The sequence below is a fragment of the Glycine soja genome, chromosome 7 (genome assembly GCF_004193775.1).
Source record: "Glycine soja cultivar W05 chromosome 7, ASM419377v2, whole genome shotgun sequence".
Lineage (NCBI taxonomy): Eukaryota > Viridiplantae > Streptophyta > Magnoliopsida > Fabales > Fabaceae > Glycine > Glycine soja.
The window spans coordinates 24,786,169-24,858,257 of NC_041008.1; the positions used below are offsets into that span (position 1 = coordinate 24,786,169).

Genomic DNA, 72,089 nt, shown 5'->3' on the forward strand with positions numbered 1-72,089 from the left:
TTTATTTATCTATCTTCCAAATTCATTTGCAAAGACTCAACAAATAAAATGCATGAAGTATGAATTCTAGATGTTTGCAAGAATGCATGGGCATAAAATAATCATTTTATTCCTAACAATGACTTTCTTATGAAATCCTTTCTTTTTGTTCTATTAGAAGTTACCCTCTTCCGAGCGTCTAACTCCTAAAACCAATGCATGCATACCTTCTTTAAATCTTATTTAGAAGTTACCCTCTCTCGAGCGTCTAACCCCTAACAGAATATAAAGATGAATAATGCAAGATAAAAGTAGAAAATATAATAGAATAGAAAACACCTTTGCATTGTTAAATAGTGAGTACATCATACATCGCTTGACTTTTAGGCCTGCCAGGCCCTAACTAGGGGTTTAGCCACTCATGGCCATTGAGGGCTTTACAATGGATGGGTTATAATTGATGGGATAGGAGGGGGTGAAAGAAAGGGAGTAAATGAAACCCCTAGGAGAGGGGGTTCTGTGTTGTTTTTTTTTTCTGCTTGGCTTGACTCCCTTTTTATAGTTGTTGTAGTGGACTTGGGCCTGATGCTAGAAATCTTCCTTTCTGATATTTTTGATATTTTTTGGATTTGTTTTGGTTTTTATCATATCTTCTTGAGACTTCCTGATATTTTGGATATTTTTCCGATATTTTTCTCCTTTAATCTCTCATTTTCATATCTGCAAGCCATAAATAAGAAAAATATTAAATCTTAATATTTAAGCCAAAGATAACTGCTAAATAAATATTTTTAAAGATATTTTCAATATATTTTTATTATCAAAATAACTCATATTTAGCGGTTATTAATTCCATTAATGAATTATGATTTAGCCGGAGGAGAGCATCACAAGGACAGTTGTTATTTTTATTCTATAAATAACTTTGACCGAAAACAGGAACCGGTCATGTACGATTACCATGAGGAAGAAAGAGCCCCTGATCTTGAAAGTATTTTGGCAGACTTCATAACATACCAAGCTAGCTCTAAAGGTTACTGTTATTTTATGCAACACCAGGGAACTCAATTTGAAAGGAACCAGTCTTCTGCAGGTTATCAATGGGAGTCATACCGGCAATTTGATTATCACAATAAAGCAGAAGGAATTCTTAATCTGGATGATCTGTTAATGCAATTCAAAGATACTGTAGAGTCAATACAATAGGCCTTTAGAAGAACTGAAACTCAAATTAGTAAGTTGGTGAATGACATGACTAATGCTGTGACCAAGAAAGAGGAAGAGCGTGCAGAGATTGAAATACATCAAGAAAGCATTCGTCAAGTTACCTCCATCCATCATCAATTGACCAATGAAGAGGAAAAGCCTGAAGTCTCCAATACTCTAGAATATCCCTCCTTGGCCACTATTGGCTATGTTGGAGGGAAAGATAAAGGTAGATTGGAACTCAGTGTGGAGGATCAAAAGATCTCTTTTGACCTCTTTGAGGCCATGAAACACTCAGACATCGGTGATGCCTGTTTCGAAAAAAGAATAGGTGGAGAAGGAAATGGCACTGTTAGCCTCAACCATGGTACTACAGTCCCTTTTGGAAAAAGAACATGGCTATGGGAGAGATTGTTTAGCTTGTGATGAAGAGCTCGATGATTCAAAAGACAGTTGTGTTGACCAGGTGGTTTTTGAAGAATTGGAAAAATTGAGACCAACAGAAAAGCCCAAAGCAGAATTAAAGACCTTTCCAGCACATTGAAAGTATGTATTCTTGGAAGAAGATGAGACCAAACCTATTATAATTAGCAACTCTTTGAAGAAGGCAGAAGAAGATCAACTGGTGCAGATTCTAAAATGACAAAAAATGGCTATTGGTTGGCACATTTCTGATATAAAAGGAATCAGTCTCCATCATATTGTATGCACAAAATCAATTTGGAAGCCAATTATAAGCCTGTGCGACAACCCAGAGAAGATTGAATCCTATAATGAAGGAGGAAATAAGAAAAGAAGTGCTCAAGTTATTAGAGGCAGGCCTTATCTATCCAATTTCAGACAACTCATGGGTTAGTCCTGTTCAAGTTGTTCCAAAAAAAGAAGGAATGACAGTAATAAGAAATGATCGAAATGAACTAATTCCTACCAGAACAGTCACAGGATGGAGAATGTGCATTGATTATAGAAAGCTTAATGAAGCCACAAGAAAATATCACTACCCACTTCCCTTCATGGATCAAATGCTTGAGAGACTTGTAGGGCAGTCTTTCTACTATTTTTTGGATGGATATTCGGGTTACAATCAGATTGCAGTAGATCCCCAGGACCAAGAAAAGACAGCTTTCACATGTCCCTTCGGTGTTTTTTCTTATCGCTGCATGCCATTCGGGTTATGTAATGCCCCCGTTACTTTCCAGAGATGTATGATGGCTATTTTTGCTGACATGGTAGAGAAATGTATTGAAGTCTTTATGGATGATTTTTCAGTTTTTGGTGCATCTTTTGAGAACTGTTTAGCAAATCTAGAGAAAGTGTTACAACGCTGTGAAGAATCCAATCTGGTGCTTAACTGGGAAAAATGTCACTTTATGGTTCAAGAAGGCATTGTGTTGGGACACAAGATTTCTAAAAAAGGAATTGAGGTGGATAAAGCTAAATTAAATGTTATTGATAAGCTCCCACCCCCAATCAATGTGAAAGGCATACGCAGTTTTTTGGGACATGTAGGGTTTTATCGGAGATTCATTAAAGACTTCTCCAAAATTGCTAAACCCTTAAGCAATCGATTGAACAAGGAAGTTGTGTTTGTATTTAATGAAGAGTGTTTAGAAGCCTTTAACACTCTCAAAGCTAAACTGGTTTCTGCTCCTTTGATTACGTCACCAGACTGGGGGCAAGAGTTTGAATTGATGTGTGATGCAAGTGATTATGCAGTAGGTGCTGTACTTGGGCAGTGGAAAGGTAGAATATTCCATACCATCTATTATGCTAGCAAAGTTTTGAATGATGCTCAGATTAACTATGCCACAACTGAAAAAGAATTACTGGCAATTGTGTTTGCACTTGAGAACTTTTGGTCTTATCTAGTAGGATCAAAAATAGTAATTTACACTGATCACACAACAATTAAATATTTGTTGCATAAAGCTGATTCCAAGCAATGATTGATCAGACGGATACTGCTGCTTCAAGAATTTGATTTGGTCATCAAGTACAAGAAATGGTCTGAAAATGTGGTAGCAGATCACCTATCCTGATTGGTGAATGTGATGTGCCATCATTTTCTTCTATTTCTTAAACCCTTTTTGCACCATTTTAATTACTGATTAGTCTTAATTGTCAAATTAATTAGGCAATTTTATTATTTGGTCTCATTTAGCTAATTTGATGTTTTTAATCTAATTTCAGGAATTAATGAAACATTGGGCTTAATCCGAATTTTGGTTGTGGACTTGAAGAGGGCAAATAAAGCAACGCTTACCTTAGTTAATTTCTAATTAGGAGATTGCAATTTTATTTTATGTAGTTCTGTGTTTATTTCGTTTTGGGCCAGAATAATGTAATAGGGTGGAGTGACTTTGAGTGACTCTTTAAAATAGCAGCCTTGGGATTCATGCAAGGCTATTCTATTAGACTATTATTCAGAGCATAGGGTTTATGTTTTACGTTTTTCTGTTTGAATGTTACTGTTCACGTAATGCAATTTTCTATTTTCTGCTTCTAATTACAATTTGGTTCTTGTTTCTTCTTCTGCTTTCATTTACGTTTCTGCTTCATTTACGTTTCTGCTTTTATTTTCATTTATGTTTTCTGCTTTTATTGAATCTATGGAAGGCTAAGATTTCTGGTGTTGTTTCCTTCTGAGGACGAAGCTCAACTCTCTTCGAGGTTCTGTTTATAATGTAGCTTCCTAGAAGTTTTTCCTTCACCAATTAACCCACATTTGTTAATATTAATCTGTGCACGCTTCGTGTTCGATTAATTGCCTCTGAGCCTAACTTGCGTTCATGCTTAATGGACGAAGGGTTAATTGGTGTATGTGTTGCCTAATCACGTATTGACAGCCCTAAGTTTGTTTTCGCTTAGTTAATTGAAATAGGGTTGGATTAAGTGGTTAACTGTTAGGGACGAATTCTCCATAACCTAGGACAAGAGAGTGGCTTTTGAATCAGAGGAAACAACCCGTTTTTAATACTATTACTTTCGCATTCTAGTTCGCTTGTTCTTTATTTCACAAAACAAATAACCCCCCCCCCCCCCCAATTGTTACTGTTACTGCAAGTATATTATGAACATTTGGTTTATCATTGCTCGTTGGGAAACGACCTAGGATCACTTCCTAGTTACTGCATTTTCATGTTTATTTGATTCGGGTACGACCTCGATTAGGATGTCACTTCAAAGGAAGCTGAAATAAGAGATAAGTTCCCTGATGAACCTTTGTTTTCGATTGTAGGGAGACCTTGGTTTGCTGATATGGCAAATTTTAAAGCAGTAGGGGTTATACCTAAAGATCTCAATTGGCAGCAGAGAAAGAGGTTCTTCTATTATGTTTGATATTATGTTTAGGATGACCCACACTTGTTCGAAATAGGTGCAGATAATCTCCTTCGGAGATGTGTGACAAGTGAGGAGGCAAAGGGCATATTGTGGCATTGTCACTATTCACCATGTGGCGGGCATTATGGCGGAGGCAAAACAGCAACCAAGATCTTACAGTCAGGATTCTTTTGGCCAACACTTTTTAAAGATGTCCATCATCATGTCTTGAAGTGTGACCAATGTCAGAGAATGGGGGGAATTTCCCGGAGAAATGAGATGCCTCTGCAAAACATCATGGAAGTGGAAGTTTTTGATTGTTGGGGTATTGATTTCATGGGTCCATTCCCTTCATCCGCAGGGAATGAATATATTCTGGTGGCTGTTGATTATGTGTCTAAATGGGTGGAAGCTACGGCCACTTCAAGGAATGATGCGAAGACAGTGGTGAAATTTATCAAGAAGAACATTTTTTCTCGATTTGGGGTACCTCGAATATTGATCAGTGATGGTGGTTCACACTTCTGTAATACTCAGCTTCAAAAGGTATTAGGTCAATACCATGTGAATCATAGAGTAGCATCCCCTACCATCCGCAAACTAATGGGCAAGTCAAAGTATCCAACAGAGAATTAAAGAAGATATTAGAAAAAACAGTGGCATCAACCAGGAAAGATTGGTCAGCCAAATTAGAAGATTCATTGTGAGCTTACAGAACTGCATACAAAACTCCAATTGGTTTGTCTCCTTTTCAACTAGTTTATGGCAAGTCATGTCATTTACCGGTTGAAATGGAACACAAGGCATATTGGGCTCTGAAATTTTTGAACTTTGATGAGAAGGCATCCAAGGAGCACAGAAGGATCCAAATGTTGGAGCTAGAAGAAATGCGATTAACAGCTTATGAATCCTCATGACTTTACAAAGAAAAAGTCAAGATGTATCATGATAAGAAATTGTTAAAGAGAGAATTCAAACTGGGACAAGAGGTGCTACTTTTTAATTCAAGATTGAAATTATTTCCTGGTAAGCTAAAATCCAAATGGTCTGGACCTTTTATTATTAAGAAAGTTTGATCTTATGGTGCAATAGAGCTATATGACCCACAATCTCATAATCCAGATAGAACATGGGTTGTAAATGGCCAGATGATTAGGACATGACCAAGAGCAAGGGCAAGGATCCACTTGAAGGACTTGGAGGGCCTATGACAAGGGCTAGAGCAAGGAAAGCCAAGGAAGCTCTTCAACAAGTGTTGTCCATACTATTTGAATACAAGCTGAAGTTTCAAGGAGAAAAGTCCAAGGTTGTGAGTTGTATCATGGCCCAAATGGAGGAGGACTAAATGGCACCACTTTGTCTCAACTTTAGAGTGTTTAGTTTGTCTAAATAATGGCCCAATCCTTGTAAATTTGGCTGACCAAAAATATGTTTTGGGTTAATCAACTAAAAGGGCTTTATTAGGTTTAGTTCAAGTTGTAATAAGGGCCCAATCGGAAAGAGTGATTATTTCCTTCCTTTCATCTTCGACCTTGTTCTTTCAAATCACAATTCCAGAAAATCCACTTCTGCCCAGAATTATCTCGTGGCCATAACTCCTGTTTTACGCACTCAAATTAAGCGATTCTTGAGCCTAAATTGAATTTCAAGACGAGACCTTTCACCTCGTTTTAGAATCACCTCATTTGGAGCCCTGTAGCTTGAGTTTTTGCCATTTCTATATTTCTGTCCAGCCACCACTTAACCTACGTTTTCTCATCTCATTATTCCATTTTATGCCAAGAACCACCTTATTAAGACCCATGAAATTAACCACCTTATTCGTCATCCTTTCCTTAATCAATTTCCGCATTTTCCATCAAGGTTTAATCCTAGACGATCCTAAGTCAGCCCTTGTGCCATGAGGGTTCATATCATTTGGTAATCAGAGCTCCGGTTCTAGGATGAACACTTCCTTTGCTGGAAATATTGGGTAACATCCTTCTTTATTCTCTTTGCCATTTATATTACCTTATTCATATATTTTTTTAGGTTGAACCATTGCAAAAGTTAAGCCTTTTGATCTCTTTGTTATAAAAAAAAGAAGAAGCAGAATTTCGTATAAGCAAAATTTAAAAAAAAAAAATTGGGCTGAATGGTTCATGCTTGAAGAACTTTAAAAAAAATCTCTTTAAGGTAATATATTGGTTGCATGAAGGATTGTTACTTGAATTCCTAAATTCTGAATTTTATTTCCTTCATTTGTGCCTAAAAACATTGTTAGCCTTTTTCTTGGTTAACCTTTTCCTTGTCTCTTTAGCCTTACCTTACACATATTGGTGAATTGTTCTTTGTTGTGGCCATAATCTCTTGAATTGCCTAAGAACTCAAGGGGAATTAGAGTGGTAAAAGGCAAGAGTGTTTCATTAGAGAAAAGCCATAATTGTGTGATACACTTGAGTGGGTGAGGTATTCAAACAGCAACTATAATTGTCTTGTTATGTTTGATTTGTTTGTTTGAGATGTCAGGTACTAATCCTAATGATGGAGTGGGGCTTTCGCAATTTCAAATGCAAGCTTTGATGCAACATTTGGAGAGGTTAATGAAACAACGAGATGATGCGCTCCTTGAGAGGTTGAATCAAATGGAGAATAGAGATCATAATGAAGAAGAAAGGAGGAGAAGAGGGAATGATGGTGTTCCTAGACAAAACCGAATTGATGGTATTAAACTCAACATTCCTCCATTTAAAGGAAAGAATGATCCAGAGGCCTACTTGGAGTGGGAGATGAAAATAGAGCATTTTTTCTCATGCAACAACTATGAGGAGGACCAAAAGGTGAAGCTTGCCGCCACGAAGTTTTCTGACTATGCTCTTGTGTGGTGGAACAAGCTACAAAAGGAGAGAGCAAGAAATGAAGAGCCAATGGTTGATACATGAACGGAGATGAAAAAGATCATGAGGAAGCAGTATGTGCCGGCTAGTTACTCAAGGGACTTGAAATTCAAGCTCCAAAAACTAACCCAAGGCAACAAGGGGGTTGAGGAGTATTTCAAGGAAATGGATGTGCTCATGATTCAAGCAAAGATTGAAGAAGATGAAGAGGTAACTATGGCTCGATTTCTTAATGGTTTGACTAATGATATCCGTGATATTGTTGAGCTGTAGGAGTTTATTGAAATGGATGATTTGCTTCACAAAGAAATCCAAGTAGAGCAACAATTAAAAAGGAAAGGAGTGGCTAAGAGGAGTTTTACCAACTTTGGTTCTTCTAGTTGGAAAGACAAAGGTAAGAAAGATGGGGCTGCTACTTCTAGTAGTTCCACACCTATCCCATCAAAAACTCGCTCAAAGTTCCAAGAGGAACCCTCTAAAAGGAGTAGAAATGTGAAGTGTTTCAAGTGCCAAGGCCTAGGACACTATGCTTATGAGTGCCCTAACATAAGGTCCATGGTTCTTAGAGATGGAGAATATATAAGTGAATCTGATGTTGAAGAGGAAGAGGAGAGTGAGTACGTAGAGGAAGAGGAGACTCCGGAGGGAGATTTGTTGATGATTAGGCGATTACTTGGTGGAGAGCCAAAGAGAAAACATCTTTCACACTAGATGTTTAATCAATGGCAAGGTGTGCATGGTGATCATTGATGGAGGTAGTTGCACCAATGTGGCTAGTGCTAGATTAGTGTCAAAGCTAAATCTAGCTACTAAACCACATCCTAGGCCATACAAACTTCAATGGCTTAGTAAGGATGGGGAGGTGCAAGTGAGGCAGCAAGTTGAAGTGGACGTTTCCATTGGGAAATACAATGATAAGGTACTTTGTGATGTTGTTCCTATAGAGGTCAGTCACTTACTTTTGGGGAGACCATGGCAATTTGATAAAAGAGCCAATCATGACGGTTACACCAACAAGATCTCTTTCATGCACCAAGACAAAAAGATTGTGCTCAAGCCATTGAGTCCACAACAAGTGTGTGAGGATCAAAAGAAAATGAGAGAAAAACTTCTTCAAGAGAAAAGAGAAAAAGAAAAGGTGAGCAAAACACTTGAGAGGAAAAAGAGTGAACAAAAGAAGAGTGAAACACTTGAAGTGAGGGAGAGCTATTTAGCCACAAAAAGTGAGGTCAAGAGGTTGTTTCGTGCTAAACAGTCACTATATATCTTGTTTTGCAAAAATCAGATTTTGACCACTAACACTTTTGATGATTTTGAAGTGTCTTCTAGTGTTAAAACTCTTTTGCAGGATTTTCAAGACATGTTTCCACCAAATGTGCCAAGTGGACTACCACCTTTGAGGGGAATTGAGCATCAAATTGGTCTCATTCCGGGAGCTTCTTTGCCCAATAGGCCAGCCTATAGAAGTAATCCACAAGAAACCAAAGAGATTCAAAGACAAGTGGATGAACTCATTAGCAAAGGTTGGGTAAGAAATAGTATGAGTCCTTGTGCTGTCCCAGTGATTTTGGTCCCTAAAAAGGATGGGGACATGGCGCATGTGTTCCGATTGTAGAGCCCTTAATAACATCACCATTAAATATAGGCATCCTATACCTAGGCTTGATGATTTGCTTGATGAATTGCATGGTGCATGTTACTTCTCTAAAATCGATTTAAAAAGTGGATACAATCAAATTAGGATTAGAGAAGGGGATGAATGGAAAACTGCTTTTAAAACAAAATATGGTTTGTATGAATGGTTGGTTATGCCTTTTGGCCTAACTAACGCCCCTAGCACTTTCATGAGATTAATGAACCATATCTTGAGAGAGTTCATAGGAAAGTTCGTTGTGGTGTACTTTGATGATATTCTTATCTATAGCACTTCACTTGATTTGCATATTGATCATTTAAAATCTGTCTTGATTATGCTTAGAGAAGAACAATTGTATGCCAATCTTGAAAAATGCATCTTTTGTACTAACCATGTTGTGTTTCTTGGTTTTGTTGTGAGTTCAAAAGGAGTGCAAGTTGATGAGGAGAAGGTTAGGGCTATTCAAGAATGGCCTACACCTAAGTCCGTGACCGAGGTGAGGAGTTTTCATGGCTTAGCAAGTTTTTATAGACGATTTGTGAAGGATTTTAGCACATTGGCAGCACCTCTCAATGAAGTGCTAAAAAAAATGTTGGTTTCAAATGGGGAGAGAAACAAGAAGAAGCTTTCAATGTTCTTAAGCAAAAGCTAACTAATGCTCCCATACTTGCGTTGCCAAACTTTCAAAAATCTTTTGAAATTGAGTGTGATGCTTCAAATGTTGGGATTGGAGTTGTGTTGATGCAAGAAGGCCATCAAATTGCTTATTTTAGTGAAAAGTTAAGTGGTCCTACCCTTAACTATTCAACTTATGATAAGGAGTTGTATGCCTTAGTACGGGCTTTGAAAACATGGCAATACTACCTTTATCCCAAGGAATTTGTCATTCATAGTGACCATGAGTCCCTCAAATATATCAAGGGGCAAGGCAAGCTTAACAAAAGGCATGCGAAGTGGGTGGAATTCCTAGAGCAATTCCCTTATGTTATCAAACATAAAAAGGGAAAAAAGGTAATATTGTAGCCGATGCTCTGTCTCGGCGTCATGCATTACTTTCTATGCTTGAAACAAAATTGATTGGTCTTGAATGTTTGAAAAACATGTATGAAAATGATGAAACTTTTGGAGAAATTTTTAAAAATTGTGAAAAATTTTCAGAAAATGGTTTCTTTAGACATGAAGGCTTTCTTTTCAAAGAAAACAAATTGTGTGTGCCTAAATGTTCTACTAGAAATTTGCTTGTTTATGAAGCACATGAAGGAGGTTTAATGGGGCATTTTGGGGTCCAAAATACTCTAGAAACATTACAAGAACATTTTTATTGGCCTCATATGAAAAAGGATGTGCAGAAATTTTGTGAACATTGCATTGTATGTAAAAAGGCAAAGTCTAAGGTAAAGCCTCATGGATTGTATACTCCATTGCCAATTCCGGAGTATCCTTGGATTGATTTATCCATGGATTTTGTTTTGGGGCTGCCAAAAACAAGCAATGGTAGAGATTCCATTTTTGTGGTTGTTGATAGGTTTTCTAAAATGGCTCATTTTATTCCATGTAAAAAAGTTGATGATGCTTCCTATGTGGCTGATTTGTTTTTCAAGGAGATTGTGAGACTCCATGGTTTGCCAAAGAGCATTGTTAGTGATAGGGACTCTAAGTTCCTAAGTCATTTTTGGAGGACTTTGTGGAGCAAGTTGGGCACTAAATTGTTATTTTCAACCACTTGTCACCCACAAACCGATGGGCAAACGGAAGTTGTTAATAGGACTTTGGGAACTTTGCTTAGGACAATTTTGAGGAAGAACTTAAAAACTTGGGAAACTTGTTTACCCCATGTTGAATTTGCTTACAATAGAGCTGTTCATAGCACCACTAATTGTTCTCCTTTTGAAGTTGTTTATGGTTTTAACCCACTAACTCCTCTTGATCTTTTGCCTATGCCTAATGTTTCTGTTTTTAAGCATAAAGAAGGTCAAGCAAAGGCGGACTATGTGAAGAAGCTTCATGAGAGAGTGAAAGATCAAATTGAGAGGAAAAATAAAAGCTATGTTAAACAAGCCAACAAAGGGAGAAAGAAGGTTGTCTTTGAACCCGGAGATTGGGTTTGGGTGCACATGAGAAAAGAAAGGTTTCCGGAACAAAGGAAATCAAAGCTTCAACCAAGGGGAGATGGACCATTTCAAGTGCTTGAAAGAATCAATGACAATGCTTACAAAGTTGAGCTGCCCGGTGAGTATAATGTTAGTTCCACCTTCAATGTCTCTGATTTATCTCTTTTTGATGCAGATGGAGAATCCGATTTGAGGACAAATCCTTCTCAAGAGGGAGAGAATGATGAGGACATGACCAAGAGCAAGGGCAAGGATCCACTTGAAGGACTTGGAGGGCCTATGACAAGGGCTAGAGCAAGGAAAGCCAAGGAAGCTCTTCAACAAGTGTTGTCCATACTATTTGAATACAAGCCAAAGTTTCAAGGAGAAAAGTCCAAGGTTGTGAGTTGTATCATGGCCCAAATGGAGGAGGACTAAATGGCACCACTTTGTCTCAATTTTAGAGTGTTTAGTTTGTCTAAATAATGGCCCAATCCTTGTAAAGTTGGCTGACCAAAAATATGTTTTGGGTTAATCAACTAAAAGGGATTTAGTAGGTTTAGTTCAAGTTGTAATAAGGGCCCAATTGGCAACCTAGGCATCAGCCTTTTGGGAGACCAAATGGTGGTTGACTAGTTGGCTGTTGGGGGTGACTTTTGGTTGCCACAATTTCAGTTACACTCAGCCATTAAGTTTTTTTTAATTCCCTAGGTTAATGGCATTAAGTTATTTTAATTCTAGGTTAGTGGGTCATTACTAAAATCTGCTGTAAAGCTTCTATATAAGCTGAACCATTTTATTAATAAAGACAAGTTGAGTTTTATTCAGAAAATTAGAGTTTATCTCTTTTATCTTAGTGAGAGTGATTCTCCTAAATTCTAGAGTGATTCAAGAACACCCTGGCTGTATCAAAGGACTTTCACAACCTTTGTGTGTTGCCCTCGCTGGAAAGAGTGATTCTTTCCTTCCTTTCATCTTCAACCTTGTTCTTTCAAATCACAATTCCAGAAAATCCACTTCTGCCCAGAATTATCTCGTGGCCATAACTCTCGTTTTACGCACTCAAATTAAGTGATTCTTGAGCCTAAATTGAATTTCAAGACGAGACCTTTCACCTCATTTTAGAATCACCTCATTTGGAGCCCTGTAGCTTGAGTTTTTTCCATTTCTATATTTCTGTCCAGCCACCACTTAATCTACGTTTTCTCATCTCATTATTCCATTTTATGCCAAGAACCACCTTATTAAGACCCACGAAATTAACCACCTTATTCGTCATCCTTTCCTTAATCAATTTCCGCATTTTCCATCAAGGTTTAATCCTAGACGATCCTAAGTCAGCCCTTGTGCCATGAGGGTTCATATCACCAGAGGTTAAAATTGTATCATGATGAAGAATTTACAAGGACACAGGGCACTGTTCATTTGATCACCCAGTGAGATAAAAGCATCAAGCTCATGACATTAAAGAAGCGTTTCTTGGGAGGCAACCCAGTTTTAATTTTTGTTATCTCTGTTTTTTCATGCATTATATCATGTGGAACTTGCTGTATAATTTGTACATAGGAGTATATCAGCTTATCTTTGAATGTTTAACACAAGGGTTTCAATTTCTTGGAAAAAGGACTGAAAAATAACTTAGAAAACACTTTTCTGAAAAAAAAAAAACAGTCCTTTCGCTAAACGCAAGCCTTGCGCTAAGCGCATCTCTGTTCATGCGCTAAGCCATGAGTCTCAAGCACTTAGCGCCCAACCCTTGCATCTGAGGCTGATTCATTCCGCTAAGCTGGCCAAGGTTCAGCTAAGCTAACTTCAATTCGATCTGAATTCGGCTAAGCTTTAGCCTGATCGCTAAGCGATAGCTTATCCTTGGCTAAGCGTGACCTATTGTCGCCAAGCTAAATTCCTTACGGCCAGATCGGAGGTTCATGAAGCTAAGCGCCATTCATGGCAGCTAAGCTGAATTCATTGCGGAAACGTGAGCGCTAAGCATGTCCTTATCAGCTAAGCGCATGTTCCTCCTGTACTTAAGATGCATCATTTTAGCTAAGCTAGCCAGATCCTGGCTTAGCAAGAGTTGTAGCTTTTCGGATCTGCAAACCTCGCTAAGCGGTGTGATCCTCGTGCTAAGCCAAGCCTATGTAAAAAAAATAAAAAAAATTGTATAATAATATTTTGAATGTGAAGTTTGGCTAAGCACAGTGTCCGTTAAGCGATGGGTCTTGGAAAACCAAACGTCTCGCTCGCTTAGCAAGGTATTTCGCTAAGCGAGAACGTCAAAAATAGCTTGGTTAAGTGTAACCTCAGTAGACAAATGCCCAAGGAAGAAGACAATTGTGGGATTCTGCACAAACACTCTCTTTTCCTTCTTCCTCTCTCATCCAAAAATCTCCAAATTTTGCATTTGCATTTGTGTTTGCTGCATTGTTTCTAGCTTCAGTGATACAAGTAAGCTCCATACGATCCTTTTCTCTACTATTTTTCTCAACCTTAGGATAGACAACCTTTAAATCTAGCTTCCAGAATTGTAGGATTACAGTATGTTTAAAAGTAGTTAGAGTTTAGATTTTTGAATAGGTTGTCTAGTGTAAATTGTGTTGGGAATTCTGCATGTCTAATCTGCCTGATAGAGGCTCTAATTTTGGACGAAAACGAACTGTGTTTTCTGTGTTTTTTCTAGAAAACGCGATGAACTCGCTAAGCGAGCATGCTGTGCTAAGCGAGTTCATCAAAATTCATTGAAGATATGTGTTGTAGATGCAATTGCCTTTGATGTTTTGATGATGATCATGATGATGTGTTGCAATTGATGCAAATGGGCTTTTCAAGATTAAATTCAAGACAATACTTCAAGATTACAAGTCACAACATCAAGATGATCACTAGTATATTAGGAAGGGAATTCCTAATTGAATTAGCAAAGGTTTGGCCAAGTAATTTAAATTAAAAAGTGTTTTTTTCAAAGATTTTATTCTCTGGTAATCGATTACCAGAGGATGTAATCGATTACCAGTGGCCAAATATGTTTTATAACAGCTACTAAAATTTGAATTCAAAATTTTAGACTGTGTAATCGATTACACAATTTTGGTAATCGATTACCAGCAGTTAATAAACGTTTTTAATTCAAATTTTAAAAGCTGTAATCGATTACACAATTCCTGTAATCGATTACCAGACAGGATTTTCAGAAAATATTTTTAAGAGTCACAACTTTTCCAAGGCTTTATTCATGACCACCAATGGTCTATATATATGTGACTTATAACACGAATTTGCTCAGAGTTTTTCAGAACAAAAGTGTTTATTCTCTCAAAAGAGAAAAATCATTTTTATCCTCTTAAGAATTCCTTGGCCAATTCAATTGCAATTCATTAAGGAATTATTTGAGTGCTCAATCTGTAAAATCTATCTCTTTCTAGAGAGATTCATTCTTCTTCTTCTACTCATTCTCTAAGGGATTAAGAGACCGTGGGTCTCTTGTTGTAAAGGAATTCTAAACACAAAGGAAGGATTGTCCTTGTGTGTTTAGAACTTGTAAAAGGAATTTACAAGATAGTGGAACTCTCAAGCGGGTTGCTTGGGGACTGGACATAGGCACAAGGGTGTGGCCGAACCAGTATAAATCCGAGTTTGCACTTTCTCTTCCCTTAATCTCCTTTGTTTATTATTGCTTTATATTCATATTCAAATTGTTTTATTTGAATTAATATTTAAGAAGTTCATTGTTAAGGGAATTTATAACTTGAAAAGAAAGTGAAATAGATTTTTAATTGGGGAAGTAGTTTGGAATATCTTAATTCAACCCCCCCTTCTTAAGATATCTGAGGCCACTTGTCTAACAAGTGGTATCAGAGCTTCATTCTTGTATAAAGTTTAGAAGCTTCAAGAAATAGATGGCCTCAGCAAACTCCTTATTTCCAGAAGGGAATTCTATCAATAGACCTCCAATCTTTAATGGAGAGGGTTACCATTACTGGAAAACCCGAATGCAAATTTTTATTGAGGCAATAGATCTAAATATTTGGGAAGCCATAGAAATAGGGCCTTATATACCCACCACAGTGGAAAGAGTTTCAATAGATGGTAGTTCATCAAGTGAAAGCATAACTATAGAAAAACCTAGAGATAGATGGTCTGAAGAGGATAGAAAACGAGTACAATACAACTTAAAAGCCAAAAATATAATAACATCTGCCCTGGGAATGGATGAATATTTTAGGGTTTCAAATTGTAAGAGTGCTAAGGAAATGTGGGACACTCTTCGATTAACACATGAAGGAACTACAGATGTTAAAAGATCTAGGATAAATGCACTAACTCATGAGTATGAATTATTTAGAATGAATGCAAATGAAAATATTCAAAGCATGCAAAAGAGATTTACACATATAGTAAATCATCTAGCAGCCTTAGGCAAAGAATTTCAAAATGAGGATCTCATAAACAAGGTGTTAGGATGTTTAAGTAGAGAATGGCAACCCAAAGTAACGGCCATTACTGAGTCAAGAGATTTGTCTAATATGTCCCTTGCCACTTTATTTGGAAAGTTGCAGGAACACGAGATGGAACTATTGAGATTACATCAACATGAAGAAAATGACAAGAAAAAGAAAGGAATTGCTCTTAAAGCATCATCCTCAATTCAAGAAGAAAGTGATCAGGATAATGATCCAGATGATGATGATGATCTAAGTTTCTTTGTAAGAAGATTCAACAAGTTTCTTAAAGTAAGAGGAAATCAGAGGCGACCCAATTTTAAATCAAAGAGAAGGACAGAAAATTCATCCTCTACTCTAAAATGCTTTGAATGCAATCAACCTGGACATCTGAGGGTTGATTGTCCCATCTTCAAGAAAAAGATGGAAAAATCTGAAAAGAAAAATCATAGTGAAAAGAAACTAAAGAAAGCATACATCACATGGGATGAAAATGATATGGAATCTTCTGAAGATTTTGAAAATGAAGAGATAAATCTCTGCCTTATGGCTAAAAGTTACGAAAGTGATGAAGAGGTAACATCTTCGAATAACTTATCTATTTCTTTTGATGAATTGCAAGATGCATTTGCTGATCTGCATAAAGAGTCAATTAAACTTGCAAAATTAGTTTCATCTTCAAAGAAAACAATTTCAAATTTAGAAAATGAAATTTCAAAATTAAACAAAGAATTAGATCTTCTTAGAAATGAAGTCTCAATTTCTAAAACAAATGAAAAAGTTAATATCTCCACTATTTCTGACAAGAAAATATCAGATTCTTGTAGTTGTTGTGATAAATATGTAAAAGAAATTAAAGAGTTGAAAAATTCACTTGCAAAATTTTCATATAGTAAAAATAATTTAGATGTTATATTAAGTAAACAAAGATATGTGTCTAATAAAAATGGACTAGGGTATAAATCTGAAAAACAACAAAAGTTTCATAAAAACGTTTCCACTTCCACACAAAAATGTAATTATAATTCTATCACTTGTTTTTACTGTGGAAGAAGAGGACATGGCATATCAACTTGCTACTTCAAGAAAAATTACAGTAACATTAAAATGATATGGGTTCCAAAAGGATCCTCAGTTTATACTAACATGCAAGGACCCAATAAAGTTTGGGTACCTAAGTCAAAAACTTAATTATGTAGGTATCTTTGAGAAAGAAGTGGTACATAGATAGCGGATGCTCAAAACATATGACTGGAGATGCATCAAATTTTACATACATCTCTCCAAAGAAAAGCGGGCATGTAACATATGGTGACAACAACAAAGGTAGAATCCTTGGAGTTGGTAAAATAGGTACAAATTCTTCAAACTCCATTGAAAATGTTCTACTTGTTGAAGGCCTTAAGCACAGCCTGCTTAGCGTTAGTCAATTATGCGACAAAGGCTATCTAGTATCATTTGATTCTAAAAAATGTCTTATAGAACATAAGCATGACATTAATATAAAGCATGTAGGACATAGAGTCAATAATGTTTACATGATAGACTTAAGCATAAAACTAGAAAACAATCATTGCTTTCTTAGCAAACATGATGATCCATGGTTATGGCATAAAAGAATTGCTCACATAAACATGGATCACTTAAATAAGTTAATTTCAAAAGATTTAGTAGTTAGTTTGCCTAAATTGAAATTTGAAAAAGATAAACTATGTGATGCATGTCAAAAGGGCAAACAAACAAGAGTCTCATTCAAACCTAAAAATGTTGTTTCAACCACTCAACCTGATGAGAATCATGAAACTGGCCAAATACAGGCTAAAGGCCCAAGTGGAGAAGGACGAAGGCCTAAGTGGAGAAGGACAAAGCCCCCGAGTGGAGAAGGATGAAGGCCCAAGTGGAGAAGGATGAAGGCCTAAGTGGAGAAGGATGAAGGACCAGAGGCAGAGACACTATCAAGACAATTAATTGTTGCTGAAGGCCCAAACTAATTTGAAGGCCCAAGTTAAATATGTTTTTAGTTATAATTTTTATTTATTGTAATTTTGGCCCAACCTGTTTAGAAGGCCCATGTCTATTTTTATCTTTTTGTTCAGATACACTATAAGTATTGGTTTTTGTTTTGAATAAAGAAAAACTTTTGGCATTTTCATAAAATTTGGTGAGAGCTTCTCTCCGGGTTCCTTGTTGAACCAATTATTAGACTTATCAAGGTAATCCTTGTGGCGTCTACCCGGACTTATCTTCCTTCACTGGAAGTGGCGTCTACCCAGACTTATCTTCCTTCACCGGAAGTGGCGTTTACCTTAACTTATCTTCCTTCACCGGAAGTGGCGTTTACCTTGACTTATCTTCCTTCACTGGAAGTGGCGTCTACCCAGACTTATCTTCCTTCACCGGAAGTGGCGTCTACCCTGACTTATCTTCCTTCACCGGAAGTGGCGTCATCCAAACCTTCGTAGCCTGTATCAAACGTTCCGCCCCATAAGATTCGCATCATCTGGTATCAGAGCTTCGGCTCTTGATTCAGGTTCTATCCTATCCTATCCTTTTTTTTGGTGATTTGTCCTTGTTTGCGTCTTGTTGCGTTCTTGTTTGTGTCTTTGTTTCGTTCTTGTTCTTGTTCTTGTCACGTTTTTTGTTTTTGTTCTTGTTTCTTGTATCTTTCAGACTTTGTTTTTAAAAAAATGTTGTTTGAGTTCTGTTTCAAGTAAAAAAAAAAGTTGCAGAATTTTTATTTTATTTTTTTTAAAAAAAAGAGAAGAAAAGAAGAAAAAAAAAGTGGGTGTTTGATCTTTGAACACGAAATTGAGGCATTTAGAGGTGTTTTTTTGGAAAGAAAATCGTGGATCAAGTCCCCTTTTCTAGATTCTCCTCTGAATTCTGAGCGTTTTGATATATAGTGGGCCTCAAACAGACAACCGTAGCAAAAGTTATGAGCATTTGAAGTTTACTTCTCATATCTGTTATCTTATTTGGTATCCTATCTATTATCTTATTTGTTATCATATCTGTTATCCAAATTAAATTTAATTTGTTATCCAAATCTGATCTGTTATCCAAATCAAATCAAGTCTAGTCTGTTATCCAAATCAAATCCAATCTGCTATCCAAATCAAGTCTAATCTGTTATCCAAATCAAATCTAAATCCAAATCAAGTCTAATCCATTAACCAAATTCAAATCTGATTTGTTATCCAAATTAAATCTGCTACACATTCTGTGATAATTAAACTGTCTTTCCTGTTATATACCTTGTGTGTCTAATTTGATTCATCCAGGAACTTAAGAGGGAGTGAGTGGTAAAAGGCAAGAGTGAAAACATCACACAAAAGCCTATATTGAGAGCATCAAACACGCGTGAACTACCATCAAAGAGAGAAACACGTGAGTAGAGTGTGGTGAGGTCCTGAATTTTTATTTTTTTTAATTTACTGCAAAATTCTTTGTTCCTTAATCATGGCAAGAGCTAGTGACAATGGTGGAGTATATCATCAACTGGACGAATCTCAGCGCTTATTTCTGGACGCGTGGACTACACAAATGCAACGTTTGTTGAACCGTAACAAAGAAGAGCCCTACAGACGAATAGTCAAATCTTCCTCGTTTACTCTTAAACCTCTATCCCCTAGAGAAGTGTGTGATGACCAAATCAGAATGAGAGAAAAGAGAGAACAAGAGAAAGAAAATAGTGAGGCTCCACAAAGGAATATGAAAAAGAAGAGTGATACACCCGAGGAAAAGAGTGATACACAAAAGAGAGAGAGTGATAATTCTAATCAGTTAACTATTTATGTTTCTCCTAGTGTTCAACCCTTATTGCAGGAATTTAAAGATGTCTTTTCCAAGGAGATTCCTCATGGACTGCCACCTTCAAGAAGCATAGAACATCAAGTTGATCTCCTTCTAGAAGCTTCATTGCCTAACAAGCCAACTTACAACAGCAAGCCCCAAGAGACTCAGCATAAGGATGCACAGGTCAAAGTTGAGTATGTGAAAAGATTGTATGACCAAGTGAAGGTGCAAATTGCAAAGAAGAATGAAAGTTATACTAAGCAAGCCAACAAGAAAAGGAAGGAAGTGGTACTTGAACCTGGTGATAATCTTGGACATTTGAGGACAAATGTTTTCCAAGAAGGAGGGAATGATGAGAATCATGAAACTGACCAAATACAGGCTAAAGGCCCAAGTGGAGAAGGACGAAGGCCTAAGTGGAGAAGGACAAAGCCCCCGAGTGGAGAAGGATGAAGGCCCAAGTGGAGAAGGATGAAGGCCTAAGTGGAGAAGGATGAAGGCCCAGAGGCAGAGACACTATCAAGACAATTAATTGTTGCTGAAGGCCCAAACTAATTTGAAGGTCCAAGTTAAATATGTTTTTAGTTATAATTTTTATTTATTGTAATTTTGGCCCAACCTGTTTAGAAGGCCCATGTCTATTTTTATCTTTTTGTTCAGATACACTATAAGTATTGGTTTTTGTTTTGAATAAAGAAAAACTTTTGGCATTTTCATAAAATTTAGTGAGAGTTTCTCTCTAGGTTCCTTGTTGAACCAATCTCAGACTTATCAAGGTAATCCTTGTGGCGTCTACCCGGACTTATCTTCCTTCACTGGAAGTGGCGTCTACCCTGACTTATCTTCCTTCACCGGAAGTGGCGTCTGCCCAGACTTATCTTCCTTCACTGGAAGTGGCGTCATCCAAACCTTCGTAGCCTATATCAAACGATCCGCTCCTCTTCAGGTTCACATCACAACCCTTACAATTATTGCATATGGATTTATTTGGTCCATCTAGAACCATGAGTTTTGGAGGAAATTACTATGCTCTAGTTATAGTTGATGATTTCTCTAGATATATACTTGGACATTATTTATTACACATAAAAGTGATTCATTCCAAGCATTTAGAAAACTTGCTAAAGTCATACAAAACAAGAAAAATCTCAAGATTGCATCCATTAGAAGTGATCATGGGGGTGAATTTGAAAATAAAGATTTTGAATTATTTTGTGATGAACATGGTATTGAACATGGTATTGAACACAATGGTATTGAAAATGGAGTTGTTGAGAGGAAAAATAGGTCATTGGAAGAAATTGCAAGAACTTTATTAAATGATACTTCTCTTCCAAAGTATTTTTGGGCTGAAGCTGTCAATACTGCATGTTACATCATGAATAGGGCCTTGATAAGACCCATTTTAAAGAAAACCCCATATGAGTTATATAATGGTAGAAAACCTAATATTTCTCATCTACATGTTTTTTGTTGCAAGTGCTTTGTGCTTAATAATGGTAAAGATAATCTAGGAAAATTCGATGCAAAATCTGATGAAGGTATTTTTCTTGGATATTCATTACAAAGCAAAGCATATAGGATATATAATAAAAGAACTATGAATATCGAGGAATCCATTCATGTTACCTTTGATGAATCTAATGCTATCTTGTCAAGAAAGAATATGCTAGATGATATTGCAGATTCTTTAGAACATATGAATATTCATGAACAAGATTCCAAAGGAAATGATAAAGGAAACAATGAAGATCCTCCAGAAGAAGTCAAATCCAATGATGAACTTCCAAGAGAATGGAAAGCTTCAAGAGATCATCCCCTCGACAACATTATTGGTGATATCTCAAAAGGGGTAACAACTAGACATTCTCTTAAAGATTTATGCAATAATATGGCTTTTGTATCTATGATTGAACCTAAAAATATAAAAGAAGCCATAGTAGATGATAACTGGATCATTGCCATGCAAGAAGAACTGAACCAATTTGAAAGAAACAATGTGTGGAAATTAGTAGAAAAACCTGAAAATTATCCTGTCATAGGAACAAAATGGGTTTTTAGAAATAAATTAGATGAACATGGTATAATTATTAGAAATAAAGCCAGGTTAGTAGCAAAAGGGTATAATCAAGAAGAAGGAATAGACTATGAAGAAACATATGGTCCTGTTGCAAGATTAGAAGCCATTAGAATGCTTTTGGCATATGCATCCATAATGGATTTTAAAATTTATCAAATGGATGTTAAGAGTGCCTTTCTAACTGGTTTAATTCAAGAAGAGGTATATGTTGAACAACCCCCTGGTTTTGAAATTCCTGATAAACCAAACCATGTATATAAATTACAAAAGGCTCTTTATGGTTTGAAACAAGCCCCTAGGGCGTGGTATGAACGCTTAAGCAATTTTCTTCTAGAAAAAGAATTCTCTAGAGGTAAAGTGGATACCACATTGTTCATAAAGAGAAAGCATAATGATATTTTGTTGGTTCAAATATATGTTGATGATATAATTTTTGGATCCACTAATGATTCATTGTGCAAGGAGTTTTCCCTTGATATGCAAAGTGAATTTGAAATGTCAATGATGGGAGAACTAAAGTACTTTCTGGGATTACAAATCAAGCAAACTCAAGAAGGTATATTCATCAATCAATCCAAGTACTGCAAGGAATTGATCAAAAGATTTGGGATGGATAGTGCAAAACACATGTCTACACCGATGAGCACTAGTTGTTACTTAGATAAAGATGAATCTGGTCAGTCCATAGACATAAAACAATATCGAGGTATAATCGGATCTCTTCTTTATTTATCTGCTAGTAGACCTGATATTATGTTTAGTGTATGTATGTGTGCTAGGTTTCAATCCAACCCCAAACAATCACATTTAAGTGCAATAAAGAGAATCATGAGATATCTATTAGGAACAATCAATTTAGGATTATGGTATCCTAAGAATTCAACATGTAACTTAATAGGATATTCTGATTCTGATTTTGCCGGATCTAAAACTGATAGAAAAAGTACAAGTGGAACTTGTCAATTCATTGGATCGGCTCTTGTCTCATGGCATAGTAAGAAGCAAAACAGTGTTGCTTTATCTACTGCTGAAGCGGAGTATATCTCTGCCGGTAGTTGTTGTGCACAGATTTTATGGATGAAGCAACAATTATCTGACTATGGCATCATTCTTGATCGCATACCTATTAAGTGTGATAATACTAGTGCCATAAATCTATCCAAAAACCCAGTTCAACACTCTAGAACTAAACATATAGAGATTAGACACCACTTTCTTAGAGATCATGTCCTAAAGGGAGATTGTGTATTAGAGTTTGTTGATACTAAGAATCAACTTGCTGATATTTTCACAAAACCTCTCCCCAAGGAAGTGTTCTTCTCTATTAGAAGAGAATTAGGCCTCTTAGATGTAAGAGATTTAGAAAAATAGGGATTGATTGGTTGATTGATTGATTGATTGATTTACTCATATTTATTGTTTGTAGATTATTGTGTTTGATCTTGTTTGAATTCTTGTTATTATGATAGAATTTATGATTTCTTGTGTATATAATAATTGAATGATTGAATTAAGTGCATTAGTTGTAATAATTAATCATATTGGATGTGTTTTTAGCATAAACATAGATATTCTCTTAAGAAACTAGCCTAGGATAGGCTCTGGTAATCGATTACCATCCAGTGTAATCGATTACACATGAACAGGCAGCCTGTAATCGATTACAACATCCTGTAATCGATTACCAGTAGGCTTATTGGTCATGTAATCGATTACCAATCCCTGTAATCGATTACAATACGTCCTCTTCTATAAATACTCACGAAATCAGAACTGCTGTGCAGCCAAAGCCTCCTCCACGTTTTCCTCCATACCTAAAACTTCAAATCTTCGAATCTCACTCAATTCTTCACCAAATCACGTCCCGTAAAGCCCAATCTTCCTCTTTTTCACTCCTCTTTCACTTCCATCGATCAAAATCAACAAAAACTTCATCAAATGGCAGAGCCATCGAAGAAGAGAAAGGGATCATCCTCCACCGCTGCTGCTGCTGCCCATCGCCGCCACGGCCCATCCGGAGCACCCACATCACCTATTAATCCTTCTTTGTCATCTCCAAGATCATCAACATTGTTTTCATCCGATGATCAGCGTCTACGGTACCTTTCTCAGTTTTCTTCTAGAATAATCTTAGACCCTAAGTACCTAGACGTAGAATTCTTTAATGATGAAACGTTTGATTGCTATCAAGTGTTTCAAAATTCTGGTCTTGTTGATTTCATGTCATTAAAATTGCCATATTATCCTAAACTTGTAAAGGTCTTCTACTGCAATTTAAAAATTCAGGATGGCATTATTATTTCTGAGGTGCATGGTATTTCTATGGTCATTGATCAGTCACTGTTCTTTTCTTTGACTCATTTACCCAGTCAAGGTGCACCTTTTGAGGGCACCATTGTTGATGACTGGAAATTTGATTATTCGAGTCATGATGCTCGTCGCATGGTCTGCAATGATCAAGCTGAAATGACCGGTAGATTGCTGGCCGGGTCATTAACATTTGATAATCGCATCATGCACTATATAATTGTTAGGATTTTGCTTCCTCGGTCTTCAAATTTAGCACAAGCCTCTGAGGAGGATTTGATTCTTATGTGGGCTTTTCTTACCGGTCGTCAGATCGACTGGGCCCATTTGGTTCGGTACCGAATGCATAAGGCATTACGGGCTAATGCACCTCTTCCTTATCCACATTTGATTACTCTGTTTTTGCGTCATTTTCAAATTCCGCTTGATGATGAACCCTTTGTTCAAGTCAAGCGTTCCTTTGCAATTGGTGTTGGTGCAGTGACCTCCTTTGGGTATCGTAAAGATCGGAATGGTCAATGGCTGAAGAAGGATGCACTCCCTCCTCAAGATGAACGTACTCCTTCACCTCCTCCTCCACGCGAAGATTCCGCACTCATGAATGAAGTCCTCTCCGAATTACGGGGACTTCGTTCTTATGTTGGTGACCGCTTCGACTCATTAGATACACGTTTTGCCGGTATGGACATTCGCCTTACACAGCTTGAAGAGGATGTCGGATACATTCGTCAGAGTTTCGATCTTCCAACACCACCTCCGTCTTCTTAGACTTTAGTTTCTGATTATATGTTTGGCTGTTTCGTTTCTTAGAGTTTAAATTATTACGATAAGTACTTTATTTATTTTATCTTGTGGTTATTTGAATTTCAGCTTTGACATTATGTGGTTGTTGATGTTTTGAGTTATTTGGATTCTGGTTGATTATTTCTTGTTTGTGAAATTGGAGGGTTATGCCTTATACTCCATTGTTATATCTTTCTACTCCATTATTATATTTGTGTTGATTCCCGAGTTCTTTGGCTTTTTGATGTTGCCAAAGGGGGAGAAAAGGTTGTAGAAAAAGCTTAACAACCTTAGAAATCAAGTGATCATAAATACATAAATTCCGAAATATAGGGGGAGTAAACGCACATTTTATCTATATACAATTGTTTGTTGCTTGCTTGAATCTTGATTTCAGGTATTGTATTGTCATCATCAAAAACGGGGAGATTGTAGATGCAATTGCCTTTGATGTTTTGATGATGATCATGATGATGTGTTGCAATTGATGTGAATGGGCTTTTCAAGATTAAATTCAAGACAATACTTCAAGATTACAAGTCACAACATCAAGATGATCACTAGTATATTAGGAAGGGAATTCCTAATTGAATTAGCAAAGGTTTGGCCAAGTAATTTAAATTAAAAAGTTTTTTTTTCAAAGAGTTTATTCTCTGGTAATCGATTACCAGAGGATGTAATCGATTACCAGTGGCCAAATATGTTTTATAACAGCTACTAAAATTTGAATTCGAAATTTTAGATTGTGTAATCGATTACACAATTTTGGTAATCGATTACCAGCAGTTAATAAACGTTTTTAATTCAAATTTTAAAAGCCGTAATCGATTACATAATTCCTATAATCGATTACCAGACAGGATTTTTAGAAAATATTTCTAAGAGTCACAACTTTTCAAAGGCTTTATTCATGACCACCAATGGTCTATATATATGTGACTTATAACACGAATTTGCTCAGAGTTTTTCAGAACAAAAGTGTTTATTCTCTCAAAAGAGCAAAATCATTTTTATCCTCTTAAGAATTCCTTGGCCAATTCAATTGCAATTCATTAAGGAATTATTTGAGTCCTCAATCTGTAAAATCTATCTCTTTCTAGAGAGATTCATTCTTCTTCTTCTACTCATTCTCTAAGGGATTAAGAGACCGTGAGTCTCTTGTTGTAAAGGAATTCTAAACACAAAGGAAGGATTGTCCTTGTGTGTTTAGAACTTGTAAAAGGAATTTACAAGATAGTGGAACTCTCAAGAGGGTTACTTGGGGACTGGACGTAGGCACAAGGGTGTGGCCGAACCAGTATAAATCTGAGTTTGCACTTTCTCTTCCCTTAATCTCCTTTGTTTATTATTGCTTTATATTCATATTCAAATTGTTTTATTTGAATTAATATTTAAGAAGTTCATTGTTAAGGGAATTTATAACTTGAAAAGAAAGTGAAATAGATTTTTAATTGGGGAAGTAGTTTGGAATATCTTAATTCAACCCCCCCTTCTTAAGATATCTGAGGCCACTTGTCTAACATGTGTTTCCAGATGAACTCGCTAAGCGCACCTACCACGCTAAGCGAGTTCATCTTGTGAGGATGAATACTCATCCTCCTGTTGAAATCCTTGTGGCTAAGCGAGGCTGAATCACTAAGCCAAAATAACTTAGAAAATTTTGAGTTGAAAGCCTAGCGCTAAGTCGTGCGTACCAAAGCTAAGCGCATATCCGTGCGATTGCTTTTAGACTTAGCGGGCTATATAGGTCGCTAAGCGGGTATATCTTTCTCTTTTAAGATACGCTAAGCGAACTATGTTTCGCCAAGTGGTATGTGTTGTTTTGTGAAGGTCTACTAAGCGAATTCGATCTCGCTAAGCGGCCTTTATGTTGCTTTCAACTTAACTCTTGTAATTGTCTACATTCTTTTCTTGCAGATGGCATCAAGAAAGAGAGTGAGAACTGAGGACATCCCTTCATCATCTAACCCATCTGCTTTGACAGATGCCATGGAACCAGATGCCCAACAAGCACATTCTTTAATTCCTATGTTGCAAAGCTTATTCAGGGGCCAGTTGATGATCGTATACAACTAGCAGGAGTTGGCTCACAACAGGCCAATCATATCTATGGAGCAGTTTCTGGAAAAAGTGGCATGGCCTGAAGCTCAGCTCCCTCTCGAAAGAGCCCATAAGGTTGTTCCTCCCAGACCTATACCAGCTAAGACTGAGCCGACATCAGTTGAACCACAACCTCCTGTAGTAGATCCACCTGCTTCTCTGGAACTTGAGACATTGTCTCCTCCGGCACCACCTCTGATAATCATCCCCGATGACTCAGTTGATGAAGCTACTGCTCCTCCTGATTCACCATCTTGCAACATAGACAATGGTTCTGACTTTTCTGACTGGATGGACTGCTGAGGAAGCTGTGGCTCATACTGACAAGAATGTTGATATTCTTGATGTTGTTGTGTTCTTTTGTTGCTGCCTTTTAGATTATTGTTATTATGGTCATGGTTTTAGTACAGTAATTCCTTTTTTCTAGTTTTATTTATGAATAGTTGGTTTGCTTATTCTGAAGCATTTTGAACAGTTTAACTTGGTTTTTAATGATATAGCAGTGAAGCACTTTTATTGACTTATGAAAATGGTTGTATACTTTTATTTTGAATTGAGTGCATGATTGTGATGAAGTTTGTGTTTCTTTTCATGAGTTTGAGCAAGTGCGTATGCTAGACAAAGAAAGAACAAGAATGTAAACTTGCAATTAGAATTGTTAGTCAGTAGACAGATTGATTGAGAAAGAAAAGCTTGAACCAAAACCGGCGAGAGTGTGACCTTAAACTGCGAGTGAACGACTAGCTTTGAGTAGTAATCTTTGCATCAATCTCTGAATTTTAGAATGAAATGTATAAATGAGGACATGATGAAGGCCATGATTGTACATACACAAACCTTTTGACCAAAAAGCTTACTTTGAATTATAATTCTATCATTTGCACCCTTTATGAGCTAAATGAGTCTATCAATAAATTGAACCCTGAACCTGAATGATTCTCTCCAGATACCTTGTTTAGATTCTAGGAGAGCATATAGTTCAAGGCAAATTTACCCCAAATTTGGGGGAGTGGAACTAATTGGGATGCAAAGAACGAGATAAAGCATCAGCACACACAACACACAAGTTGTCTGTTAAAAAAAGGCAATAAAAGGAAATGTACAAGGTCAAAAGCAAATGAAAGTGAAAAGCTAGTGAGCAAGCCAATTGCATGGAAAAGACCATTGGGATAAGTCTAGGATTTGTCTCTCTTAGAATCTAAGCCTTTGAATCCTAGAAAAACCAATGAATTTTTGTAGCCAAGCCTCACTACAAGCCTGAGAAAGTCCTTCTGATTATGTTTATACATTTTTTACTCTATGGCATGAGATGAAATTCAAAGATTGGACCTCTTGCTAGTTGTTATTAATGAATATCTTAAACACTTGTGCTTGAGTGAAACAGTAGTCGTGAGACTGTGGTTTAAGCTACTTTCCTTGATATCTATCTTATGCCTAACTCCATCTAATTGTTCAGGTTACATTTTATTTTTCTCTTTGGATAACTGCATACCTTGTGAAAGACAAGTGATGAGGGCATTTTACTCCATTCTCTTATCATGCAACCAGTAACTTTTGTTGCATACACCTTTGTACATAGTCACTGCATGTCATTGTCACTTGAGGACAAGTGAGTTGTTCTCTTTTTGCTTGAGGACAAGCAAAACTGTAAATTTGGAGAAGTTGTTAGTCGGTGAAAATGACTAACTTTTGTGTGTAAAACTTGTATAAATTGTATCAAACTCTTCCAATTTATGGTTACTATGTAGTGTTATAAGTATTTTCTGTTAAGTATAGGTAATAAATACTTAGTACTTCCATTTTGTATGTTTAATAATCATTTTCTCTCAATTTAAGGTTAATTAGGCAAGCTTTGAAAAGTGTTGTTTTCACCCTCTCCCTAAGCCAATCTGCTGGCTTAGCGAGCGTCCGCTAAGTGCAACACTCATAGGCCAAGCGCGAGGAAGACTCTGGAAGAAGATGAGTTGTCCAGGTTCTCTAAGCGCACCGTTTCATCTCACTAAGTGCACCGCTTCACTTCATCCACTAAGCGAGAAAGGCATGCGCTAAGCCAGAATTCACTAATGTGCGCTAAGCGGTCCATAAGTGCGCTAAGCGAACGAGCACGAACAAGGCCACCTATTTAAGCCTAAAGTCAAATTTTAGAAGGGAGTTTGGATTGGGATTCAGAGCTTTCCATTTCTAGGGTTTCTAGAGAGAGAAAGGTCCAAGTTAGCTTACCAAATAACACAAGTTCCCCGAGTGTTCGATACTCGGTTCTTACCATTTTATACTACTTGTGTGATCCGGTGCACTTGCCGGAAGCCGAACAAGTTTTTGGCGCCGTTGCCAGGGAACTTCTTTTTATTTGGGAAGTTAGTTCGTCTTTAGGTGTCTATTCTTTAGTTGTTACTCTTTGATTGTTTTTGTGAATATTTGTTCATAATTCCTATTTGTCTTTTGTTGTTAAAATAGATAACCGCTATTTTGTTAGTATTCTGCATGTATAGACTCTCCTGCAGGTGATCTAGTTATTCCTAAATAAGGCAACTCTTTCACCGCTATATCATGAAGATTATTATCTCAATTTCATTAATGAATTATGATTTAGCCGGAGGAGAGCATCACAAGGACAATTGTTATTTTTATTCTATAAATAACTTTGACCGGAAATGGGAACCGGTCATGTACGATTACCATGAGGAAGAAAGAGCCTCTGATCTTGAAAGTATTTTGGCAGACTTCATAACATACCAAGCTAGCTATAAAGGTTATTGTTATTTTATGCAACACCAAGGAACTCAATTTGAAAGGAACCAGTCTTCTGCAGGTTATCAATGGGAGTCATACCGACAATTTGATTATCACAATAAAGTAGAAGGAATTCTTAATCTAGATGATCTGTTAATGCAATTCAAAGATATTGTAGAGTCAACACAATAGGCCTTTAGAAGAACTGAAACTCAAATTAGTAAGTTGGTGAATGACATGACTAATGCTGCGACTAGGAAAGAGGAAGAGCGTGCAGAGATTGAAATACATCAAGAAAGCATTCGTCAAGTTACCTCCATCCATCATCAATTGACCAATGAATAGGAAAAGCCTGAAGTCTCCAATACTCCAGAATATCCCTCCTTGGCCACTATATGCCTTTACCTTGATCAGGTAGATGCATGCTTTGTTAGGGTCATTCAACAGTGGAAACTGGTCTGACTCTAAAGTCCTTGATAGTACAGGGCTGAGTTGTCGTACCATCACGAGGAATCTGGGTGCGATAATTTAGTTATGTATGTGTGTCTTAATGCGGTCCTGGTTGAGTTTAGTCTTACAAGAGGAATCTGCGAATGATGCTTGATCAGGATTAGGCTAAACTATCATGAGGAATCGGGGTTTAGTATCTCAGGAGACACCATAAGAACACATGACCATTGTTAGATAGAAAATATCTTTTTAGCATTAGGCACCTATTAGGAAGGCCAACGTGTTCTCTACTTGTTTTTACACATCATTTCTCTCGCGTGATTTTCTTTCTTTTTGCATAGATAGTTTATACACCTGTTCATATTCACACTTACCTTTACACACCAGACACCTATTTGCTGAAATAGCTTACCAAATAACACAAGTTCCCTGAGTGTTCGATACTCGGTTCTTACCGTTTTATACTACTTGTGCGATCCGGTGCACTTGCCGAAAGCCAAACAGATGGCCTATTGGAGGCTCCCAACTTACTTCCAATGAAAGGTCTTTTTGTCACAAAATTAGAAAGTAATGAAGGTAAACGTACAAGTGTCCAATTACAAATAAATTGTCAATTACAAAAAGGTCCTCAATTTTGGTGGCTATTCTCTCTTTGGTGTTTCACTCAATTTGGAGTGCTTCTTAGTCCAATAGCTCTTAAGGTGGTTGGCCCCTTGCTTCTTGACTCAAATTCTTCAATGGATGACACCAATCCTCCTTTCTAATTCCCTATATGGCAACTCACAAACAAGGAAACAAAGAGACAAGCAATAACCAAAGACCAAAAAATGAAATGAAAGCTAAACTAATATAGAGTTTTAACAAGACAAATTTTCAAGGATTATTCAACAATTAAAGCAATGAAAAGCACATAGTAGCAAGCTAGGACTCAAAGAGAAACTTAGAATGACTCTAGAGTAGAGTAAAAACAACTATATAAAAAAGAATCAAAAAACCTCTAGTTTTGGCACTTGTTTTCACACTAATTTTCAATTGAAATTTCATAACTAAGATTAGTATAAAATAGGTACCAATTATAGAACAAATTTTGAGCCAAAACAACAAGCACACTTTCCTTTCACTTTTTTTCCTGGATATTAATTTTTCTGCAAACTTGTGTGATTTTTCGTATTTTTTGTTTTTATCCAAATCACTTGGTTCTTTTTTCTATTTTTTTCCAGATATCTAGAAAATTCAATAAAAATTTTAGCTCAAAATTCATAGTCACCAATTCTCAGTAATGTTTACAAGTTCGTATATCTAAGCTGCTAGCACCAGCGATTTCAGACTTCGAAATTTTTAAGCATGGTATATTGATTGCCTTGGGCTTACTTTCAACCTCCCTATGTATGTTGAACTCACTAGGCTTGTTTACCATAGTTTTAGGAGTTCAATATTCACTTAGGATCAAAATTTCTGCTAGCAATTCAATGACCAAAACTCAAATTCACAATAGACACAATCATAAGGAAACCTAAAAGTTCAAGAAAAGGTTCACAATCAAAGACTCTCTAAGAATTTTGCATGAACATGTTAAGGACTAATTAACATGCAAGATTTGTCTCAAATCAATTAATAGGCTAAAAGAATTTCATACACTTGTGAACAAATGAGTTAGACAAAGAAACAAGAAAAAAATGAGGAAACAACAATGGAAGTTAATAGAGGTTTAAGGAGCACATGATGGAAGCTTGCTTATGAGGCTTCTATGGAGGCTGGATTTTTAAGCTTCAATGAGGTCCTTCAATGGTGATTTTCCACCATGGAGATGCAACGGAAGATAAAGGAGAAGAGGTGAGAGGAGGCGCCATCCACTAGGGAATATGCCATGGAAGAAGGAGCTTCACCACCAAGAGAGTGCCTTGGATAAGAAGCTTAGAGAGAAAGCTTCAATGGAGGAAAAGAAAGAGAGAGAGAGACAGGGGGGAGCACTAAATTGAAGGAGGAAAAGAGGGAGAGAAGTTGAACTTTGAAGTGTGTCTCATAAGACTCTCATTCATCAAAGTTACAACAAGTGTTACACATGCTTTTGTTTATATCCTAGGTAGCTTCCTTGAGAAAATTCCTTGAGAAGCTTCTTTGAGAAGCTTCCTTGAGAAGCTAGAGCTTAGCTACACATACCCCTCTAATAACTAAGCTCACCTCCTTGAGAAGCTTCCTAAAGAAACTTCCTTGAGAAGATTCCTAGAGAAGCTAGAGCTTAGCTACACATACCCCTCTAATATCAAAGCTCACCTCCTTGAGATAAGAAGCTAGAGCTTAGCTACACACACCCCTATAATAGCTAAGCTCACCTCATGCCAAAATACATGAAAATACAAAAAAGTCCCTACTGCAAAGACTACTAAAAATGCCCTGAAATACAAGTCTAAAACCCTATACTACTAGAATGGCCAAAATACAAGGCCCAAAAGAAGGAAAAACCTATTCTAATATTTACAAAGAAGAGTGGACCCAACCTTGGCCCATGGGCTCAGAAATCTACCCTGAGGTTTATGAGAACCCTAGGGCCTTCTTTAGCAGCTCTAACTCAATCCTCTTGGAGTCTTCTATTTGTTGGATCAAGTGGTCTCAGAATAATTAAGAAGGGGGGTTGAATTAATTATGAACGTGTCGTGACTAATTAAAAATTTATCCTTCTTAATGTTACTAGATTTAATTAGGCTTTACTACTAAGTTATGAGAAAGTAAATAACAAAAACAATAACTTAGACAAAAGTAAAGCGGAAATAAAAAGTGCACAACGGAAAAATAAAGAGTGTAGGGAAGAAGAAAGCAAACATAAGATTTATACTGGTTCGGCCACAACCCGTGCCTACGTCCAGTCCTCAAGTGATGTACCCTCCCTTGTTCTCTTTGAACAACCAAGTGGATGTACGCTCCACCTGAACTGATCCACAAGAGATGTACCCTCTCTTGTTCTCAATATTACAACCCAAGTAGATGTACGCTCTACTTGTACCACAAAGGATGTACGCTCCAATGTGTTAAGACAAAGAATTCTTAGGCGGTTAGTCCCTTGAATCTTTGTAAGGGGAAATAAAAGATATCTCAAGCGGTTAGTCCTTTGAAATATTTTGTTCAGAGGGAAGAGGAAGAATCAAAAGAATTCTCAGGCGGTTAGTCCTTTGAATCTTTTGGCAAGAGGAAGAAAGAAGAATCAAAAGAATTTTCAGGCAGTTAGTCCTTTGAATCTTTTGGCAAGAGAGAGAAGGAATAAAGAAGAAGAATAACACAAGTTTTTGGCCAATGAACTTTTCTTTACAAAGAAAGTATTGAACAAAAACTCTTAGAAAGATGAATGAATGAAAGAAATCTGTTATGCATGCTTTGAAATTTGTGTCATGGTCACATATTTATAGCCATTTGATGGCTCTTGAAAAAGATTTGTGACTTTTGGCAATTTCTTCAAAACTAGTCACTTGAAGAGTTATGACTCTTTTGAAAACTAGTTACTTAAAAGTTGTGACTCTTTTTTAAAACTAGTCACTTTAAAAGTCGTGACTTTTTAAAAAAATCTTCAGAAACTAGTCACTTTAAGAATTGTGACTTTTGGTAATTTATTTTTCAAAATAAGTCATTGGTAATCGATTACCATCATAGTGTAATCGATTACACATCAACAGATGTGACTCTTCATGTTTGAATTTAAAATTCAAAATGTTTAGAAACACTGGTAATCGATTACAAGTATTGTGTAATCTATTACACAAGTTTGAAATGATTTGAAAATGTTTTATCACAAGTTGTGACTCTTGAAATTTGAAATCTCAAAGTTCAAAAACATTGGTAATCGATTACATACTCATAGTAATCGATTACTGCTTTGTAAATAAGTTTGAAAAGAATGTTGGCTACTGGTAATTGATTACTCTCTTCTGGTAATCGATTACTAGAGAGTAAAAATTTTGGTAAAAGATTTTTCTTTGAAATATTCTCTTGAACAAAATTGTGTTATTCAATCTTTTCTTTTGAAAAAATCTTTTTATACTTATCTTGATGCTTTTCTTGAAGTTCTTGTATATCTTTAGTCTTCTCTTGAATCTTCACTTTAATCTTGATTCTTGATTGAACGACTCTTTGATTCTTGATACTTGCTTGACTCTTGATTCTTGACTTGAGTGTTTGGCATCATCAAAATGAACTTGGAAAGCATTGCTTCCACACTATCCAATACCTTTGGGGGGTAGGATTGCATCAAGTTCTAAGTTATGTCCATACTTAAAATGGAAAATAATTTTATAAAGATATACCCAACATCTAACACATTGTTAAATCAAATGCTTCCACTTATTGTGAAAACCAATGTCTTTACACAGAGTTGTCCTTTCTTACAACCTCAGGACTTTTAATCATTTATAAGCTTATTTTATATCCTCACAAGTGATGTTCAACAAGGTACTTGATGAGAATCAAGGAGAAAATTAGGAAAGGCACCATAATTCCAAATGAATTGATAAGCCAAGGATCAAGATCGCCACAAGGATAAGGTCCTTTAAAAGATCAGAGGTGGCTCTATGAAGAACCCTAGAGAGATAGTCTCTCAATTGGAAAATATCCAAGATTCTGCCTTTCATTCAAAAAATTTGAGAATTTGGCCATAAAATACCAAAAGTCTTTAATCATAATGTACTACTAATGGTGGTAATTATGTCAAGTTAGTAGCTTTATTAATTAACATGTAAGCCACTCAAGAGACTGAACACAACAGCAACCCAAGCATCTAATTACATCCTTATTTAATATAAAATAAAACTAGATATTATATCTTAATGGGTCATCATTCAAATTAGTCCATTATCTTCATTCCTCAAGTTGCTTTTTGTAGTTGACCAACTTGGGCTTTAATCCTTCTAGATGTTTATTGCTTCAATGAGAATTGACACCATTTGGTTCAAGATTTCCTTTGCTTTATAAGAATGCGCCCTTGTCATTGGTCTACCAAGTCCTTGTATTGCTTCAATGTCCTCGTTCCTTGTTTGATTCTCGTCATCCCCTTCTTCTTTGAGTGAATTCGACCTCGAATTGAAATCCTCATCACCTACATCAAAAGGAGACAAGTCAGATACATTAACAGTATTGGTAACACCATGCTCACATGGTAGATCTATCTTGTAAGCATTATCATTGATTTTGGACAGCACTTGGAAAATACCATCTTCTCGTGGTTGAAGCTTGGATTTCCTTTGTGAAGGAAACCTTTCTTTTCTCATATGCACCCAAACCCAATCACTGGGTTCAAATACAACCTTTTTTCTGCCTTTGTTAGAATGTTTAACATAACTTTCTATTTTGTTCTCAATTTGAGCTTTCACTTGTTCATGTAACTTCCTTACATATTCAGCCCTAGATTTGCCATCTTTATGCTTTAAGACAAAAGTGTTAGGCAATGACAACAAGTCAAGAGGAGTTAATGGATTGAATCCATACATTATTTGAAATGGAAAATGTTGTGTAATGCTATGGACAACCTTATTATATGAAAACTCAACTTGAGGTAAACATTCTTCCCAAGTCTTTATATTCTTTTTAATCACTGCTCTAGGAAGAGAAAAAAAGTTTCATTCACTATCTAAGTTTGTCCATCAATTTAGGGATGACATGTAGTGGAGAAAAGAAGCTTTATACTAAGCTTACCCGATAAGGTTTTCCAAAAGTGACTTGGGAATTTTGTATCATGATCAAAATCAGTCCTTCTTAATAGTCCATAGAGATGCACCACCTCCTTAAAGAACAAGTCAGCAATATGACAAGCAACATCATATTTATTACATGGTGTTGTGACCTACCCTTCGGTGGGAGGGCGACGCGAGGCTCACGGGTGCGTCTTCCAAGGAAGGAAAACACACGAATTCGCAATCAACGTTTATTCGAGGAAAATGTTAGGAAAAACCAAAAACAGGTTGTTAGTTGATGAATAAGACTAACTTTTGTATAAGAAATCTATGCAAATTGTATCTAACTCTTCCCATTTATGGTTATTTTGTAATGTTGTAATTACTTTTTGTTAAATATAGGTAATAAGTACTTAGTATTCTCATTTTGTGTATTTAATAATTATTTCCTTTCAATTTCAGGTTAATTAAGCAAGTTTGTGAAGTGCTGATTTTTAGCTTCTCGCTAAGCCAATCTGCCAGCTTAGCGAGCCATCCGCTGAGCGCACCACTCCTATGGCTGAGCATGAGGAAGAATCTGGAAGAAGGATGAGCTGGACACATGCGCTAAGCGATGGCTTATCCCGCTAAGCGCACCACTTGCATGCATCCGCTAAGCGAGAAGATGCGCGCTAAGCCAAAATTCACTTATGTGCGCTAAGCGAGCTAGAGTTGCGCTAAACATGCAAGCACCAACGAGGCCACCTATTTAAGCCTAAAATAAAAAATGGAGAAGGGAGTTTGGGCATTTCTCGAAGCTTCTTCATGTTTAGAGATTTCTAGAGAGAGAAAGGTCCAAGTTCGAGAGAGTTTTGAGAACTTTTGTTGTGCAAAGATTGGCAGAGAACTGAGCTTGAAAGGGAAGCCATCCTGAGAGCATGAGATGAGTCTATGAGTGATTGTGAGGTTCTAAAGGTGGAGGAGACATCCCCACTACTTGTATTTCTTCAATCCTTCATTTTTCTCTTCTCTTTGTTGTAAAGGAAACTTCCCAGATACGGAGAGTTAAATCCTCTGTTGGTTCTTCCTTGTAGGTACTTGATGTAAATACCTTTATATCTATTTAATGATGTTTTATGTGTTCTCTGTGCTATCAATATATCATTTTAGTATGCTTTTGCCTTGATCACGTAGATGCATGCTTTGTTAGGATCATTCAATAGTGGGAACTGGTCTGATTCTTAGAACTTGATATAGGACAGGGCTAGTTTATCGTATCATCACGAGGGATCGGGGTATGGTAACCTAGTTGTTTGTATGTATGTCTTAATGCAATTCTGGTCAAGTTTAGTCCAACAAGAGGAATCTGAGGATGATGCTTGATCAGGATTAGGCTAGACTATCACGAGGGATCAGGGTTTAGTATTTTAGGAGACACCATAGAACACATGAGCATTGTTAAATAGAGAATATCCTTATAACATTAGACACCTAATAGAAAGACCAACATGTTGTCTACTTGTCTTTACACATCATTACTCACGTGATTTTCTTTTTTAATAGTTAGTTTACATACCTGTTCATAGTCCACACATATCTTTTCATACAAGACACCTATTAACTGAATATAGCTTTACCAAGTAACACAAGTTCCCCGAGAGTTCGATACTCGGTTCTTACTGTTTTATACAACTTGTGCGATCCGATGCACTTGCCAGGTTCGAACACGGGTCTACAAACTTTAAGAATAAAAGGTTCAGGAGTTGTTTTTATGCACGGGGAAGATATTAGCACCCCACGCGTTCGTCACAAGGGACGACAACCTTTAATCTAATGTGCAAAATCATGACTTTTAATTTATTTTATCTTTCCTTTTTTATGTTTTTTATCTTTTGGGGTCGACAAAAGCGAGGCTTTTGCTCCTAAATATCCTCAATTGCGATGAGGAACTCTGACCTACATAGTTCTTTGAGAAAGCAAGAAAATTACGCGAGGTGTTGATTTTAGACTTTTAAAATGGTTTATTTTAACCGATAAAAGTAACAGGACCGTTTAAGGTGTTGGACCTTGAAATGGTCTCAAATGACCTTTTTGCGAACAAAGTTGGATTTGCGAGTTGATTTTTGCCTTAGTTTCACTTGGTTATTTCTCAACTCATTTAAAGAGAACTTTCAAAGTAAATATCTAATTGAAACTTGCCTTTTTGATGATTAACCGAGGTTACAACATAAACAATCAGTTGAATTTTGTTTTAAAGGCGATTAAATGAGTTTACAACACAAACGATCGGTCGAAATTCGTTTTAACATTTATTATGTGAGATTACGACTTAAACGATCGGTCGAAACTCGCTTAAAACAAAGCAAAAGAATATCAAAAGTAGACGAGATGAAGATGAAGACATACAAGGCAAGAATGGACCCCTAACGGTGCATAGAATGAATTCAAAACTTCAAAATCAAAAACTAATACATTGAGGATCGACGAACGATGAAGAACGGACGAAGAACGTTCATGGAATTTGATCATGGAAATGTCACGGAAGTATTACAGAAGCGCCTCGGCCTTGATTTTCTCCTTTCTTCTTCTCTTCACTAATTTTAAGTGAAATCTGAATACCCAGCTTGTTGAACCCATTCCCCTCAACCTCCAATGTCCATTTATAGAAAAAATAGGGGAGGACGTTGCTGCCCAGCTCTCCCAGGCTTGCTGGAGGCTTCCTCCAGAAGCAACATGCTCACCCAAGCAAGCTCAGCTCGCTCAGGCAAGTTGGTTGCTTCATGTTGAAGCTTCTTGATGGGCCTAGATGGGCCCAATGCTGAAGGGCACCCCCTAAGTTGGTCAGTTCACCCTCATTTTGAGTTTTTTGCTCATTTCCTGTTGAAACGTCACAAAATCTTACGGATTGCGTGACAATTGGCTTTAAGCAATTCAATGTGACCAGCAAACATCCACATGTCGACAAACAATTGTCCCCGAACGAAATTAGGGTATGACACATGGTATGAAGTGTGCCATCTTAGAGAACCTGTCCACCACCACAAAGATGGAATCCTTGTCATTCCTTGTCTGAGGAAATCCTACAACAAAGTCCAAAGACAAGTCAATCCAGGGAAACTCTGGAATAGGCAAAGGAGAATAAAGTCCATGAGACATTACCTTATACTTCTTACAAACAATTCATTGTTCACAAAACCTATGTACATCATGTTTCATGTGTGGCCAATAAAAATGTTCTTGCAACATATCTAAAGTATTTTGTATCCATGAATTTCCCATTAAACCCCCTTCATGTGCCTCTCTCACAAGCAATTATGTTATGGATCCTTTAGGCACAGATAACCTTTTTTCTTTGAACAAATAATCATCATGCCTAAAGTATCCATTTTGAGCAGTATGCACACATGCAAGATATTTAGAAGAGAAATTTGGATTATGTTCATACAATTCCTTAATATGCTCAAAGCCAATGAACTTAGTTTCAGGAGTAGAGAACAAAGCATACCTTCTTAAGAGTGCATCCACTACCACATTAGACTTACCTTTCTTGTGCTTGATCACATATAGGAAGATGTTTTTATTATTTGTAAGTAGCAGTCATTTTAAAAAAAGAAATAAGACACGTATTTATAAAATAAATTAAATTAAAATGTTTTTAAGCAATATTTTCGGTTTAGAATTTAAAATATTACGCTATTACCTAAATTACCCTCACTTTTCTCCCCTTATATGTGTGGTTTGGGCGCACACACACACACTTTCCATTTCATTTCATTTCAATTCCAAGCTCAAAGTGTAGAGAGAAGAAGAGAAGGAAGAAGGGTAAGTTGAAAACCCTAGATCTAGTTTTCATTTCCTCTTGAATCTCTCAATTTCCTCTTGATTCCTACTTTTTCCTTTTCATTTTAACACCTCAAGTGACTCTTTATTTTTTTATCTAAGCTTTCATGTTTCCATTCTCTCGTGGTTAGTTGAGGTTAAGTGAAGTAGAAGCCAAAAGGAGGTCATTTCCACCTTGTGCTTGTTGCTAGTTTGAGTTGGCTAAGGAGAAACCCATAAGGAAAGCTACCTTGTGTGGGTTAGGCATGCTTTATGGTGTTTTTTGTTGCATTATTGAACATGTGATTTTGTGCTTGTGATGATCTTGGAAAATGCATTTGTGGGAGTAGATGGACGAGATTCAAGATCCACCCTTGGTTATTCTTCGATTATACTCAATTTGCTCATTCATCAATGGTCAAATGTATCAAGATGTTGCCACGAGAGATGGTCAACAAACAAGAGGCATACTCGTCACATATGTATCTCAAGAGGAGGTTTCATCTTCACGTGAAGGACTTCAAATCTATGAGTACTTTCGAGTCTTTGGTCTAGCTTGATGACATATGGTAGTATAAGAGAAAATGCTGACAAAGAGGTTACAACAGTTATTCGAATGATATCGGGTGTCTTCTATCTCTAGAGTTTGATGGTAGAGGAGATTTCTCTATAACTCCCTCGATGTTTATGTTTTGGGATTAATGTACGACCAACATAGTGAGTGCATAATGTATCCCCTTCCCTGTTCTGGATGTATTACAATAGGTAGTGGGTACACTATTGATGGTTTCACACATTTCACCTAACTTTTCTTTTGAGATATTTTTATAACCATAACTTGCATTATATCTAGATAAAAATGAGGTAGATGTTGTTTCATCTAGTGTTTTTATCTAGTGCATGACTTGTTAAAATTATTCATATGTTAATGTATCTCTTCAATTTACAATTATTTTTTGAAAAAAAAATACTCATAATTTCATAATAAATTAAATAAGAGTTTTAGTGGAGTTAGAATTTAGTAGAAAACCTTAGTAGCATAGATAGGGTGTTACATGATTCACTTCCCCATCGTATTTTCTTTTATATTGATCGCCATTTGGCTTTCAGAAATCTAAACTAATGCATCATTTCCATTATTGCATGTCACTATTAGAAAATACACTTTCAACATCGGTTATTTAGAACATTCTACATCGGTTCTAAAATCGATGTTGAAAGTGCCGATGTTGAATGTATCAATGTTAACATCGGTTTTGGAAAACCGATGTTAACATGTATATGACAACATCGGTTCTCTAAATACTCGATGTTAAACACAATGAACAACAACAAAAAAAGTGTATGCATGATGAACGTTGATATCGGTTTTCCAGTAAAACCGATGTTAATATGTTCCATTAACATCGGTTTTGCTAGAAAACCGATGCCAGCGTTGATGATGCATACACTTATTTGGTGTAGTTCTTTGTGTATAACATCGGTTATGTGTACATAACCAATGTTAATATTCAAATGTTCACATCGGTTATTTATAACTAACCGATGTTAATGTACAAGAGTTGACATCGGTTATCTACAGATAACTGATGTTAAAATACAAACGCTGACATCGGTTATACACAAATAACCGATGTTAATATACAAACGTTAACATCGGTTTTCTATTACAACCGATGTTAAGGTTCATATCGACATCGGTTTTTGTAAATAACTGATGTTGTTTATGATATTAACATCGGTTTTTGTTAATAACCGATGTTGTTTTCAAGTATTTTTTTTATATATATTTTTTGTTTTTACAGTAAACCCAAAATTGTACCTGTCAAATGCAATTCCAGGCCCAATTCACAGTAAATAAACATTTTATTCTGCTTTCAAGCAGTTATAATGATAATAAACATCAAATAATTGATTTATCATAAAGAACAATTATCAAATGAATTCAATGTTCATGTTACATAGAAAATGTAAAAAATGTTAAACCAAAGTAAACTAAAGCTAAAGATAATGTCCCTAAATCCTAGGCCTGATGTCTAACTCGGAGATAAAACTGTGCCCACTGGATTCGCAATGCTTTTAATCTCTCTGGCTCCAATGGTCTAGGATCGTTAAAATACTGCATGATGAAATAAATCATAATAAGTTAATAATGTAATACAAATTATAAATAAATCGATTTTGTTTGAAATAAACTTACCGCTTCCCAATTATTCCTAAAAGTTCCTAAAATGATGGTGGACATCTAGTGCATCACATAGTAGTCGCACTCAGTACTTCCTTTTTGTCTATTACACTAAATACATAATGAAATTTGGATATTAATTAAACAACTAGTGTACAGACACATAAAGAAATATATATAAGTGGAAGTTTTATGTAAATGACATACCTTGACGACAATCCACCTAGCAGAAGCCTTTGATTTAGGCTGTGGAGCATCATCAAGACCCTTGATAGCACTGTTCCATATGAGTAACAATTAAAAACTGGTGTTGTACGTTGAGGTATTACAATGCAAATTTATTGAAAAGAACGCTAACCTGTTAATAATCCCCTTAAGGTAGTTGTCTGGCCTGTTATGCAATGAACAAAACCTGACAACTAGGTGTTCCTTGGGTAGGATGACCACCATCTGCTAGTGTCCGCTGCAGTGGAACCTAAAATGGGTTAGTACATTAGTAAACATTAATTAAATTTAGTTATTTTGTGACTTACCCATTTAGGTAGGCTCCAAGATAGACATCGCGTTGTGAACTCTGCATCCAACTCTTTATGTAACTTTCAGACTCAAACTGCGATTGCCCAGACCTCTGAATGGACTATGGCTCGAGGAATCCATAGATATCAGAATTCCCCCCTCGCATACATGTTTCAGTGAGATGCCTGTTTATGTTAAGTCAAAGTTAAATATTTATGAATTGAAAGCCATAACTTAGGTAATTAAAAGCCTTTTATATAAAGACTTACAGAATCCACAATTGTAACACTGATATACTGAGACATTGACCACCGTGTGCGATTTCGAAGAGGTCTTCATGCTTTATGTAGAGGGGGAAATCTGGATTAAAGACCCCGAACACGGTGGCATCCCATCTAACCTGATAAGGCCTCAAGAAAAACTCTAGGATGGTCAATGTCATCAGATAAAGCGGATCATCGACCTCGGATCGGGCTTCGGAGGTGGTTTTGCCGGAGACACAGCTACCTGTTCATGAAACAAAGTTAAATAGCCTAATTTGAGGCATGCTTAATGAATTAATTTAAAAAGAAGAAACATATAGTAAGGACAATAAGTACCTGCTGTGATAAAGACTTGACCAGATGTGTCGGTCAAGCAAGGAAGGTGTGAAGTGCCTACCCCACTAAGGAAACCTCATCAGTGGGTACAGGAACTGGAACATCTGCATCTTTAACCTCCTCCACACTCACCTTTACTTGGCTAGGCAACAAAGGAGTGTTATGAACAACAGTGGATCCCTCATAAACTCTCCCCATGGCAACCAGGCGGGCAGGATCTGCTTCTATGTACAAGCCGCACCTGTCAAAGTCACCCGTCTTAGGATTGTTTCCTAAGGGATCAGCACAACTCCCCTTCGTGCTCACTCGAGGACCGGAGGGACCAACCAGAGGCTCAGGAGGCACTGCAAGTCCCTGAGATTGCATCTGCGACTGAAGCTGGCTGAAGGATGTCATGACCTGCCTCGTCACTTTCTCTGTGATGGACTCCTCTAGCTGGTCCCTGATCTGTTGGGTCAGCTGCTGTAATTCGTCAGGAGGCAGGGAGGAAGCACTGCGGGACATCCGTGGAGCCGATCCAAAGTATTGTTTGATGGTGACACCGGCTCCAGCAGCACGGACACGTCCAGGGTGCTCTGGACGTCCAATAGCAGCGGCGAGAACATCCTGACGTCCATAGGGGACGGACGATCCCTGTGTGGCCCTGCTCCTCAAACGAATCCTGCACAGAAAACACACAGTGGTACATGGAATTCTCAAAATATTGAAACATAATTGTAATGGTTAGTTGAAAATGACTTACAATCTTCTCAGCAATTTCCTTTGCGGCCTCAGTCGTCATCTCCTCTGTCTTCTTCGTGCGGGTCATCTTCCACTTCACGTGGCGTCTGACCGGGGATAGAGGGTCGATGACGCCATCAACGCTTCCTGACTGTGCAGCTTCCTCCAGCTTCTTCTTCGTCTTCTCAGCCTGGAGCTTCTGCTCCAAATAATCATAACCCCCACGAGACATAACGTGGGGGGCAGTATTCTGCTTCTGGATGGCCTGTGCCTTGATGCGCACATCCTGAAAAAATTAAACAATAATGTTTGAAATAGGTAGAATGAAGTATAACAACATCATGTTTAATATGAAAAACAACTTAAATGGTAAGGAACATACCTCCCTAGAAGGGTCTCTACAAGTCTGGCAAAACTAGGCCCACTTTTCCTTGCTGATGCCGTATTTCTCACAGACAGTGTCCTCGACACCGTCCTGATCGGCTGCAAGGGCCCATTTCCTCGTGAGGTATGATTTAAACTGCCTCCATCTCTCCCCCACGGTCTGTAGTAACTTCCTTTTCGTCCTACTATCAGAAGCCTCTGGGAAATCAAATTCTGCCTGACAACATCAAATAAAGTTTATTTGTTACAATAATGTATTTTTTGGCTATTAATTAAACAAAATCAAATAAGAAAAGAGAAATACCTGAATATCCTCCCAAATCAGGTCCTTCTGAGCAGTAGGGACCTCGTTCCAGTTCTCGTAGGTGATGTCCACCTTATCACGCGCCACAATCCCCAAATATGTTCTTAATTTCTTCCTGTGCGGACCGTCGGCCTTCCCGGTAGCAGGATCAACATGCACCACTGGTCTCTCAGCACCAGGTGTTCTAGTGGACAACGATTGTAGACGTGAGGCTTTGCATGTCCGCTTCACGGCAGATGGCGAAGTCGTTACGTCCGAAGGAGGAGGAGGAGGAGGAGGAAGAGGAGGAGTGGAGGCAGGTGGAGAACCCATGATCTTTTATACAATAACATACAAAATAGGATTAATGAAAAGAGGATCAGTCATAAGTTTTTTTTGGAAGGCAAAAGTATAATATTATTAAACAAAACCCCACCACAGAAAGAGACAAGACAAATCAACCAAAGGACTCCGAAAGATTGGTAGTTGTGCTTTTTAATTGTGATTTGGGGCAACCATGTTATAAAAAGTCTATTACATGTAATCAACAGTCAATGTATGCTTGATGGAATATAAATACTATATCTTCATAAATACACATGTACATGGCATCCTTAGGACTTCATCCATGTTTTCTTTGATATTGATTTTCTTTTTCGCAGAAAACAAAGAGGGGAACGAGCAACAATTTGAAGGTTGTACATTCAGGAACTAAAGAATTCAAAATAGCTTGTTATAAGAGGGATTTATCTTTGGGATTTTCTGAGCACCAAGAGCGGCTACGCAAGAAGCTTGCACTTGAGGAGGGAAGGATATTTGCAGCTAATGAACAACTTTCTTAACTATTTGTCCTTCAGATTTTATTATTTCCTTTTGCTAATATGTAAATATAAATAGTATAAGGCTATGGCTTATGGACATGGTCTTTTTTACCCCTAACAATCTTAGAAGTAAATATAGACCATGTTTTTACGAATAACAAGTACCTGATAGATGGGTATGGAAACATGAGCCTAATGGACTTTATTCGACTAGGACTGTATATAAATTGCTGCAGGGGAAGCCAGGATCGCAGAGGTACATGGGAAGCCAGGATCGCAGAGGTATAACTGATGGAAGACTTGGTGGATAGCCTTAACTTGGTCTATATGGAAGCATCGGAATGAGGTCATTTTCCATAATGCACAATTCAATGGAATCAAGCTGCTGGAGGATGCTGTGTTTTTGCACTGGACGTGGCTCAGAGCTATGGAGAAAGATTTTTCTATGCACTATAATTAGTGGTCTAGCAACCTAATAGATGGTTTTTGTAATTAGGAAACAAAAACCTGTGGGGCAAGGTGTTGTATTGGATGTTGAGAATTCTGGACTGATCAGACTGATATATAGCCTGATTTTTTTTATAGCTATTAGTCTATTTAAAACTATAACTATCTTGTATCTTTAGTACCTCTGGTACTTTTATCTATAAAATATACTTTTGCTGTTTTAAAAAAAAATAAAAATACCAACATTACACTAACAACTGTTCAGCTTGCCAAATTTATATAAAAAAGAATATAATCCTCATACAAATACAATTATGCAAGCATATTTGAAAACTTAAAATACGAATAACTCAAGTTAAAACCAATTCATTTTTTACAACTGTGAACAAATTAACTAAGGTACAATAGGCAAATTTGTTTTCACTAATATTAGTAAGTCATCACCACTGCAGTAGAATTTAAGTTAAACTTAGATAAGTACCTTATGAAGAGGCCAGCTACCTTGTCACAGCTAACAAGTAAGAACTGAACAAATTTCTGCATGTATAATTGAACAAATTTGTTATCAAACTTGTGTGTGTGTGTGTGTGTTTGTATGATGAGTGTGTGTGTGTGTGTCATCAGTGTGTGTCTGTGTGTTTCTATCATACGTGTGTGTGTGTGTGTGTCATTAGGGTTTGTGTGTGTGTGTGCCATTAGGGTTTGTGTGTGTGTGTGTGTGTGTGTTTCATGACCAATTTTTCTTACTGGCAATTCAGTGACAGTGTATTGCTTAGGCTTCCGTCGAAATGAAAGGAAAATCAATGAGTCTGACAGAACAACTTCAGCCTTTTACTCTTCACTAGTTGAACACAAATAAAAAAAATTAAACTACTTCAAGGATAAATAAAAGGTTTAGAAGTAGCAATGCCACTAGAGAATAGACATCAAGAACAAGAGAGGAAAATGCTTGTAACTTAAAATTTTACTCTAGAAGAAAGGATGGAAATTCTTTGGCCCATATAAATAAAATACGAGCTTCTAAGACCAGTAGGGACGACAACAAGCCACCACCTCTGGACCTTGCAGTTAGTGACACTATACATAAGGAAGATGACGTGTTAGGGGGTGTGGATGCAGCTGAGGTGGCTCCAAATCAGGTCCAACCCTGTCTCAGCCTCACTCCTTCAAGCAGTTTTAACAAAGTTTTTTTTATCGGCTGAGGAGGACTTCCACCAGGAATTAGCCAGACATTTGGGTCTGTCCTTTGATGAGCACAAGCCCTCTTCTGATAACACGAAGTTTGTCAAGGATATCAGTGAGAATGCAGCAACTTCACCAACTATGATGGGAAAGGATAATATTGCCTCATGAATATTTTATCTTTCAATTCTAGGGGGCTGGGTAGTGGTGTCAAAAGGTCAGCTATTAGAAAGTTAATGCAGTGGAGCTGATCAAATGGTGCAGTTAATGCTAGAAAAGTCCAGAATATTAAAAAGGAGCTGAATGCTTTGGAGACCGGATTAAATGACAGACCTCTATCTCAAGTGGAAGTGACTCTTAAGAAATCCCTTCAAGTCCAATAGTGGGATGCAACTTATGCATATGAATCTATGTTGAGACAAAAGGCTAGAGTTAAGTGGTTAAAAGAAGGGGACAGCAACTCTACCTATTTCCATAGATTGATCAATCATAGAAGAAGAAAAAATGCTATTCAAGGTATCTCCATAGATGGTGTGTGGGTACATGAACCTTGCAGTGTTAAAAATGCAGCTATCCTCTATTTCAAGAACAAATTTTCGGAGGAATGTTCTAGTAGACCAACCTTGGATGGTGTCCAGTTCTCTTCTCTTGATCTAAGAGATAAAGAAAGCCGTGTGTCTAGATTTTCTGAATTGGAGATCAAATCAGCAGTTTGGGATTGTGGGGGGGGGACAAAAGTCCTGGCCCGGATGGCTTAAATTTCAATTTGATTAAGCATTTCTGGGAGATTTTGAAACCAGATTTCATCAGGTTCATGGGTGAATTTTATATCAATGGATCCTTTCCAACAAGAACCAATGCTTCATTCATAGCCCTCATCCCAAAACTTAATGACCCTCAATCTTTCAATGATTATAGACCCATCTCCCTTATAGGGTGTGTCTATAAAATTGTGGCTTAAGTTTTGGCCAAGAGGTTGGCCCTTGTGTTACCTCATCTTATAGATGAAAGGCAGACGGCTTTTATGAAGGGGAGGCACATTCTTCATGGAGTTTTGATTGCCAATGAGGCTTTAGCTGAGGCCAAGGCTAGAAATAAACCTTGCATGGTCTTCAAAGCGGATTTTGAAAAGGCATATGATTTGGTTTCATGGGGTTTTCTTGACTACATGCTCATGAGGATGAGCTTTTGTGAAAGGTGGAGGAAATGGATTAATGGTTGTCTGTCCACTGCAACCATATCCATCCTAATTAATGGAAGCCCTTCTAAGGAATTTGCTCCAAAGAGATGTCTAAGGGGTGTCTTCTAAGAGCTGGATCATGTGGCAGCCTATTATAAGGAAGTTTGAAGCCAAACTTGCAAAATGGAAGCAAAGAAGTTTATCTATGGGGGGCAGAATCACTCTCATTAATTCAGTCTTATCAGCCTTATCTATCTACTTACTATCTTTCTTTAAGATTCCCAAGAAAGTGGTGCACAAGATTCTTTCCATCCAGAGAAATTTCCTTTGGTGAAGTCATCAAGAGGCCAGTAAGATTCCTTGGGTTAAGTGGAACATAGTTTGCCTTCCTAAGAACAAAGGGGGCATAAGGATTAAAGATTTATCTAAATTTAATGAGGCTCTACTTGGCAAATGGGGGTGGGAGCTGGCTAATAATCACAATCAACCTTGGACTAGAATTTTAATCTCCAAATATGGTGGGTGGAAGGAGCTGATCTCTGGTGGAAAGAGTAAATTCTCTTCTCAATGGTGGCAGGACCTAAAGGCTATCTTTTAGCAGCAACACAACAATTGCTTTCTTCATAACCTAAAGTGGAGGGTGGGATGTGGCTCCAAAATCAGTTTCTGGAAGGATAAGTGGCTGGGGGACAATTGTAATCTCCAAGCAAAATATCCTAATCATTATTTAATAAGTAAACAACAGACTTTTTCAATCAATTCCATGGGGGATTTTGTGGAGGACAGATGAGAATGGAAATTAACATGGAGAAGGAATTTTTTTTATCATGAAATTGACAATGTAGTTGCTCTCCTAGTTGAGATTGAGTCTGGCCACATCCATCAATCCAGCAGGGATTTCCTTTGGTGGAAGCCTGACCCTAATGGTCTATTTTCAACAAAGTTTGCCTACAAAGTACTCCAGGAGGCTCATAATAATGCTGATGAAGACAGGGCCTCCAAGATTATGTGGAGACTGAAAATTCCCCCAAGAGTGAGTGCTTTTTCTTGGAGACTATTCAAGAACAGGCTCCCTACTAGGGATAATCTCAGAAGGAGGCAAGTGACATTGCCTTCATACAGCTGCCCTCTATGTGAGCATGAAGAAGAATCAGTCAATCATCTTATGTTCAACTGCTCTCAGACTAGGAGTCTTTGGTGGGAGCCAATGAGATGGGTTAATAGAGTGGGTCCTCTCCCCACAGACCCAAAGAATCACTTTTTGCAATTCTCTCAGTGGAATAGGCAAAGTTCTACAACCAAGAGATGGGAATTACTATGGATAGCTCTGTCTTTGTCCATTTGGCATCACAGAAATGACATGGTTTTCAATAACCAGCCTTTTAATCCTGAAAAGGTCATGGATGATGCCTTATTCCACACTTGGTCTTGGCTTAAGTGTGTGGAGAAGGGCTTCCAACTGCATTTTAATTTCTGGTCATCTAACTTGAAGGATGCTTTTTCCTAGAGGGGCTGGGTTTGTATTGTATTGTGGCCTGTCTATTGATTCGTCCTAGTGGGGTTTAGACTGTATAAGCCTTGTTTTTATCATTGTATTTTCAGTACACCTAGTACTGAATTTCATATATAATATATTGATATTTGCTGTGCAAAAAAAAAAAAAACAAGAGAGAGGAAGAATGAGACATATAATTCTTTCATCAATTGGTCAGGTTTCCTAACTAGTGATGGGGTCAAAATCAAGTAGGCAAGGATAAGTGGAGGGAGGATGACTTAACCCTCCAAGACAAATACCCCATTATGTACCAAGTGAGTACTCAGCAGAATTATTCTATCGACTTAACCCTCCAGCTACTATGCTTTTATCCTATGTAGTTGGGTTCGGCAGTTCTCTGCCTTTGTATCTATTTCAGCTTATCTTCAGTACACTTAGTACTGAATCATTTATAATATTATCTGATTTTTGCTGTGCAAAAAAAAAACATGAAGGTTCAATCCAGAAATCAAGTGGATAGGGAAAGAGGCACTCACAAGTCTATAGGCCTTAGACAAAGGTTCTCCTAATCCAACAATGCTTACGAACCCAAACACTTCCTACCAAGGTAACAAAATGACAATTGGTTAGCCATGTATGCAACCTTTCACAGTAATGTAAAATACACAATATCCAAAATCATACTAATTATACCTCAAGTTTTTCTCTTTTGGAAAAGATACAACTAATGAGACGACCATCTGGCAAGTTAACAGTAATCCAAATTACTCGTTCAACATTCCTATAATCCTGCAATCATGAGGCAGTGAGACACACACAATTCAGTAGTGCTTTTAGAAACAAAGTACAACAAATCCTCCTACCAAATCAATAAAAAATTATAAGGGTAATGTACCCACACACAGGACAAAAAAGGCACAGCAAACAAAGGTATGCTAGATATGTATAATCTTAGTTGTGGCATAGTTTTGCCTATACTAATTACTAAATGTCACAATAGCATTCTTAACTTTCTCTCAAATTAAACAACACCTACTCTACAAATGACACATGGTGGTCCAATAAACCTAAAATACAAAGTGCAATTCTCAACCCTGAATTTTTAGTTTTTCAACATACCTATAACCATGATTCGAGTTTATCATAAGCTAAACTAAAGTACAGACCATCAACATAGCTTCTTTATATTCATAATCACTTTTCTTTGTGTATAAAGAACAAGCTTAAGAGGTTGCTATTGTGTGTATAAAGAACAAGCTCAAGAGGTTGCTCAAGAGGTTGGCAGTAACAGATCCACTTAAACTGTTACAAGAACACAATAAGGGTAAGAGAAACTTCACTAAGGAGAAGAAGCCCAGAGTTGTCACGATGCTCTAGTTAAATATGAGATACCCTTGCCATGTTTAGTTCACTAATTGTGCGATACATGAATGCAATCAAATATTTATACAGGATTAGACTAAACATACCTACGTGAGGTGGCGAAGGAGAAGAAGCACTGACTTCTGACGATGTTCGAGTGCGACGAACACGATGCTCGACCTTAGATAAAACGATGGTCAAATGGAGAACATACAGCTTCAAGGTAGATGGAGAACAAAGAGAGCAAGAAATCTTAGATGAAGAAGAAGACAGAGAGAAGGAGAAGACAACGCGAAGGAGACGAAACATACCTAGGTATGGTGGCGAAGGAGAAGAAGCAGAGACTTGTGACGATGCTCGAGTGCGATGAAGACGATGCTCGAGTGCGACGAACACGATGCTCAAATGTAGACAGAGACCTTGAAGTTAGACGGAGATTAGAAGAAGAAGAGAGCGCGAAAGCTTAGATGGAGAAGAAGACAGAGCGCGAGCTTCTTAGGACTCACCATATTTTTTAAAATATAAGTTTAACATCGATTTTTTTAAAAAAAACCGATGTTAACAAAATGATGTTAAGGTTAACATCGGTTTTCTGGAAAAAACCGATGTTAACATATCAAATGTTAACATCGGTTTTCTAAAAACCCGATGTTAATAAACATATGTTAACATCGGTTATTAAAAAACCGATGTTAATTAATAAATGTTAACATCGGTTCTCCAATAACCGATGTTAATGAACTTCGTTAACATCGATTTTTCACAAAATCGATATTCGGTTTTCTGGAAAAAACCGATGTTAACATATCAAACGTTAACATCGGTTTTCTAAAAACCCGATGTTAATAAACATATGTTAACATCGGTTATTAAAAAACCGATGTTAATTAATAAATGTTAACATCGGTTCTCCAATAACCGATGTTAATGAACTTCGTTAACATTGGTTTTTCACAAAATCGATATTAACGTATACACGATATTTACAATTATACCACCGCGCATATGTTAACATCGGTTTTTTTAACAACCGATGTTGAATCCGCTTTTTGTAGTAGTGATAATACTCTTTTAGTCTCAAATAATTAACTTACTCATGTTAAGCGTTAATTATTTTTTGAAAGGTAGAATAACTTTAATAGGATATGATCTGCACAATACTTACGATATCAAAAAAACAATTATCAACAACTACATTTGAAAAAAACAAATGATAAGAATTTTGCTAATGTCACATTACAACATAATCATTTCAGTTATTTAATAGGTTAAACTCAATGCATTAATTCGAAGAGCAAAAAACTAAAATATTTAAACTCTTCATCTAACTGTGATTAAGGAGTTCTAAAAATGTTAAAATTTAATACAAAAAAGAAAAAAAAAATTATTTTGACATCTTTAAATTGTAAACCCACTAAAAAGAGAATCGAAAGGAAAGGATGCCAACGAATCCGACCATATGATCCATTTTGTTGACAAAACATTCATCGCTTTTGGTATTATTCGTATTTGGCAACCATTGTTAAAGCCAATTCCTATGGTGCAGGATTTCCTAGAACTGTCTACAATAAAATAGAAATAATTGTATCTTTGTTGATAGTTTTTAAATCACATAGAGTGTTACATTGTATATTTAAAAAGCACAATTTTTATTTTTAAAAAGTAGTATCAAAACCATACCTTTTTGAGGACCAAATGACAACATTGATATAAATGAAAGGAGCAATTTTAATAAAATAAAATGACAATAGAGAGATACAACAAATTTTTATGAAAATTTAAATCACAAAAACAATCAAGACCATACCTTTTGAGGATTAAATAACAACGCTGTTACATATGAAAGAAGAAAATTTTCACTTAAAGGAACAATGTGAAGATAGAAAGAACAGGTTGCCACATTTTTTCCACAAATTAAAATTAATATGCCAACCATACCTCTTTAAGTCAATCGTACCCCAATTCTTATTGGATTGATACTCTTTTCGAAGTTTGCTCTTCAAATCATTATAATCCCTTTCAAGGAGCTACTGGGACTGCACATAACTATCTGAAAACAAAATTCAGAACATTATCATCAACAAAATAATTAACTTATATAAACAACAATTTAGAAATTAAAATAAAAAATATTTTGGTGTCCTTAGACCATACTCAATATTTAAGTAAATTGTAATTTTTTTCAAACCTATAACTTTGGAATTTGAAGAACAAAAAAATCTCAACTATGAAAAAATAAACAATGTTAAGAGTCAAGTAAACCCAATAACAATTTAAATCCAAAGAGAACAATTACCTAAGAAGGTGAAAACAAATCCAACCTCACCAAATTCCAGGTGTGGTACCTTTCTATCATCACCTGTCACCACTCATCAATTTGCTCCTTCTCATCTCTCTTCAAATGGAGTCAAATCCAATTAAAAAAATAAACAACCATATAATAAATTCAAAATGATTCATCGAAAAACAAAGGAGAGATGAATCAAGCGAAGTAGAGTCTTACCCAAGTAATGTAGAGAAGATCCAAGTGGATCCCATTTACAAATCGAAAAACAGAGTTTCACTACGAACGATTTACACAGTGAATTGTTACACTATGACGCTATGGAGAGCAATCGCCACATCGCATAGTGAACAAAATTTTCCCTTTCTCGTTGTTGGTGCTGCTCTACATCTTTCCTCTTCTCTTGTCCTTCTCTCTCTCCTTTTTGCCTCTATTAATCGAAAAATGCAAATATAAATCTTTTGTCTTTGAATAGAGGAGTATAGAAAAAACAAAATTAGAAGAAAACCGAGGTTTAATTTAATGTTGCATTTTATGGAAGAACACAATTTCCTTCAATTGGTTGTCTTGGCAGTGCAATCAATATTGTAGTTGATTGGAGCCAAAGAGCCACAAGATTATTCCTGGCCAATTGACTATGAATTGGGAATGTGTGCCCAAAGAGTTATCTCAGTTTACAAAGAGTTTCATCATTAATAGGTTTACTAGATGTAGTTGAGAATGTAGACTTTAGTTAATGTATATATATCAAAATAATTTTCTCGTTAAAGGTGCAAGTTTGAGCGAAGAAAAAAGGTGGAGACGGTCCTTGCTTTAAGATAAGATACTTGAATAGCGAGATTTTATAAGATTTCATAGAATGTATTCAAAAAATTTATATCTTGTTTTGATATAGAATTGAATATGTCTTCTTATCAAACAACTTTTGTTATACGTATGTAACTAAAGAATGTTGTTTTGTTATATTATTTGTTATTTTATAATTTTTTAATGAATCTTTATTTTTATTTTTATTGTTAGTTATTAGAATATTTTTATTATTAGAAAGAATAAATAGAATTGGAAGAAATAAACAATTCAATAAAATCAAATTCTAAGCAGATATTTACTCTTTCAAATATTTACTCTTTTATTATCAAATTAAGATGTAATGTATAAAGTGTAACTCCTAAAAATTGCCTTTTGGTTTCTTCCGCCATCCCACCTAATGAATCATTAAGATTTGTTTTTAAGAAAGTCTTGAGTATTTGTAGGTTTTATTGTTCTCATCACTTATCAATTAATGGTTAGGTCTGAATTTGACAATGGATCCTTTCTTATGTCTAAAAATTAATAATTTTTAAAATATTGATTTGTTTTTTTGTTAATCAATATCTCAATTTTTATTGATTAGAACTTTTAATGTGTTTACGTTATAAATTAATTCATGTATAAATATGACTTAATTTAGATTAATGCTTTATTACACTACCTTTTATGAGATAACCCATTGACCTTTACATATTAGAATTCTATACCATTATTATATTTTCTCTCTTTCTTTCACCTCTTCATTTATCGGTATATTTTTATTTAACAACTAAATATGACTTTTTCTTTGATGTTTCACAATAGTTCAATTGCTATAATATATTTTTTTAGATTTTTTTGGTTTAACTAGTTTTTTATATCTAGATAATCTTAGTTAACTTATCAGTTAGTCTTACTGATAAAATTCCCTTTCATGAATCAAATTTCATCATTTCAATAGACCCAAAATTAAAGGTAAATTTTGTAGAAGAAAAGGAACAATTGAATTGAGGCACAAAGTGGAAAGGAATACCACCACAATCCCTAGGGACTCATAAGTTGAGGAGAATTCATCACAAAGAATAGAAATTCTTTGATAAGAATTTAGGATTCTAGACAAGAACCACCCTCTCACTTAGTACAGAGCTAATTTCTTATTTCATCCAAATGTTCATAACTTTGTGAGATGCATATAGGAGTCCAAAGGCATACCAAGAGTCCCTATTCATAATGTGACTTCCATTGACAAAATTTAATCAAGTTAGTGGCTTATTAATTTGCATGCAAGCCAACAACCACTTTTATTATGCCTTACTAAATATTACAACTTTTAAAAAATAAAACTAAATGGTATATTTGTTTTCATATAAGAGTTATGTGGATCACAAACAGAATTCAAGTAGTTGTTACAAAGTTTCTTATTTTGTATTATTGGCTTTTAATGGAGGAGCCAAATAATAAAGCAACAATTGCATTATGGGTTTTAAGAAGGGGTCTCTTGCCTTGCCTACATAAAACCTGGGATGCTCCATTAATTCACACACATTTTGAAAATGCAAAGGCTAGAAAATCTTTCTTTATCTATAAATACTGATATACTCTATATTTTTTACTTGTGAGAGCATATGGTATAGAGCTTGATAGCAATGGCTACAAGAGGTATGTTTTTGTGTATGCTTCTACTTACTGAATGATTTATTCATGTTTATATCACGAACTAATGTTTTAAATTTCTCACATTTGATATTAGAGTCTATCTTTGTAGCCTTCTTATTCAACTTGATTTCATTTTTAAATGATTAGGAATTTTAAGTTTGTTGATTTGTATGATGTGTTCATCTGTCCTCGGTAAAACCCGTAGTAAGTCACTTCACTATTGAGTATCCATGAATGTTGTAAGAAATTCACATATTGATTGCAAGGATGCACATTGGTAGAGTGTGTTCTTGATGAGTGGCTACAAAAGGGGTTTTGTTTTATGATTTAAATAGAAAGGATACTACTTTTATAAATTGGGTAATTTCAATTGAATTGTTGCACCGTGAATATTTTGTCTTGATCACTCCATACAAGGCATCACGATTAAAAGGACAATTCAAGAGGGGATGCATACACTTTCCCAAGATAAATTCCAGATTTCAATTTCAATTATTGAATGGAAATATGTTATTGTAAGCATCTATTGGGCTAAGGAGAATACGTTATTTTGGTTTCATAATTGTTATTAATTGTTTGTGCTACCTATTGTTAGGTTGAATTTCATTACAAGTTAATTGCTATTAAACATCCAATTAATGTCTTTTATTTAATGTGTTTAATTACAACTGAAAGTTAATTTGGATTGACCAAGAAAGAAATATTTCATGGCTGCATACACAAAATTCTTTTTGACATATACTAGTATAAGGTATTATTCAATGGTGTATATAATAGAATGCATCCACGTCATTTGGTTTGTGAATAGGGGACCTGCACTTATCTTTTATTTTGATGATTTCAGTTATGCTTTAAAGTTTTATTTGAAAGCATATTAAAAATATAGAACGGGTTCAATTTTTACTGTTATGCATGTTACGTTATGAAATTGTTCATAACTAAGATGTTTTAATCGCAATCATTATATTGTATAAAGTTTTATTGACATTTAGAAATTGATAATCATAATACTCTATAGGAAAAATATGGTTTTTTAGCTAAGAATTAGTTTCTAAAATTTTGGATTCACCACATTCTTTTCATGGGTATCAAGAACTAGTATTAAAACCAAAGGATCCTATTTGCTAAAGAAACAATTTTATTTGTCTAGTGATCGTTATAATTTTAGTTAATTATTGATTAGCCATATCATCTTTAATTAATTCAAATTATATATTAAGTCATTTAAGATCACATGAGGAATTAGACATAATATTGTGATTGATTATACTTATATATAATTTTTATCCACAAGAATTTTTGTTATATTTGTATAATCAATTAGGACAAAAAATTAAATTATATTTCTTAATCTACTCATAGGAATTAAGAAAAGGAACATAATTTGATACTTTTATCATAGGGTTATGTTATGAATCTAATTGAATAAAATGTTGGCCCACATGCAAGTTTTATGTCTCTAGATTCATAAATTAAGGACATGATTTACATTGGTAAACTTGATATTTGTTTTACATATTATGAAAACTTGTATGAATTTTTTAGGAGTAGCCATAGCATCCTAGACAGTGTTATAAAAGAATTATTACTTGGCCCCATAGTGAAGTAATAGTTTACCAAGTTATGGACTAAATGTCATGATAAGATATTTCTATATCCATAGGCATGATCTATTTTATTATGATGTTTATCTTTCATATATAAAGTTTATAAATTCTATACACATCTTGTACCAAAAGGTTTAAATTTACAAGTTAAGTATTATCATAGCATTGATATTATATTATCATGAAAGAGTTTATATTTTATTACCCTATACTCACATTCCAAAAGTTAGTGGGAGTGAAAATTCTTTAATAAGTGAAGGTGAATTTTGAGAAAATAAGTGGGAGTATGTGATACTCTTAAGAACTACTTTAAGGAAAGAATTTATTGAATGTTATGAAATTATTCATAGGCATAAAGTTTTTTGGTCTTAAAGTTGTCAATTTCATTGAAGGCCAATAAAGAATTTCAAGCTAAGTATTCTTTCAGAAGAAGAATAAAGGTGAAAGCCGAGGCAAGCATATTGACATAAAGTAAACATTAAAGAAAAGTTAATCTCTATTGAGTATATAGACACATAACCAATGGTCCAATAAAAGTTTGCTAGCCACAATATTTTGGGATCATATGGTTCATATGGGACTTAAGGGCTTGCATTAAAGCTTGTCTTTTTTATTCTCTGACATTGTGCACATTAAGTTAGTCATGAAAGAATTCAGATTAAATCAATAAAGTTAGGACCCTATATTTCACTAAGAAAGGGTTACATATTGTAATTCATGGAAGGAAATGTTTAATCTACAATATAACCGCCATGATTCATGTGTAATTAATTTTTAGTGACAATATCAGGTTTAAGTTAACAAGTGATGGCCATATTTGTTTGTCAAAATAAAGATTATATTAGTAGTATATGTGGGAGAATGTTAGCATATGACCATTATGTAACGACCCACCTCGTCACTACAGTATCCACACTCTAATATTTGATAATTTCAATTTTTATAAAAAGAACTCCCTTAATTTTTTATTATGAAAATAGAAGTGATTTTGTCACAACATAAATTCATCCAACAACACGCCATTACTTAAGTGAATATGCATAATTACATAGAAACAATAATTCGGTACAGTCATACACATAACAAAAATTAAATATGTTCATATATATAATTAAAATTCCAGTTTTACATCTTTAAATCAACAAAATAAAACTTAAAAAAAACCAACTACGGAGGAGTTGATTACAAAACACAACTCTCTCCCAAAATAACGCTAACGTCATCACGTCGGCTCGGCGGCTCCTCACCAGAATCTTACTCGCTACACCCTGCCACTGTCATTCTGCTCCCACGAACAAGGTTCGTGATCATCACAGGTATCGACCACACGATACAAAATTGCAAGGGTGAGTTTATTATAAAAGAACCAATACCAATTCCAAATAACCACAATTAGCAAGGAACATAGGCAAACATGATAAGCATACACAACAATCATTATTCAACACTCATATCCAACAAATATTCATCATTCACATCCAACGATTACTCATCATCCATCCATGGACCCAATCAAGACTGCACAAAATGATGCATGCACCTGACTCAACACTCAGATGCAATGTGGTACGTACCAACAACAACCAAATATCAGGAAATAGCCTAAGCGTGTCCACACGACACTCTCACTTAGGGAACTGTGCTGAGTTTGTCGAGACCACCCGGTTGTGCACGTAACAGCCCCCCTCCCATAGGTGATCAGCCTGGGAGCCCAAAGGTGTTCCCTACCAGGTGATAGCCCCCTAGTACAAAGTACACTTGGCCACAGTTACTCTATTTCCAGTGTCGTATGAGCTATGATCACGGCCAAAGGTAAATGCCAAAGACCATGGACCAATTAAAGCACCTAAGTATCCCCTCAGGAATGCTTAGATTCTCTAACCACGCTAGTTACCCACGTCTGGGCCATCCGACAAGGTCAGTGCACTCTACCCCCCATGACATACACTTCATATGACGTATGATCGTGGCCAAAAGCTAGTGCCAAAGACCCTGGAAGGTCAGTGCACAGTGCCCCCCACGATCATACACAACATCCAACGTATGAACGTGGCCAAAAGCTAGTGCCAAAGACCCTGAAAGGTCAGTGCACAGTGCCCCCCACGAACATACACAACATGCACATGCCAATGCATTTCCAACATCAATGAACAAATCGTATTTCCATGTCATTCACAACATAAATATCACCTCATCTCAATGACGTTATCAACAACAACAACAACCTCATTTCATATTCACATATTCATCAATAATAACAATTCATGTTGACATGGTCTTTATTAACAATGTCATCTCAAATCAATATCATCATAATCATCATTATCATCACATATCAATTAAAATCCTCAATAGCAACATCAACAACAATTCAAACAAACACAACAATATCATTTCCACACGCACAGTCTTCAAACAGCCAAAACAATATCATTCATCACAATACATATATATATCGCATCCCATTAGTTAAAACGTAATTTTCTTTGAAGAAAAATCAGCATGCAATAGGGACAGGCAGATATCCTCATAGCTAGGTTCCCTGACCCTAACTATGGTGTTAAAATGGTAAATTTTATAATAAACTCTCGTTACCTATCGTGAGCTACCCCGCGGATTCCTCGTCGCGTCACTTGAAGATTCCTTTTCGTCCTTGCTCGTCGATTCCACGTAAGCCTCTACTATGCCAAAATGAAGGAGACTTAGTATGGATTTCAGAAAACAAAGCTAGTAATAGTGCTCTGGGTCAAACACCCACATCACTACATGAAAGAGCTGAGAGCATTTCGGGTTTTACAAAGGAACATCATTTGGAAATTCCGACCACGCCAATGTGACCGGGGTTCAGTGTAGGTTACGAAAATAACATTCATTTCATGAAAGGATAACGTTTACAAAGTCTCTTTCTCTAAGGTTTTTCAAAGGAAGCATAAGACATGCAATGGCGGTTCCAAAGTCAGAAAAGATGCAAAGACAAGATGAAACTAATAAGAAACAAGCATAGAACCATGGTTACCTCGAAAGAAAACGAAAGGTCGGATTAGGGTTTTTGTTCTCTACCGGAACCGCAAGCCAAGTTGGAAGATTCCGCTTCGGTTGAAAGGTTCCTCTCGGTGTGGGTTTTCCATGGAGAACAATGATAGTTTGTGGTGGCTAATGGTGGATGTGGGTGATGGAGAAAGTTCTTGGAACTTTAGAAATGGCTTTGGAAGAAAGAAAGAAGAAGAAATGATGTTTTTCCTAAGCTACACCAAAGCAAAGGCTGAAATGCTTAAATAAGAGATGCTCTCGGGAATGGAAGCTTCTAGCACACTACAGACATCTTCTCACAGATCCCAACGGTCAGATCATGGACAAGTGTCTTGTGAAGTTACAAACCAAATTTCGAGAAGATCCAACGGTTAAAGAAGGCTGGGAATCATTTTTACCGAGGCAGCTCCATGTAGTTTTCTCTAGAAGCTTCATTAAGAGGCTTCTAGCACACTCCAGACATCTTCTCAAAGATCCCAACGGTTAGATCATGGAAAAGTGTCTTGTGAAGTGTAAGACCAAATTTTGAGAAGATCCAACGGTTAATGAAGGCTGGGCAGCGTTTTTACCGAGGCAGCTGCATCTAGCTTTCTCTAGAAGCTTCATTAAGAGGCTTCCTCTAGAAGCTTCCTCGTGGCTTCTTTGAGAAGCTTTCTCAACAGGTTTCTTTGAGAAGCTAGATCCTTATCTATCCACACCCCTCTATTAACTAAATTAACTTCCTTAAAAATAATTACGGATGAAAATAACGCAACAAATAATCAAACATCAAACATAATTACTAATAATATATAGATATATAAATCAGGGTGTTACAATTATGTGGCTCATAAATAGAATTTAAGTAGTTGTTACCAAGTTTTTTATTTTGTATTATTTTCTTTTGATGAAGGAGCCAAATAATAAAGCAACAATTATATTTTGGGTTTTAAGAAGGGGTCCCTTGCCTTGCCTATATAAAGCTTGTGATTCTCTATTGATTCCATACATTCAAAAAAGGAAAAAGCTAGAAGATCTCTCTTTATCTATAAACACTGATATACTCTGTATTTTTTACTTGTCAGAAAGCATATGATATAGACAGCTTGATAGCAATGGCTACAAGAGGCATGTTTTTGTGTACGTTTCTGCTTACTGAATGATTTATTCATGTTTATATCATAAAATAAGGTTTTAAATTTCTTACAATATCTTCTTGGATGTTGTCTAATCATCATCATACCCTCCTTGGAGAGAATTCGATCTCGAATTCAACTCTTTATTACCTACATGAAAGGAAAACACAAGTATTAGTTTTAGTGAAAGCAAAATATTACTTCTATGGAGACTTGAATTCCTTAAAAAGAAAAAGGAAAATGTCTTCTTATTTATGTGCTTACCTATCCATCCTCCCAGATCAAATACAAGCACAAGGAAACTACCAAACAATACCAAATGAAAATGCTTTCCTCTTTTGGATCTTGGGAACTTTAGTACAAACTCCATAGCCATGTCAATCCAATGAGAGTTAAAAACAAGTAAAGAGATTCTACAACCATGGACTAAATTTTCTTTTACCCCTTTTATGCACTATCCATCTATCTTTCAATTGAAGTCCATCATGCCTTACTAAACTTGCACCATGAATTCCTTTCATTAATAGATCATGCAGAGCAAAATTAGGCATACAAGAGATCATATTTTTTACACAAATGTTCCCCATAACTGAAGAATTCATCATGCTCACTTTCTTTACAAACAACAACACATTTGGAAAAAGTCTCATAATGATCATACAAACCTAAATGAGGTGTGTTATTCTCAAATCTTAAAGACTTGGTGCCATGACCTAAAATAAGATTATGGAAATCATATGCATCATGCACATAAAAAGTATCATGGAAATCAAGAATTAACACATGTTACATATCAATCAACACATTAGACCTAGAGATGTAATGATAAAAAATCTTCTTCTCCCAATGGTAGCCTTGATTCTCACATGCATCCACCTCTTCACCAAATTGTTGTGCCTATTGATCCTTGATGTACACTTTGTCCTTAGGCATGAAAATAGAAGACTTTGCATGGTTAGATGCACAAGCAGAATTACAATAAGAATTAGGCTCATCATTCAACATAGAAGAAAGAATTAAAGTCTTTGATTCCTCCGTTGTAACTTCAATCTCCTTCATATGATAGACTTCATCACCAAATAGAGGGTCCAAATTTGAAATTTTGAATTCTTCACTTGGGAGCTTTTTTTGAAATCCCTTGAGGAAAGAATCTCCACAAAGAAAGAAAAGTTCAAAATGAAAAGAAGAATATCCATTTTTCTCTTTATCTTTTGTTCTCTCTTTTTCACTCTCTTTTTCAATAATTTTCTTTTCTCTCATTTCTTTCTCTTTTATTTCTTTTTCTTCTACTTTTTTCTCTCTTGTTCAATTTTCTTTTTCAACTTTATTTGATCCTCAATTACTTCCTTATGTGACAGTGGTGCAAGTTTGATCTTATGACCTTCATGTACAAAAGAGATTTTATTGGTCCTTTTATGGTGATAATTTTTTTTTCAACTTCCAAGGTGTACCCAACAAGATGTGACATACTTCTATGGGAGCTACATCATACAACACAACATCTTTATATTTTCCAATGGTAAAGCTCATCAACAATTGCTGGTCTACAACTAACTCACCTTCTTCACATGGAAATTTCAAGCAATAAGGATTAGGGTATGGGGAGATTTTAAGGTAAAGTTTGCTAACCAAACTAGTGTTGGACAGATTAATGCAACTACCCCCATCAATAACTAAAGAACACGGTGATTAAGCATTTGTAGTTGTCGTAACCTACCCTTCAACGGGAGGGCGAGGCAAAAAGCCAAAGGAGCCTCTTCCAAAAGCGAAAACGCGTGGGAGTCGCCACCAACGTTTATTCGAGGAAAACATTAGAAAAACCAAAAGAAGGTATGTGAATTTTGGATATAAGGGTTTGAGCGTTGTTTACGCATGGGGAAGGTATTAGCACCCCACGCGTCCGTCACAAGGGACGACAAACTTTAATCGAGTGTGCAACGTGACTTCAAAATTATTTACTTTTCCCTTTTTACATCATTTTATTTTTGGAGTCGACAAGGGTGTTGCCTGTTAGTCGGTGAATACGACTAACTTTTGTGTTTAAAACTTGTGTAAATTGTATCAAACTCCTCCAATTTATGGTTATTCTGTAGTGTTATAAGTTCTTTTAGTTAAAGATAGGTAATAAATACTTAGTAATTCTATTTTGTGTGTTTAATAATCATTTTCTCTCAATTTCAGGTTAATTAGGCAAGTTTGTGAAGTGCTGATTTTTACCTTCTCGCTAAGCCAATCTGCTGGCTTAGCGAGTCATCCGCTGAGCGCAACCCTCCTCGACTGAGCGCGAGGTAGAATCTGGAAGAAGGATGAGCTGTGCATGTTCGCTAAGCGAAGGGTCATCCCGCTAAGCGCACCGCTTCAGTCTATCCGCTGAGTGAGAAAAGCATGTGCTAAGTCGATATTCACTAATGTGCGCTGAGCGGATCAGAGTTGCACTAAGCGCACGAGCACAGAAAAGCCACCTATTTAAGCCTGAAATCAGATTTAGAGAGAGAGTTTGGCCATTTTTCTTGAGGAGCTCTTGCATGTCTTCAGTTCTAGAGAGAGAAAGGTCCAAGTTCCAGAGAGTTTGAGAGATTTTGTTGTGTGAAGATCTGTAGAGACCAGAGCTTGAAGAGGAAGCCGTGATATGAACCCTCATGGCACAAGGGCTGACTTAGGATCGTCTAGGATTAAACCTTGATGTAAAATGCAGAAATTGATTAAGGAAAGGATGACGAATAAGGTGGTTAATTTCGTGGGTCTTAATAAGGTGGTTCTTGGCATAAAATGGAATAATGAGATGAGAAAATGTAGGTTAAGTGGTGGCTGGACAGAAATATAGAAATGGCAAAAACTCAAGCTACAGGACTCCAAATGAGGTGATTCCAAAACGAGGTGAAAGGTTTCATCTTGAAATTCAATTTAGGCTCAAGAATCACTTAATTTGAGTGCGTAAAACGGGAGTTATGGCCATGAGATAATTCTGGGCAGAAGTGGATTTTCTGGAATTGTGATTTGAAAGAACAAGGTTGAAGATGAAAGGAAGGAAAGAATCACTCTTTCCGGCGAGGGCAACACACGAAGGTTGTGAAAGTCCTTTGATACAGCCAGGGTGTTCTTGAATCACTCTCACTAAGATAAAAGAGATAAACTAATTTTCTGAATAAAATTCAACTTGTGTTTATTGATAAAATGGTTCAACTTATATAGAAGCTTTACAGCAGATTTTAGTAATGGCCCACTAACCTAGAATTAAAATAACTTAATGTCATTAACCTAGGGAATTAAAAAAAAAACTTAATGGCTGAGTCTAACTGAAATTGTGGCAACCAAAAGTCACCCCCAACAGCCAACAAGTCAGCCACCATTTGGTCTCCCAAAAGGCTGATGCCTAGGTTGCCAATTGGGCCCTTATTACATCTTGAACTAAACCTACTAAAGCCCTTTTAGTTGATTAACCCAAAACATATTTTTGGTCAGCCAACTTTACAAGGATTGGGCCATTATGTAGAAAAACTAAACACTCTAAAATTGAGACAAAGTGGTCCATTTAGTCCTCCTCCATTTGGGCCATGATGCAACTCACAACCTTGGACTTTTCTCCTCGATACTTGGGCTTGTATTCAAATAGTATGGACAGCACTTGTTGAAGAGCTTCCTTGGCTTTCCTTGCTCTAGCCCCTTGTCATAGGCCCTCCAAGTCCTTCAAGTGAATCCTTGCCCTTGCTCTTGGTCATGTCTTCATCATTCTCTCCCTCTTGAGAAGGATTTGTCCTCAAATCGGATTCTCCATCTGCATCAAAAAGAGATAAATCAGAGACATTGAAGGTGGAACTAACATTATACTCACCGGGCAGCTCAACTATGTAAGCATTGTCATTGATTCTTTCAAGCACTTGAAATGGTCCATCTCCCCTTGGTTGAAGCTTTAATTTCCTTTGTTCCGGAAACCTTTCTTTTCTCATGTGCACCCAAACCCAATCTCCGGGTTCGAAGACAACCTTCTTTCTCCCTTTGTTGGCTTGTTTAGCATAGCTTTTATTTTTCCTCTCAATTTGATCTTTGACTCTCTCATAAAGCTTCTTCACATAGTCCGCCTTTGCTTGACCTTCTTTATGCTTAAAAACAGAAACATTAGGCATAGGCAAAAGATCAAGAGGTGTTAGTGGGTTAAAACCATAAACAACTTCAAAATCATCAAAAGTGTTAGTGGTCAAAATCTGATTTTTTCAAAACAAGATATATAGTGACTGTTTAGCACGAAACAACCTCTTGACCTCACTTTTTGTGGCTAAATAGCTCTCCCTCACTTCAAGTGTTTCACTCTTCTTTTGTTCACTCTTTTTCCTCTCAAGTGTTTCCCTCTTTTTCTCACTCTCAAGTGTTTTGCTCACCTTTTCTTTTTCTTTTTTCTCTTGAAGAAGTTTTTCTCTCATTTTCTTTTGATCCTCACACACTTCTTGTGGACTCAATGGCTTGAGCACAATCTTTTTGTCTTGGTGCATGAAAGAGATCTTGTTGGTGTAACCGTCATGATTGGCTCTTTTATCAAATTGCCATGGTCTCCCCAAAAGTAAGTGACTGGCCTCCATAGGAACAACATCACAAAGTACCTTATCATTGTATTTCCCAATGGAAACGTCCACTTCCACTTGCTGCCTCACTTGCACCTCCCCATCCTTACTAAGCCATTGAAGTTTGTATGGCCTAGGATGTGGTTTAGTAGCTAAATTTAGCTTTGACACTAATCTAGCACTAGCCACATTGGTGCAACTACCTCCATCAATGATCACCATGCACACCTTGCCATTGATTAAACATCTAGTGTGAAAGATGTTTTCTCTTTGGCTCTCCTCCTCATGCTTCAATTGACCACCAAGTAACCGCCTAATCATCAACAAATCTCCCTCCGGAGTCTCCTCTTCCTCTACGTACTCACTCTCCTCTTCTTCTTCAACATCGGATTCACTTATATATTCTCCATCTCTAAGAACCATGGACCTTTTGTTAGGGCACTCATAAGCATAGTGTCCTAGGCCTTGGCACTTGAAACACTTCACATCTCTACTCCTTTTAGAGTGTTCCTCTTGGGACTTTGAGCGAGTTTTTGATGGGATAGGTGAGGAACTACTAGAAGTAGCAGCCCCATCTTTCTTACCTTTGTCTTTCCAACTAGAAGAACCAAAGTTGGTAAAACTCCTCTTAGCCACTCCCTTCCTTTTTAATTGTTGCTCTACTTGGATTGCTTTGTGAAGCAAATCATCCATTTCAACAAACTCCTGAAGCTCAACAATATCACGGATATCATTAGTCAAACCATTAAGGAATCGAGCCATAGTTACCTCCTCATCTTCTTCAATCTTTGCTTGAATCATGAGCACATCCATTTCCTTGAAATACTCCTCAACCCCCTTGTTGCCTTGGGTTAGTTTTTGGAGCTTGAATTTCAAGTCCCTTGAGTAACTAGCCGGCACATACCGCTTCCTCATGATCTTTTTCATCTCCATCCATGTATCAACCATTGGCTCTTCATTTCTTGCTCTCTCCTTTTGTAGCTTGTTCCACCACACAAGAGCATAGTCGGAAGACTCCGTGGCGGAAAGCTTCACCTTTTGGTCCTCCTCATAGTTGTTGCATGAGAAAACATGCTCTATTTTCATCTCCCACTCCAAGTAGGCCTTCGGATCATTGTTTCCTTTAAATGGAGGAATGTTGAGTTTAATACCATCAATTCGGTTTTGTCTAGGAACACCATCATTCCCTCTTCTCCTCCTTTCTTCTTCAATATGATCTCTATTCTCCATTTGATCCAACCTCTCATGGAGCGCATCATCTCGTTGTTTCATTAACCTCTCCAAATGTTGCATCAAAGTTTGCATTTGGAATTGCGAAAGCCCCACTCCATCATTAGGATTAGTACCTGACATCTCAAACAAACAAATCAAACGCAACAAGACAATATAGTTGCTATTTGAATACCTCACCCACTCAAGTGTATCACACAATTATGGCTTTTCTCTAATGAAATACTCTTGCCTTTTACCACTCTAATTCCCCTTGAGTTCTTAGGCAATTCAAGAGATTATGGCCACAACAAAGAACAATTCACCAATATGTGTAAGGTAAGGCTAGAGAGACAAGGAAAAGGTTAACCAAGAAAAAGGCTAACAATGTTTTTAGGCACAAATGAAGGAAATAAAATTCAGAATTTAGGAATTCAAGTAACAATCCTTCATGCAACCAATATATTACCTTAAAGAGATTTTTTTTTTTAAATTCTTCAAGCATGAACCATTCAGCCCAATTTTTTTTTTTAATTTTGCTTATACGAAATTCTGCTTCTTTTTTTTTATATAACAAAGAGATCAAAAGGCTTAACTTTTGCAATGGTTCAGCCTATATATATATATATGAATAAGAAGGTAATATAAATGGCAAAGAGAATAAAGAAGGATGTTACCCAATATTTCCAGCAAAGGAAGTGTTGATCCTAGAACCGGAGCTCTGATTACCAAATGATATGAACCCTCATGGCACAAGGGCTGACTTAGGATAGGATTAAACCTTGATGTAAAATGCGGAAATTGATTAAGGAAAGGATGACGAATAAGGTGGTTAATTTTGTGGGTCTTAATAAGGTGGCTCTTGGCATAAAATGGAATAATGAGATGAGAAAACGTAGGTTAAGTGGTGGCTGGACAGAAATATAGAAATGGCAAAAACTCAAGCTACAAGACTCCAAATGAGGTGATTCCAAAACGAGGTGAAAGGTTTCGTCTTGAAATTCAATTTAGGCTCAAGAATCACTTAATTTGAGTGCGTAAAACGGGAGTTATGGCCATGAGATAATTCTGGGAAGAAGTGGATTTTCTGGAATTGTGATTTGAAAGAACAAGGTTGAAGATGAAAGGAAGGAAAGAATCACTCTTTCCGGCGAGGGCAACACACAAAGGTTGTGAAAGTCCTTTGATACAGCCAGGGTGTTCTTGAATCACTCAAGAATTTAGGAGAATCACTCCCACTAAGATAAAAGAGATAAACTCTAATTTTCTGAATAAAACTCAACTTGTGTTTATTGATAAAATGGTTCAGCTTATATAGAAGCTTTACAACAGATTTTAGTAATGGCCCACTAACCTAGAATTAAAATAACTTAATGTCATTAACCTAGGGAATTAAAAAAAAACTTAATGGCTGAGTCTAACTGAAATTGTGGCAACCAAAAGTCACCCCCAGCAGCCAACAAGTCAACCACCATTTGGTCTCCCAAAAGGCTGATGCCTAGGTTGCCAATTGGGCCCTTATTACATCTTGAACTAAACCTACTAAAGTCCTTTTAGTTGATTAACCCAAAACATATTTTTGTTCAGCCAACTTTACAAGGATTGGGCCATTATTTATAAAAACTAAACACTCTAAAATTGAGACAAAGTGGTGCAATTTAGTCCTCCTCCATTTGGGCCATGATACAACTCACAACCTTGGACTTTTCTCCTTGAAACTTGGGCTTGTATTCAAATAGTATGGACAATACTTGTTGAAGAGCTTCCTTGGCTTTCCTTGCTCTAGCCCTTGTCATAGGCCCTCCAAGTCCTTCAAGTGGATCCTTGACCTTGCTCTTGGTCATGTCTTCATCAAGCCGTCCTGAAAGCTTGAGATGAGTTTGTGAGTGATTGTGAGGTCCTAGAGGTGGAGGAGACATCCCCACTAGTATTTATGCAATCTTTCATCTTTCTCTTCTCTTCGTTGTAAAGGAAGCTTCCCAGTTATGGAAAGCTAAATCCTATGTTGGATCTTCCTTGTAGGTACTTGATGTAAATATCTTTTTATCTATTTAATGATGTTTTGTGTGTTCACTGTGCTATCAAAACTTCATTCTACCATGCTTTTGCCTTGATCACGTAGATACATGTGTTTTTAGGATCATTCAACAGTGGAAACTAGTCTGATTCTTAGAACTTGGTAGGACAGGGCTAGTTTGTCATATTTTCACGAGGAATCGGGATACGGTAACCTAGTTGTTGTATGTTATCTTAATGCGGTCATGGTTGAGTTTAGTCCAACAAGAGGAATCTACGGATGATGCTTGATCAGGATTAGGCTAGACTATCATGAGGAATCGGGATTTAGCATTTCAGGAGACACCATAGAACACATAAGCATTGTTAAATAGAGAATATCCTTTAAGCATCAGGCACCTACTAGGAAGACCAATGTGTCACCTTCTTGTCTTCATGCATCATTGATGTGTCATTATTTTCTCCTATTTCTTACCCCTATCTATCACCATTTTAATTACTGATTATCCTTAATTGTCAAATTAATTATGCAGTTTTATCATTTGGGCCTACTTGACTAATTCTGTGTTTTAATTTAATTTCAGGAGAATTATAAGCAATTGGGCTTGGATCCGGAATTGGGCTGAACCGGCTTGGAGTTGAAGAGAGCAGACAATTTTATTTGTCGTCCAGTTTTATTTTATTTCGTTTTTGGGCTGTATTTTTGTAATTGGGCCACCAGACCTTATTGGGCCAATAAAATCAGATTTGTAAGCTTTGGGGGCCTAGTGACCTTGAGTGAGCTAGCTGCTAGGGTTTTAAGGGGGCTGGTTACTGTTCACGTAGAGAGGCATATTTTCGTAGGGTTTCATTTTCAGTTTTTGGGTTAATATTCACACGCATGGTACTGTTCACGTAGCAACTCCATTTTTGTTTTCTGCTTCAAATTCCAGTGTCGTTTTCTGCTTTTAATTCTAGTTTCATTTTCATTTCTGTCTTCTAATTTCAATTCGTTTTCTGCCTTTGATTTCCTATTTGTTCTGCATTTCGTTTCCAATTGCAATTTCATTTTCGATTTCTGTTTGTAGATTCATTTTCGTTTCTGTGTTAATGGAAGGCTGAATCTCTAGTGTTATTTTCTCTTGAGGATTAAGCATAACTCTCTTTGAGGTTTTGTTATTAATATTAGATTCTGATCAGTTTTTCCCTTTCACCAATTATTCTATAATTGTTGCTGATATTAATCCATGCATGCTTAATGCTTGATTAATTGTCTTTGTGCTTAATTAACGTTCATGCTTGATGGACATGTGACAGGAATTAATTGGTGTATGTGTTGCTTAATCACATAATGACAACCTTGTGTTAATTTTCGCTTAGTAAATTAATTTCGGGTTGGATTAAGTGGTTGAACTGACTAGGGACAAATTCTCGTAACCTAGGATAAGAGACTTGCTTTTCAATCAAGGGGAAACAACATGTTTTAGTTCTGTTATTTTTTTCAATTCAAGTTTGCTTGTTGTTTAAATTACAAAAACAAACAAATCCCCCCATTTTGTTACTGTTTTATTATTACATATTATGAACATTTGTTTGATCATTGCTCATTGGGAGACGACCTAGGATCACTTCCTAGATACTGCATTTTAATGTTTATTTGATTCGGGTACGGTCTCGATCAAATTTGGCGTTGTTGCCGGGGAGTAGTGGTCCAAAGGTTCATAATTATGTTTTTGTGTCTTTGTGTTTATTTCTGTGTGTTTTTATAAAATCTGTGTTATGTGATTAATTTTCAGTATTTAGTTGTTTTGTGTGTAGTTCTGTTGTTTAGTGTTGTTTAGTATTCTGTTTTGTTTTTCAGCGCTGTGAATAGTGCTATGAATAGTGTCGGATTTTTCTAATTAATTAGCGATTTTTGTTTTGATAGCTAGAGTTGTTATTTTTGGCTGATTTTTTGTGTGATAGTTTCTTTTGATCCATATTTTGTGTGAAAAATACCGGAAGCACTTGGTGTGGCTGAATTTGAGAGATACATAAAATTTGGGAACTTGTTTTTAGCAAAACTTAAAATGGCCATAACTTTTGCTTCGGTTATCGTTTGACTGTAGTTGTAGTTTTACCCCTAGTTTTGGTGCTTGTTTGAAAGATACATGATTTGCTGCATATAGTGCATGACTAGGGGCAATCCAGGTGATTTACAACCCTTTGATCCTGAAATAGATAGAACCTTTCATAGATTAGTTAGGCAGAGTGTGCATCCTGATCATTCTGTGCATTTTGAGCATTTTGAGCATTCCGAGCATTCTGTGCATTCTGAGCATTCTATTCATTCTGTTGCTAGTAATTCTGAACATTCTGATTTTGAGCATTCGGTTGCTAATTTTCATACTGAGAACATGGCTCAATCTCCACCTCATGAGAGGAATCTTAGGGAGATGGTTGCACCTGACTTCACTTATGAAAGCTTGTGCATTCAATATCCGAATGAGGATGTTCCATATGTTCTCAAGACTGGACTAATACATTTGTTGCCCAAGTTTCATGGTCTTGTAGGTGAAGATCCTCATAAGCATCTTAAGGAGTTCCATATTGTCTGTTCCACCATGAAGATCATATCTTTCTAAAGGCTTTTCCTCATTCTCTGGAGGTAGTGGCGAAAGATTGGATGTACTACCTTGCTCCTAGGTCCATTACCAGCTGGGATGACCTTAAGAGGGTGTTCTTGGAGAAATTCTTCCCTGCATCTAGGACCACTGCCATCAGAAAAGACATTTCAGGCATCAGGCAACTTAGTGGAGAGAGCTTGTATGAGTACTAGGAAAGATTCAAGAAATTGTGTGCAAGTTGTCCTCACCACCAGATTTCTGAGTAACTCCTTCTGTAATATTTCTATGAGGGACTTAGCAACATGGAGAGGAGTATGATTGATGCTGCCAGTGGTGGAGCTCTTGGTGATATGACTCCTGTTGAGGCTAGGAATCTGATTGAGAAGATGGCTTCCAACTTCCAACAATTCAGTGCAAGAAATGATGCTATTGTCCTTAGAGGAGTCTATGATGTGGCCACGGATTCATCTTTATCTGCTGAAAATAAGAAGCTTGAGGGAAAACTTGATGCCTTGGTCAACCTAGTAACTCAGCTTGCCATAAATCAGAAATCTGCATCTGCACCTGTTACTGTTGCAAGAGTCTATGGTCTATGTTCTTTTGCTGATCACCATACAGATCTCTGTCCTTCTTTGCAGCAATCTAGAGTCAATGAGCAACCTGAAGCCTATGTTGCAAACATTTATAATAGACCCCCTCAATAGCAAAATCAACAACAACAGAATAATTATGATCTTTCGAACAACAGATACAATCCAGGTTGGAGGAATCATTCAAATCTGAGATAGGAAAATCCTCCACAACATCAACAGCAGCAACAACAA

At 36.5% G+C, this 72,089-nt stretch overlaps 1 protein-coding gene across 1 annotated transcript; it reads left to right on the plus strand.

Moving 5' to 3' along the window:
- The first annotated feature begins 4,758 nt into the window (after positions 1-4,758).
- LOC114420526 lies at positions 4,759-26,588 on the plus strand. The gene is made up of 2 exons (XM_028386398.1): positions 4,759-5,052; positions 26,430-26,588. The coding sequence occupies exons 1-2, from the start codon at positions 4,759-4,761 to the stop codon at positions 26,586-26,588; spliced, it is 453 nt and encodes a 150-aa protein (XP_028242199.1).
- Positions 26,589-72,089: the final 45,501 nt, after the last annotated feature.

Excerpts from the sequence above, each read along its gene's own strand:
- LOC114420526 (XM_028386398.1), top strand. The coding sequence starts at position 4,759 with ATGGGGGGAATTTCCCGGAGAAATGAGATGCCTCTGCAAAACATCATG. Across the intron at positions 5,053-26,429 it reads GTAATACTCAGCTTCAAAAG|ATGGCATCAAGAAAGAGAGT; the intron begins GTATTAGGTCAA and ends CTTTTCTTGCAG.